Source organism: Larimichthys crocea, chromosome III (genome assembly GCF_000972845.2).
Source record: "Larimichthys crocea isolate SSNF chromosome III, L_crocea_2.0, whole genome shotgun sequence".
In the NCBI taxonomy this organism is placed as follows: Eukaryota; Metazoa; Chordata; class Actinopteri; family Sciaenidae; genus Larimichthys; species Larimichthys crocea.
In genome coordinates this window covers 48,158,338-48,229,109 of record NC_040013.1, presented here as the reverse complement: position 1 = coordinate 48,229,109, position 70,772 = coordinate 48,158,338, and the positions used below count along the sequence as shown (strand labels likewise).

Genomic DNA, 70,772 nt, shown 5'->3' with positions numbered 1-70,772 from the left:
GCCAATCAGAGACAGGTAGGATGTCCCTTTCGCTGAGTAGCAGTGTGGTCAGAAAAGGGTCGCCGGTCAAAATGTAATCTCTGCCAAAACTGAATAAAACTCAATGACATGTCGGTTCCGGCTCTGGGTCCAGACAGGACAGAGTGTGCGTCCGGACCCGGACCGTGGTCGGCTTATTAGTGACCTGTGGTATACACTATGTGCAGCTGTATCAACTATAAATAAATAAATATAAAATGATTTAAAAATGTCCTTAAGAACCCATAGTTAAGTGCAAATTGATCAGATTATTTTTTGTCATCTATCAAAAATGGATATAGTTCATCAGGCATGCTACAGTATTTAATTTAGTTGCAGTGAAGAGACAAATTATTTTGTTGATGATGCTGCCAAAATTCCTCCAGTCCTAAATATGCAGTCCTAATACAATTTGATGGACTAAAATTAATGTGAATGCATGAGTCTGAAGGGTCTACAAAAACTCAATACAATTCACATTTCTGTCATTCTGTCAATAAACTCCACCCTCTTTACAACAGACTGTCAATGCAAAATGAGCAGCACCCACCATTGCTCAATCCACTGAGGCGTGTCGACCAGCACTCTTCTGAGAAGACAGCCATCTGGCTACAATACATCCTCCCACGACAGCATCCGCACAAGCCAGCTGTTAGATTTCTGACAAGTGTTTCATAAATGTATGCAAAGTGGACACAGTCTACTTCTACCAACTTTACCCAGCAAGAGAGAGCTTTACGTAGTCTTGTTTAAGAGCAAGGATGGAGATGGTTTACCTTTTGTTGTTGGAACTGCTCCTTCAGTTTCTGAGCTTGTTTCTTCAGGGAACTGTTTTCCTGTTGAAGAGTTTCAACCTGAAACAAAGCAAAGGGCCCTCATTATTCACTGCATGTTTGTGGAGAGTTGAAGAACAAATGCAAGATGTCACTACAGAAGTAGATGGGGAAAATAATGATGTCCACAATGGAATGTCAGCATTTATTAAGGTTTTTTTTCCACCTGTCCCATACCTGATTGGCTTTGACCTGGACTTCCTGTCTAAGCTGATCCAAGACATCAGAAGCCACCAGAACATCCTCTCCGAGCCGTTGAGCGCCCTCGTCAAGCTGGCTCTTGTCTGCCCGAGCTGCCTGCAGAGCTACCTCCAGGACAATCTTTTCGTTCTGGAGGTACTGGATGCTGTCGTCCTTGCTGCTGCTCTCTGTCTGCAGCTCGGCCAGCTGGGCCTCCAGCTCCAGGTAGCGGGCCTCTAGCTGGTTGATGGACTGCTCTTTGGTCTGCAGGTTCTCCTGAGTGGTGGTCAGCTGGCGCATCAGCTCCAGATGTTCTTTCTGGAGTGATTGCACCTGCACGTCTTTCTGGGAAAGGGTCAACCTCACCTGAGTGGGATAGAGATGTAAAATGCATTTTAGAGCAGAATAAAATATGGTTTTACTGCCCGTACATAGTGGAAAACACATTTCTGCTTAATGTGGCATGACTACCTGCTCAAGTTCCCTTTCCAGGCTGCTGGCCGTGTTTGCCAGTTTCAATAAGCGTTCTCGCTCTTCCTCAAACTCATCCAGTCTGTGTTGCAGATCATCTTCCACCATGGTCTTTGCATCCTGGATTTGCTTGTAATTAGCTTCCTGGGTCAGCATGTCGGCCTAAGTCACAGAGAGTAAAATGTTTTACACAAAGATTGATTTAAAAAAATATTAGGGAACAGTTAAAAAACATACATCTAATACTGCAATACATTTTAGTAATTCAGGAAACTCTGCTTTTATCTTGACTGAATAATGTACACCTTCATGTATATGCTGTTTCCTAAGTGGACATACAAACCTGATCACAGCATTAGAAAGGGATGTTGGAAAGCATACCTCAATGCTCTGCAGCTGAACAGCAATACGCTCTTTGTCTTTGATGGAGCGGTGTTGGGTCTCAGTAAGCTGGTGGGACAGAGTCACATTCTCCAGCTTCAGATGTTCCACAACACCAATCTGAGTCATCTGCCCAGCCTGGGAGAGGAAGTAAAACACAAATGTCATGTCAACCTTTGTCTGACAAATGCCAAGCCATGAAAAATCAACCACATCAGCATCCCTCTTACCTGCATGTTGGCCATTTCGCTTTGCAGTCGCACTCTTGCCTCCTGGGCCATTGCAAGCTGCTGCTGGTACCACTGTCTGACCTGCTGGAGTGAGTCAATTTCAGCCTGGGATGTCTTCATTCGGCTCTGCAGGGTGCTGCGCTCCAACTGAACCTGTTGAAGCTGGCTCTGAAGACCACCCATCTGCAGACGCAACTCTTGAACTGCAAAAGTGGAAGACCAAAACCTCCATTTAATGAGTGGATATGGAAAATGGTAATTAGGGGGTTCTTCAACACCATATTAGGTGGTTTATTAACTTAAAGCTTAACTAGAGCTACACTCAGCTCTAGGGGTCTCAGTCACTTACCTGTATTGTCTCTTGAGGCTACAGTGTTTTGCATCTCCTCCACCTTCCCCATGAGTCTGTTGTACTGGTCTTCAGCCACCTTCAGGTCATTACTTAGAGAAGCCAGACTGGCATTCTTGCTCTCCAAACTGCCCTGGAGCTCCACCATGGCCTTCTCCAGCTGGGTGGTGTTCTGCCGCAGTGTGCTGACCTCCGTGGTGAGTGCACTTTGCTTCTGCTGGCTGAACTGGGCCTCCTCCGTCTTGGCCTGCAACTGAGCATTCACTGTAGCGAGCTGGGCCTGAAGTTCTGTCTTCTCCTTGAGAGCCTGGAGGACAGAAAAGTGTTGTTTGGGATGATTTTCATGGTTTCCATGTTAGTTTTCCCTCTCCCGCACAGAATGTGAATGGATGGGTGATTGGTGCAGGAGGAACAGGATATATGATTACACCCAATCGGTACATTTCATTACCTGATTGGCCTCAGATGACAAAGATTCCAGCTGACCCTCCAACCTCATTTTCTCTTTCAACACCTGCAGCATTTCATCGTGGCCCATCACTGAACTCTCCAAGGAAACACTGAAACAAATGTAAACAACATTAGTGCTCAAATGATTTGTGATTAATTAACATTTGTTAGCAAGCAACATCTCACTGTAATACAGGATTGAATTAGTTAAAGTGTAGAATTGCATTAGTTGAAGTCATTATATTATTCCTTCCCATTCTGAAGTTGACAAATACCTGCTGGAGAAACTGTCTCTGCGGCTGCGAGGCTCTGCTGTCCCTTCTCTCTCCTGCTCCAGCTCCAGCAGGTGCTGCTCTTCACTGGCTGCCTGCAGTACCTCCTGCAGAGAGGGAAACTGACCCATAGCCTCTGGGGCAATCTCCTTCCCCTCTACTGTGTAAGGCCCCCGCTGTTGCTCAACTGCTGCGGAGAGCATGCCATATGTCCCTCTGGTAGACACGCTGCTATAAGACGAGCTGTCACTGTCATTGCCGTCGTTCCCTGGCCTTGTTCCTGATTCACTGCCATCAATTTCTGAGACATTGTCCCCGATTTGGAGTGGAGCACCATGCTGTAACTCGGTCTCACAGGTGCTGCCCTCCGACATCACACTGACCTCAGACAATGTGGACACTGAGCTAATGGTAGACTGGAGGGAGCTATTAGTGTTGTCTGCTGTTCTTACTCCTCCACCATCATTCTCAGGGGACTTGTAGTCAGCCAAGGAGTGGATCTTGCTCGGACGAGGTGATCTGGACTTTCTCTCCTTTGAAGGGGGAATTCCCAGGCTACCCAGTTTGGGACCACGGGGGACACTGGTCCTCAGGAAGGAATACTCCTTGGTCATGGCAACAGTGTTGGCCCTGGGCAGAGCCTCAGGGTGCAGCATGAGCTCTGGATCCAGGGTGCTGAATGGTCTGTTCTTGGGGGCTGAGCGGTGAGACTAGGAAGGGATATAAAAGAAATGAGCCATTGTACTTCCTGACAAAGTCTGGCACAATGTTGCCCAGCTTAAATCCCACAGTATGATGTAGTAAATCAGTGGTGACAGACTCTAAACTCAAACAAATACATAAATATAGGAGAGTCTGGAGCCAACCCTGTACCAATGCCTCCAAACTGAAAACGTATACCTCTATAAAAACTATACGTCTTTAACCGTTTATTTTCTGGATTACATTCTTCAAGAAAATAGTTTGCTTAGTAGCCTACTTAAACTGAGCACAAATCTATCCACAGGCATGAAGCACAAGTTGAACAGCATGTATACTGTTTCAAAACAAATAGTTATTCAATGGAGAAATTGCACAGTCAAATACTGTCGAAGCTGGTTGAAAAACATGAGGACCTTGGAGGCAAACAGAGAAGAGAGGAAACAGACATTTACTCCACCCACTCACCCTCTCCTTATGTCTCTGCACTCTATACTGTTTGAGTTGCTCCTCCAGACGCCGGCGAGCCTCCAGGCGAATCCTTTCCTCATTCTCCATCTCCAGTGATGGCTTCTGGTTGGCTGAAGGAAAGGTATGTTAGGCCAAAAAAGGGCAATGTTCCTTTCATCACATACTGCACAACTACACCACTTGATTTACACAAGACCTGGGTTTATATGAGTCTAAAAGTCGAATCCTAACAATGAGCTGTAGCATGCATCATTAATTCAATGTAAATGCTTGATGGCTGTATACAGTCAAGAGTAAAGCTGTCTGCAATGTCTGCAATGCTGTCCTCAGACATTTTTACAGATCTGCAGATCTTTTAGAGCATGTGACACTGGCTGTTACAGTACATATTACACTCATATATTTAAAAGGGTGTGCAACACTGTATCATTGTCTCTATGTGTTTGCTTACTTGATGACCCTTGCCTATATTGCAGTTAGTTAAAGGTGCGGTGTAGGATTTAAATACACTAAAACAAACAGGGAAGACTTTGGTTTATCAGCATGGCGAACTAACTAACGAAACGCTAATGAAAACATACCTGTGAATGAATGAATATTACATTCAATATCTCCCACATTCTGCCAAATCTCACTACATCTTAAATACATTCACCATACATGAAAACTTCTCTACATGCATTGAACGGATACATATGGGATCAGACATGATCATGTTCTGTGTGGGAGTTGTAGTGTGAAGCCAAACAAAACCAACAGCATTTGTGCCAAGCCTAAAAATATGACATTTCATAATAGTGAACAAAGCCACCACCAAACATAACATAACAGAGGGATTAGTTCAAAAAACACAGCCATTAGTCCAAACAGTGTTCCAAATGAAGCACCCACACCAAAATTCTAATCAAGCAATCAAATGCCTACCAGTTGCAGAAAGACAACTAAAAATAAATTCCCACTGAATCCTTCTGTTCAGATACAAAATGCACAGACGAGGGAGTTAAAAAAGGATGCGGACATGAGCCATAAAAGCAAAACATCCCACAGCAAAATGAGGTTAAAATATAGGGGGCATTCACTCCACATGAGTTTATGCTTACACAATTCAGTCTCCTGCATAGGCATACTGAGTCTGAGTGACTGCAATGAATCACCCGTGTGTACCGTGACCTCAGCACTAGCCCCCTCAGACCTCTCTAGCATCATGGGTGGATAAGAAGCCACACCTGGGGAGGTCTGGGAGTTGACAGGGGAGCTGGTGCTCTGGGGAGGGGCTGTTGGAGGCAGGGACCCATTTACATGGGTGTTCCCTGCAGCACCGAAGCCTTCTGCCAGTCCGTCTCCGTTTGCCATCGCATCTGAACTGACAGGACCTGAAAGGGAAGGGGGGAAGAGAAGCCCCGAGGAATGTGACAATTAGTCATGAGAGGTTCTTGTGAAGTAGACTACAAAGTGAAAGCTGTTCCACTTGGCAAGCAGGCTGGACGACTTTGTCAAGCCATAATGGCTTAAGAGGAAAAAGGTAGTTGGAGACATTCATGCAGCACGTGGCTACTGAAGCATCTCTTTAGCTTTTTGTATCTTGGAGCATGATTAGGGCTCATCTTGTAAGTTAGTCACATTTAATTTTTCTGTCCGTGCTGTTTCATCAGTTGAATCAAGCTTGGATGACAGTTGCAGGATGATTTAATATGTTGCCAGGCCATTGTCAAACAAATCAAACTCCACCAAAAGTGGCAGACAATGAGATCCTTTCCAAACCCCAACTTCGATTGTTGCTTAATTAGTCACAAATATCTAATGTTATAGAGAAATCAAAATCAACAAATAAGTCAAGAGGAGTTCTGGGGGAGTTTTGTCAAATCTGAGACTGATGGCATCTGTCAGGATCTCTCTTTCTCTGCTGCTTTTATTTTATTCTCTTCCATGTCCCCGGAGCTTTGATGAGTATTTAAGAAAATTGTATTTTTCATATTGCTCGATTTTTTTTTCTTCTCCTAAAGCTTAACCACTGTAGACTATAAGAATAGTGTTCCCCTGATGATAACTAATCAGAATTCAGTTCAGCTATTTAACACATCAGTCCAATGAGCTGAATAACATGGAGCAGTAAAAGGCCTCAGGCCTTGTGATAGCCACCCAAACAGATCATGGATGGCAGGATACGAGTGTTAGATAAGGGGATACCAGTCATATACCTAAAGGGGAAAAAAACTTGCAGACCAGAGAGCAGAGCTGTAAACAAGCTGCACAAGGACATGAACTGCAGTAGGAATATAGTATAAATTGGCCCAACACAAAATAAAGGCATGTCATACATACACTATATACTATCAAAAAGGCTGTGTAACATTACTCAAACATGTTTGCTATTAATGAAACATTTAATAAAATATGTCTCACAAACAACAACATTTTGATGTTGATTAGGCTGACAAATAGTGCTTTGAAATAGGACCAGGTCTCTGAAAGCTTTAATGCACTGTCACATTACTTTATTTGTTTCTTCTTAAAACATTACAGCTCTGCCAATTCCCAGCAGCCAGCTTTTGGTTTGTTTGAAACAGCTCACCATACTCACCATTATGAATATCCCCTTTTGTGTTTTGTGCGTATCCCAGCTCTTGATTTTTCGGTTGCGTCTCAGCGTCCACAGTATGGATTTCAGCCTCTTTGGGTTTTATGACGTGGGTTTCTTGATTAGCGTTAGCCTCCATTTGAGCTGCTCCTGATTCATTAGTATCCAGTTCCATCAGGGAAATGAACAGTCACAATACTGCTGGTGCGACTTTGGAAAGAACTTCTCACAAAACCATCTTCTTGGGATGCAGGCCAGCTGGGAGCAGTGTCGGTGTCCAGGAACACTTCTGAACAAAGACAACACCAAAGATAGGACTGTTAGGAGAATATGATACGTCGTAAAGAGGAGCGCTCTGTCTAAGACAGTAATAATGTTACGTAACACACCGCCTGCTTTAATTCAAACACAAGCTAAAGTCAAAGGCTAACGAGCTGGCTTGGTTGTTAAGTGGATTGTGTCGCGTTAAATATAGATTCACTAACAATTAACATAAGATTCATTTGCTTTTACGAACAGAGAAACAAATAGACGTCGCTTCGCTTTTTATCGGGTGTTGATAAGAGAGACACAAGCCGTGTCGAGCAGCAAACACACATTTCAATCCGTTTCAGCTTAGCTGCAATGTCTGATTCATTGTGAGAGCGGCTGATTTGCACGAGTTTACAAATCGTGGACACTTGTCGACAGGCAGGGCCCGGTTCAGGAATTTAAACAGGAGTCTGGCTTTGTGTTTTCACGTTGTTAAGAGTGGATGGTGTGCAGCTGTCAGCTTTAAAAGCGAAGTCAGGGTCATTATTCAAAACTCCTACATGTTGAATGTTACACAGCTAGTCTATGCTACCTGTCACTTCAGATGATGATGATAATAATTATAACCTTTGGCTGGCTGTGCTGCTGAGTTAGCTGCAGTCCTCAGTTCAGGAAACATAAGAGCGATGGATAAATGTGAACATAAAGGCTGTTATGTTGTCCTCGTGTCTTTCCTTTGCTCTGCCGGCTGGTGACAGGGAGGACGGACACAAAGACAGACGGATAATCCAAAACTAGCTCACGACGCTAGCGAGACAGCTAGCTGCCTGTGTTTACGACGGGACCTGTCAAGCTACATTTGCTAACTCGCTAACGTTAGCTGGAGGAGAGTTTTCTAAAACATCACAAATAAATCAACTCCTGTCACGCAAATACAATAAAAGCTCTATGTGCCAGTCGAGGCATGACATTTCAGGTAGATGTCTGGGAGGACAATAAACGCTCACCTCTCTGCGAGCTTCGGCTTTCACTACGTGGCTGTTTGGTTTCCGTCCCTTATCTGTCCGACTGGAAACAGAGACACATCTGGGAGAACAAACAAATAAATCTTGTCAGACAGCGGAGTGTCTGCTGTACACGCTCACAGCGTTTACATTTACAGTACAAAAAAAAAACCCATTATGTTAACAATATGAGGCAGTTATATTGCAAACGTACATGGCAGTGATACATTTATTACACGAACTATAATATGGAACGGACAATACTAGTGGTAGATGTGTCGGATGTGGACAGGGCTTCACTCCTGTGGTCAAAGAGCTGCGCCCTGCCTTTTTGTTGTGGCATCCTGCAGATAACATGCAGCTGCGGGTGGCACCAGAAATGCCTTTAATTATGCCCCTCTAGTTTTTGTTGTGGAGCCATCCGCCATATGTTGCACAGAATGCATGGATCGCAGTAATACATCATACACATAACTGTATAATGAGAGTATACTGAATTACATAGAGGATTTGAGTTGAGAATATATTTCTTGCCTTTCATTTATCTGCTGCCATCGTTGCACATCACACAATTGCACGTGCAGGCTACTCTAGGCTTTTATCATTTTTACACTGCTTGTTTTTTATGTGCGAAAATTGTTCTTCTATTACCATCAGCATCCACAACAGGGTCCTGACATGTCCACACAACACAAGGTGCAAATACACACCATCCAATGCAGGGTAGGTTCTCACGCAGAGCTCCCAAGGCACCTGTCGACAAGAAACATGTGTGAGTGTGTGTAATGTGTAAGGATTTCTTTTACACCACAGTGCACAGTAAAACGAGTAAGACTCTCCTAACTTTATAGTGAAAATTAAAGTTAAAAGTCATGGGTAATATCAACATTTCTATTTAGATGTTTTAACATTTTAGGGAAATCACACAGAATGGTCTTATTTTGGTGCCACCTAGTGGCAGTATCAAGAGTGACACTGTCTTAGACATGAGACTGGACTGAATGGGCTGAAAACATCATATATACATCACACGATTTCACCATAGTTGTTTCGTTTTTCTGCAACCTAAAAACGTAAGCCATCAGAATAATAAGAAAGATGTTTAACATCCGTAACGTCTCCAGTCTATGTTGACAGCAGCCTTTGTTTAGATCTCTCCCTCTGTATTATTCTGCAGGTGATCTGAGGGCGGTTAAAGGAGTGGCACTTTGGAATGAGATCAAACATCGTGTATATACCACAATTAGTTACCCTTTTAAATGTCACTGTGAAAAGATATTTAGTTTATGTGAGGGAAAATCTGATCTAGCAATTGAGCCCCTGGGATTTGCCTACGGGATGGCTCTCTGAAACCCTTGTTTTCTTTACTCAATGGAATCTAATATTTGTAATGATCATTGAAGAATTCAACAAAATTAAGTAGCTGAGACTCTAAAGTTGATGCATAAAAAACACAAAACCATCAATCAAATCGGACTCAACCACTTTCCTTGACAAAAGCGGAAAAAGAGAATTAAAAATGAGGCTTCAGTCAAGATAGAAACTGATCCAGTTAGGCCACGAGCCTTTAGAAATCACTGTGGAAATGACTATGATGACAAATTTGATTTGTATGCTCTTATAGTGTGCTTTAGAATACCCATAATAAAACCATCATATTATTAAATAAAAAAATAAAATATGCAATGCAGGCCCAGAGATTTAAAAGTGATGCAATTAAAAACTGCACTTACTTTTATGTAATATATCTGTATCTGCTGGTTTAGAAGAAGAAACAACAACTGGCTATAGAAATGATGTAAGCGCCATTAATTGGACTTTATAGACTCATACACTCTCCAATAGTAACTTATTAAGTTTTTTAAATGGGATTTTTAAAATGAATGTCACATACATGGTGATTTATGTTACCATAAAGTCTGGTTTACATGCAGGGCTCTGGTCCAGTGTTCGAGTTCGCCCATGAACGATGGAAGCGCGCTCCCGATACTTCAGGTGAATGAGAGGGAAGCAGAGGAGCGGGATACGGTTCACTGTGCGTCGCATTAAAAAGGAACAATTAGAGGAAAATGAGTTGTGTTACGTCGCTTGGGGCGCATGTTTTTGTGACAACATATCTACTCTTCGTGACGGGATGCGTTGCACAGAAAGTAAGTTTGACGTTTGTTGACAATAAGCTGACAATAATTCAACAAGCTTCACCTCCAGTCCTGTTTGAGTGCCGTGCTCACTTGTTTGGAGGGAGTGAAGCCGTGAACTCCGTTCGTAAATCTTGATATTCAACAATTGTTTGTTTTTCGGCAAACACCCTGAACCCAAGGGACTTGAATCAAGTTATTTTAACAAAGGTTAGGTGCCATCATTTATTTCGGCATACATGTGATGCACAAGAGAACTCTTGCGTCAGCTGCATTTTAATTTTAAATCTAGTTCGTCTGTTCTGTCAACAATTTGTTTTTACCACCAAAATACAGTGCAGCTTTGTAAGCGGTAGCAAGAAGCGGTACGTATGAACTAACATTTTAAAGGTGATATTTTTATATTGTTGGTGCTTTATGTTAGATAACATTAATGCCGATTATTACAGAAGTCCAGCCTGCTTCGAAAAACGTCTAAACTCGTGTGTTAAAACTTAGAAAAGTTTGACAATTAGCGATTGACTTTTAAATGTACAATTTTTACAACTGAGTTCTGTTTGGTAACAGAATAGGACGTAACGTAACTTTCTCTTACGTTACTTCTGAAATTGTGAAAGTTGTGGAAACAAATTACATTCAGAGGATATAAGAACGGTCATGTAATGAGTTTGTGATCTTGTGGTGAGTCAATACATCCGCCTACATGTGCCTTGAAAATACTGTAACTGTAACTGAAATGTTTCTCTATGGAGCTCAGTTTCCTTGTTTATGCTATAAAAATATCCCATGTGTGTATGTGACAAACCAAAACAGTGAAATCCAGAAAAACACCTTGTAGCTTTACCCATAACCGGACTAATGTAATCACCTTACATCATGTTGACTTACTCTTGTGCACCTTTTCCATTCATGGTAAAAAAGAAAAAAAAATCCAGAACGTTTCTGGCTATATATTATTTTTTACATTTCCAAACTTTGTGTCACATTATATCCTCTAGGGCTTTCAAAGGGATGTTTTGATGGCACAGGCATGTTTTGATGTTACTGCACTTCACAGAGTTAGAGAATGGCATGCAGACTCCAAACTGCTGAAATGAGAACCACATTGAGAGCATGTAAACCTTATGTTGTACTTTTCATACTCATTGAGCCAAATTCTCATGCTTTGCCTGTGACATGTGAGGGGTTCATGATCAAAAATTTGTCTTTGATAGAACAGGAACCCAAACGGTCAGGGGTTGCTTCCCGGGCATGTTTTTCATTCAATCAGGTTGTGATTCATCTGGACATGTTTTAGCTTCTCCTGTGGTAGAGTCAAAGCTCTTGCCAGGTTACTTAGTTGTTTTGACGCCTTAACCCTGCGGTGTGACTGTAGTCTGGTTTATAGGATTACCTGCAATATAGGAATAACCGCACATGTGACCAAGGATGTCAGGATTTGTTGCTGTACATTGTCAGCCACCGGAAACAATTGTGTTTACATAAACTGAAGCAGGGTGGGCCTCTGTACTTGCTCCTGAAGAAAGGGACAGTAATAGCTTGTTGCTCAGAACATAAAACACTGCCTATAATAGCTAGGAAATGCATTTGTTAATATGTGATTTGATCACCACGTCATTCCATGTCTATTCCTAGCAGTGTCAGGTGTCTCTTTTGGAAAGATTCACGTTGTTTGCCCCTGTATATTGTTGTTGAAGGGTTAAATGCCTCTAAGGCTGAATAGCTATTATATGTTATTCCTGTGGTTTTGAAAATGTAAATATGTAGCAACATTTTTAAATGACAGGGAACCATGCAAACTTTAAAGCATCACTCACTCAGTCTTTTGATCCCATATTCTGATTCATGTATGAAAAATAATGTCCCTCATGGGGGCATGGCTAGTGTTATCACATATGGTTTACCTTTGACACAGACCTCCTCTAGGACACCAAGACCACATTGTCAGCTAGGAGAAGCTTCCACCTGTCAATAGCCGTCCTCTTCCGCTGATGGACAATGGTGGCTCAGCAGCACAATTCTTAGAACTAGACAACAAAAGCCCTTGGTATATTGAATTGTCAGCGTCTCCAGCTTTAGTTCCTGTGTGCATAGGGTGCTCACTATCTTTGCAATTATCTGCCTGAGGGGGCACGGTAAATGATGTCTTTGTCCTCCGCTCCCCTTTTGTATTAAGTTGATTTTTGGAACAGCATAAACAAGCTTGGAATTTATTCTATCTCCCTAGGAAAAAAAAAAGGGAGGCATCCAAGTCTGTCGGTCCACAATTCAGCGTTGTGGACAAGAAAGAGTGAATTTGATCTTTGTTTTTTTTTTTTTTAGCTCTGCTCTGTCTTTCAGAAGGTAGATGCAGTAGAAAGAGGCGACATTCATCTCGTGTTGAATTGAGTCGTAGGAACCCAGTGAACTGTGAATTCACCGATTGCTCCCATGAATTATCTGAACAAGAGATAACACACAGTCTGTCAACAGATAAACATGTCATCATGTGTCAGTGAACTGAAGTGGGACTTGAGATGAATAGGACCAGGACCAGCGACAGAGCGATGATCAGAGAATTAGATGGAGAGAGTGAGTAGAAGCTGTCCCGTTACAGATGCAGTACTGCAGATTGTTCAAAAATAAATCTTCATTTTTAATACTGTCTATAGTTGTATCAGAACTATAAAACTGTTGCTTATACAGGAGGAGATTTTAGCACATTGAGGCAGAGGCTGATAAAACATTTAGCTTTCAAAATAAAAGCTGCAGCAGCTGCATTTGGTATAAACTGCATTTATTTTACTTTTCCCTTCAAAAGGTGTGAGAGTACTGCACTAGGGATGTCTCAACCCTTTTAATATTAGGTATTTACCTATGCAGCATCTGATATGATACATTTATTTACCTAAATGTGGATTAAATATCTAACTAACGAAATGTTTTTTTATTATTATTACTTACTTCGTTACTTCATTCAAATACTGAATGCAGTGATTCAAAACTCTAAAGTTCATAAGCTTAAAATATTGATACAAAAAGTTTAACTGGGAGAATGTAACTTCTAAAATTGACTGAAGTGATTAGTAGAGAAAAAGTTCAATCAATTCTATGTGGTGCCTTCTTCATCTTTATAAACAATCAAACAACAGAGCACAGACATCAACCTGCAGAGCACACACACACACACCTGACAGATATTGTAATTTATGTTTACAATAATGAATTGCTTTCCACAATTTGTCAGGTGGGATATAATTTGCAGCAGAGGCCTTGTTTCTTGCCAAGGTCATAGTTTGTTTTCCGCAGGTTGAGCCTGTCATATATTAGTATTACATTCAGAGCTAAGTGTCCAAATTAACAAACTTAACACTGTTCTGCATGCATTTTCAGAATCCTCAGAGACTCCTCTCACCATCTGAATTCAAAATGATATTCTGTTACATAATAAGGCAGATTTTTGTACTGACTTTATTTTTGTACCCAAACAAAGAAGAGAGAAGAAGAAGAAATTTGTCATTTCAGGCTTCCTGATAGGAAACAGAGTTGCAACTTGAGAAACAGAATAACAATCATTTCTTGCCAGATATTTAGCAGAGTCTTTGCAGATTCTTGAAATGCCTTCACAACAGCACTAAGTTTTGTTAAGCAGCCTCCTGAGTTTTTTTTTTTTAAAGAGTTCCTGGTAGTTATTTATCATAAAATGAAATGCTTCCTCTGGGACTCAAATGTAAGCACATACTGTGGCTGAGATCAATGCAACAGAACAGCTAATATAATAGGTCTCAGGCTTAGACACAATGAGATACATGAACATACAAAGTTTTATTTAAAGAATTTAAATTGTCTAACCCAAGCAGAGGGTAGTTCAAGGTCAATTATAGCATTGGGTTTTTCTCAAAAAACAAGCTTCTCTAGTATTTTGATGCTGTAGTTGCACTTGGAAATGTTGTTTCCATTTAATTTATTCAATTTCTTTGATTTATTGCAGTTTAATTGTGTTAGTACAGTGAAGCATGGCCTATGGGACTGGGGTCCTTACTGAGGTGCTGCAGAAAGACTAATTATCATGGATGCATTCAGTGGATTCCAAAATCTGGAAAAGATTTCTCCAAACTGGTTAAAACCATTGCGGAGATAAGGTCATGATTCACCACAGGCCTCCACAGGTTTAACGACTACCACAGTAGCAGCAGCAGCAGCTCTTTTTAGAGGAAATATGTTAATAGGTTTTACACCACAAACATGGAAGAGAGAGCCTGCGTCTGCCTGTCACATATCTGTGCGAGTTTGAGGACCACAGCGGTAATAATTTCCAGTGTTCCACTCTTCCTAGTAAGCTCCAGTTAATGTCGCATGATGGCTCTGTAAATAAAATGTTGATTGAACGTCCATTGGCTCAATGAGGCCTTTCATAAGTCACTCATGATGCTCACGGTGGTGAAAATGTGCTGAGCCAGCGCTACAGTGGCCAACGCGGGCGACCCTAGAAATGCCTGGGCTTAATCAGGCTGCCACACCAGTTGTTTGTAAACTCACCCTGGCTTGAACCAGAGCCACTGACATGAGCCCACCAGGAAAGGCACTGACATCACAGTGGAGATATGTGATAAATCCTGGGCTCGAGTATCAGTGCTTTTCACAGCTGTGGAGAATGACCTCAAGCAGCGTCTTTTTTATCAGTTTATTTGGAGGGAGCTGGACAAAATAGAAAATGGGACATCTTGCTGACTCAGTTGTCTAAAACCTTAAAAATCAAATTCTTTTTCAGCTGCACATCTGTTTATGATGCAGGAAACCAATGTTTTTTGTAAGGAGCAACAGTTCCTGACGTTTGCTGTGTTCAGTGTACACTGTCCTTTTGTTTCTATGTGTGCTGCATTACTATGTGAGAAGTCCTGTCCTGTCCTGTCCTGTCCTGGGGAAATTCCTGTTCATTTGTTGCACTTTGAAAGTAAATGCTTTTTATTCTAATTCAATTAGTGGCACTCCTAATCTTGTTAAACCCAAATAGCTCCAGCTTTTATTTGATTTATGGTAAGATTAGTCTCATCCCCATCATTGATTTTACAGCATAAATTCTTAACATGTTCTATTTTAGTCATCACTTTTTATATCTGTTCTAATATGAAGCTGCATTACATTCTTAACTGTTTTTCTTAATAGTTTTTTCTCCTCAGGTCTGGATCGCTCAGATCTCAAATCCTGTCAAATTACTTGATTCAATTAAGGGTAATAGGAATTTAATTCAGCGCAGGCTACAACTATTAGTCCACAAAGCTGCACTATTCTGATATTGTTCCAGATCTAAGAAATAAAATGTGATTGTAAATCCTGCGTGGACCGCTGCTGCTCAAGCACTAGCCTGTGAAGCAGTGTCACTTTTCTCCTCCAGTAAACAGGGCTGGTGAGGATTCCTGCCCCCTTTTGAGGGGCCCGCCTGCCTGTTTATGAGCCAGTCCAGGGCTGTTTGTGTGTGTGTGTGTGTGTGTGTGTGTGTGTGTGTGTGTGTGTGTGTGTGTGTGTGTGTGTGTGTGTGTGTGTTTCAGTACTTCGAAGCCAGCTCGTGTTGCAGAGTCACAGCAGTGTCGTCAGCCTGGGGTGGGTCAAACTGCAGACTTCTGTTTTGTCAAATAAAGGTGAAGTGACAAGTCGTACTTTTCTGGTTTGTTCAACCTTTAAAAAAGGTCTGAATTGAATAGCTTTTTTTGTTGTATGAGATAAAAACATAGACCAGATACACATTTGTGAAAAAAGAACATTTATTTTCTTTTTTTATTTGTTTTTCTCTAATTTTTTTATTGTTTAATATAATAATAATATAATAATTAATAATAATAAGAATAATAATAATAATAATAATAATAATAATGTTTTAGAAAATGTAAATATAATATTCTACTATAATGGTATACATGTGAAAAATGGTATATGATACTATACAAAACAAATACACCCCACAACATCGGTCAGTGGTAATTAGACTTATGCACCCCATCATGGAATTTCTTTCTTTTTTTCCTTTTTTTTTTTTTTTTTAAAGCTATAGTGACACAAAGTGAAAACCATAGAACAATACTATTTGTGTAGGGCCTCTCAATAATAATAGCAGCTGGTCTGATGTTTCACTGAACAAGTCATTTCAGACAATTATGTGCTCAGTTGATCTACTTCTGTCCAGGGAAGCCCTTGTCAGTGGTACAACTGGGGCGCAATGATCAGCCAGCTCTTATGTAAACTTTCAGCTTGCCTTGTACGTATTAGCATCACTTCATTAAAATATTATCAGCCCTCCCCGATTGTGGAGAGGTTCACCAAAACGGCACTGCGGCCCATTGTTCCGCCATGAGAAAAGGCATCCTTGAATAATTAGCGGCCTACCAGCGGAGCGGCCTGTGATGTAACAGAACTGAGATGTTTGGCATTATAAGAATGTCCCATTTCCATTCGACACTGTGACACTTTGGAGTCCTTTCATGTGTAGTCTAGCATGCACATCTCGGGGTTGCTGGGGACCTCCCGGCCGCCTCGTCCTGGTGGGAGAGATGACACAGTCTCTGTCCATGACATAGTTCTCTTTCATCAGATGCAGGGTTTCACATCATACAAGTGACTATTAATTTACAGATGCAACGTCTCTTTTTGTACCTTTTTTAAAATGTTACCAATTTTTTTATTGTTGGCTAAAAAACAGAGTGAAATATTTAAGGGAGGTTGAGGACACAACAGCAAAACAGAAATATGGCAAAGATAAATGAATATATGTTTTCTCACCACCACTCACTGTTGCCATGAAAGGGGACACTGTTTTTCTCTTCCCCCTGTCATGCCCCCATATTGTGAAGTGGTTCCCCTCATTGCGCAACCTCGCTGCAAACACTGCAAACCCCAAATCGGCTTAGTCTCTCTAACCTCACCAGGAATGGCTTTTGGCCTGTCCAAATGTCATCCATGTAATTCTTTGCTGTAGCACATTAATTTAAAGTGTGTAGGCAATGCAAGTGTAGTATGTCATGCGATAATGTAATTGTTTCTAAATGTCAGTCAGGAAGAAAATCCAACGTTATAAAGGACTTGAAAAATAGATATAAAAAAGTTTTAAGAAACATTAAGGATTAAAAAGCGTGAATATAATATTTAACTTGCATATCACAGACAGTTCAGTCTTTGAAAACATTTCTCCGATTTGTATATGTCATTAGGAAACTATGGCTTGTACTGTCATAAGCTGGTTTCACATCCAAGCAATTTTTGGTTAGCTGCATACTTTCACTTTGCATTTCTCGTAAATGCAAAGGGTACTGGCAAATACGTCATGGTTTTCCGTCTGTGTTATTGTTCACTAAAAGTTAGACCCATCTGTGACCTCAGCACTCCCTTTGTTACTCTGTGATTTGGTCCAAGCCTGTTGTACCTTCAGAGGTATTCTCGCAATCCAACAGACCGCTCTCTGCCCGGAAAGATTAAATGATTGCCTGAGACGTAACCAAAATTTTAATTCAGTATTTCCGCAGACTCTGCCAACCACTGGCAGACCCTGAGCAGCAGAGTTAACATACGTTACCCGTTTTCCAGCATAGACAAAATAGAGTAGAGTGGAGCAGACCAGCTCGTGGAAATATCGGATATAAACACTGGTTTTGCAAATATTTTATCATTCCGGGCAGAAAGTAGACACCTGTGTATAAATACATTTTGTTTATTGATTTTCAGTTTTGCTAATAAGTTCATTGCAAATAGACAAAACTGTAGAAATAATGGATAAATAAATAATAAATAAAAAAAGAGAGGCTGAATAAGAGTCTGCTTAGGTACAGCGTAGTCCAGGAAGGGAAGGCACATTCTCTAACTTCTAACATCCAACAGAACACACACACAAACACACACTCTTATATATACACATTTTCTTTAGTTACGTAGATCATGCTGCCCTCCTTGCCCTCTCTGACCTTCCATGTGTAATATGTTGCAGCCTGGCTGTGAGACTGTCAGCTGTGTCAACTATGGAGAAGGCTTTTAGTTTGATCCTGATGACCGGAGGGCCAGTGAGCGGTCCTCTGTTCCAGTTATGATTGAAAATTACATGTAGATTTTGCTACTTAAAATATACCGTCTAAGGAATGCCTTTGATAAATGCCTTCAGATGAGGATAGATGGCCCATGGAGAAATCAAAGTGCCTGTTTGGCTCCTGCTGTCCTCTCCTCCTACTCCCATCTAAACTGCATTATCACAGTGATCTTGTATGCTTTTAGTCCAGTCCAGAGCACAAGTGTCGCCTGCGGGTGTTGGTTTGTTACCTGTCTGGCATGGGGGTCTGCCAGTCTGGGTCATTCCCACAGTCCAGAATTCAAGCCAACAGGAAAGCTCATAAACACACAGGCCCCCTACCAAGGTCTGGGTCCTCAACTCCCCAGCCCAGCCACACACATCTGCCTCTGCTTAGGTCCCTCTTACATCCCCACACACCTGGGAAGAATTACAGCCAGCATGTTTGAAGAAATACCTTCCCGAGGGTTACCCAAGCAGGCAAAATAGGCAACACAGGCTTTGATATAAAGGCAGAACTGCAGGGTTGAATAGTTCAGTTTCAAACTGGTTTATGTCAGTGAGTAATCAGACCATGAGTTGAGTTTATTATTTGCTGATAGGTACCTTGGTTGTTGGTGTCTTTGATATGGAGAACTTAATCGCTTAGTGGCCATTATCTGAATACATGACTCATTTCAGAATTTAGGTAGAATGTAATATAATACTGGTCACACTTTTAAACATAATGCTGAAGAATGACCTGAGTTCTAGCATGGGTGGCACCAGTGGGAAGCCCTAACCTTGGCAGTATTTGTACTAAGCTCTACCTGTAGAGCTGTATGAGTCATGTTAATAGTCACTCAGACAGGTGGGTGTCTGTAAGTGACTAAAATAAACCTTAAAATGTAATATTCTGTAGTCAGTGCCTTAAAAGAAGGTTTGATTAAAGGAAGATTTTTTTATGAATGTCTAACTTAATGTGATTTATATTGCAGGTATACTTTGACTGCGGTGCCAAGGTGGATGTGGTAGATGTCCAAGGACTCATCCTGTCCCCTGGCTTCCCCTACAACTACTCTTCTGGGACACACTGTGTTTGGCAGTTCTTTGTGCCCGTTGATTACCAGCTTATTCTGGAGATATTTGACTTTGATGTGTTTGAAAGCCATGACTCTGCTGCACAGTACTCTGCTATCTCTAATTTTGAAGAGGAAGAGGCAGATGAAGAGGTGACTTTCGAAGCTGGCAGCTTAGTGGTGGATGAAACCTCATCAGCAGCTAAACATCCTATGCAGAGTGTAGGGGATGTCACAAAGACTCCGCAGTCCTCCCAAGAAGGCGAGGTCAAGCAAGTAGTGGTCCAGGAACAGTCCACAAAGATGGAGATTGCCAGAGTCTCAAATTCTGCTAAAAGATCTGCAGATGCGTCCTCTGGTCTATCTTCACCACCTCCTCCTTCTCTTCTTCTCCTACCTGGGGCTGTATCTCCAGGAGACAAGGCTGTCAACTCCGCCTCCTCGTCTCGCCTTAGGGGAGACCTAAACCCCAGTTCTGACCCTGTTGTGGAGGAGACAACCCTTGCCTTGTCACATGCCACTGATACTCCAGCTGTGAGCCCTGAAACCCAGCACTCTGTGTTTGACGCGTGCCCCCATGATGTCCTCTACATCTCAGACCTCATCACCTTCTCCTCCAGGTTCTGTGGGTCCAACCGGCCTCCTAGCAGTCAGCTGGTTTTTGGCTCCAGTCAGGAGATGGTGGAGGTCATCATGGAGCTCATCACTACCACGCACTGGGGCCGCGGCTTCGCTCTTCTCTTCCACTACCACAACCTGACTGAGCCAGGGGGGGACCGCCATGCCTCCGCTCCATCAGCCAGCAAGGTAGACTCTCTGCTAGCTGCTGTGAGTGGAGCTGCCTTCTTCGCTATGATACTTACAAGTGCCCTCTGCATTGTTTTCAGGTAAGAGAAGTAAGATTTATTTAGAAAAGAAAAAAAATACAACACCGTACACACAACATAAACACTGCAAAGCGTCTGGATAAATGTATGGTTGTTACCTGGGTGGCTGTGGCTCAGGTGGTAGTGTGGGATTGTCTAGTAATTGGAGTGTCTTTGGGCAAAATGCTAAACCCTGAGTTGCTTCTGATGGCTTTGTTGTGTGTGTTTGAATTGACAAGTGTTGTAAAGTGCTCTGATAGCTTGGTAGACCAGAAAAATGCTGTAATGCTGTATAAAAGTCAGTTAGTGTCAATGATAGGTGCATTTAGTGCTGAAATGATAAGCTGACATTCACACCATTTTCACCAATTTCAAGGTAATATGAAATTAATGAATGCTTGCAGAGTTTTGAGGTGATTAGGGCAAGACTTGTGCTTTGTTAGGGGAGGGCTAACCATCATTCTACAACAAAAACACTAAGAGTACAAGCTCAAATGTAGATATAAAAGCCAGAAATCAGGTATTTGCATTATACAACGCGAAATCAAAGAATGGGAATTTTGGTTGATTATTCAGTCCAGTATTTAATGCGTTACATTAACATTTTTTACAGACATTTATGATCCCCAGTGAATAAATTATAGCAGAAGTGATCCCCTGATGGTTCCTCTAGTGCCACCATTAGGTTGACATTTTTGTTTGTCTTGACTATCGGATGGATTGCCATTGAATTTAATAAAGATATATTTCAAGACCCCAGAGGACTCCAGATCCCAATGAGGCTGGTGAACTCTTGATCCTTCATGTAGCCACTAGCAGGTCAGATATTTCTATATCTCGACATCCATTTGATAGATTGGTACAATATATTGTACAGACATTTATGTTCCCCAGAAGATGTATCCCAATGACTATGGATAACCCTTGAATTTTTATTTATTTATTTTCATTTTTTTAATTGAAATATATCAACACATTCAGACTGACTCACTTGAACATACAGATAGTACTTACAGATGGTACACACACTGATGAGGGCTAAAGAGTCCATTTTAATCTATTCCTATCATCATCATCATCAGGTTGAGATTTTAATTTGCCCAATGGCCAAAAGCATGTAAAACTGCTTTGTGTTTAGTGCTTATTAGTATGTGTTAGCATGCTAACATGCTAAGCTAAGCTAACATGAGCTAAGACAATGAACACAGAAAAGATACCTGCTATTAATCTACTCAACATCAGCATAATTGCACTACAATTGAGAGCATGTTGTCATGGATGCCAATGTTGCTATATAGCTAACTACATGTTTTATGTTTTTGAAACAAACCCTCAGAGGTCCTCAGTAGAAAATTCACAAGTATTATCTTATGCCTTATCTTAACGCATGTATGAAAATGGGCTGGTCTGACAGGAAATGTGCACGCACTCGCACATACATAGTCACCACTTTGTTATGTTGACTCAGCTGGAAGACTCAGTACCTGATGTGGTGACCCTTGGAGATTAGTTGGGTTTGGCTGCAACTGTGCGGCTTCCTTGATGTGGAGCATTCTCACCATAGACAGCAGGGCATTCAAGGTACAGCACCTGGCATCAATTCCAGCACACAAAAACAGAGAGGCTGCATGAAAGTGAGTGGGTGGAGAAATAGGGGAAAAGGGGACAACAAGGACAATTAAAACTCAATGTGAGTTTGCTACCAAAAGCATTGTCAGACAATCAAAAGGTGTAATTTACAAGCTGTTCCCTCTTGTCCATCCCACGGGACAATGAATACAAGCTGAGAGTTTTGTAATACTATCTGTTCTGACAAGGTAACTGGTTTACCCCTCTGGTCTAGATAAATTCAAAATCCAGGCAGGTATAGATTTGTCCCATCAGCCCCAGTATTGAGCTTGCTGTGAGAAACACCCGTTTAATATGATTTGTGTTAATTTCAAATGCAGCTCAGTGTCTCCAGCTCATCTGTTAGGCACAATAACTCCACAGGCTCTGACTATTAATGACAGGGAAATTGAAAACACATGCTCATTAAAATGTAAGTGTAATTAGCAAGAACAACACGAGTCATTCAGAAGCCAGGAAATGCATTACCACGAAACGTCAAGCTCATAAGTAGCCTCGGTAGCTGCTTTTTTTTTTTCTCACTCTGTTGTTCCCTATTAATTTAAATGAGTTCACAGAAATCACTGGAAAACAACTAGCCTGGCGAGCTAGGCGAGATCTTGCTAGTTTAAAGCAGCAGTGAGATTAACTCTCAAGGTCCCCTCTGGTCAGAAAACAGCAAAGGTGGATAAGAGTCACAGCAGGGGTTGCCCTCAGTTGACCAGTGGCTGGTAATGAAGTCATTCAGCTGTAAGAGCGAGTTTTAATAAGGGGGTACTTGCTTAAGCATTTCTGCATGCTTCATTGGTTCATATGGCCTGAAGAACAAGACAGAAAAGTATGGTATAAATAGGTAAGTGGTATTAGTTATTTTCTCAGTTGTAAAATAGTCGAATGTTTTATAGCCACCAGTTTGTCTGTGGAAAAAAAAATACTGGACATGGCTATTGGCAGTGAAAATGTGACAGCGGTGCATCCTTACAGGGAAAAAAAGCAATACATGGCAAGAACATCTCAGTAATAACCACTATGTGAACTGCAAGAGTTGTGGTATGTGTGAATGCAAAATCGTGGTGCATCTCGCTCTATCATCCAACACCACAACAGAGCAACTATTGAGGGGGAAATAGCCACGGGTATGTTGAAGCTATTATATATTGAGTGAGGTGGTTACTATGTCAAAAAGCTCCCATTTCAGTACAGTTGAATAGGATAGTGTCCATTTTTACATTTCTGGTCAAACTGTGAACACCAGAGGGATTTTTATTCCTGGGAAAATTCTGCCAAGAGTGAAAAAAATAGGGGACATTCATAAAAGCTGGTTTTTGGATATGCCTATAATTATAAACTGAATTACTGTGGTACTGTATGTTTTCCAGACCCAAACTGTGTCCAAAAAGAGCCAGCTCCTGTGCATCCAGCAACTCTGAGGTACAGACACCGCTGCATATTCTTTCTTTCCCCTTGTCCTCTCAAAATGTCACTCTCTCTCTCTCCTCCCCTACCTGACTTCTCTCTATTGCCTTATTTGTCAGTCAGACATTCCTCTGAAAAAAGAGCTTTATCTGGGATCACTGGACATTTATTTTAATATACTTTTGCACTGAAGCCAATACTGTCTACTGCTGTAACACTGCTTCACCATTCCCCACAGAGGGTACCACCTTAGGTTCACATCAGGTCATACTGTTTTGAAAGTCTGATCAACCTGATGATAAAGCAGTGATTGGTAAACTGCTGAAATGCTGAAAGAAATGCTTGCTGTTATTCAGATTATTCACATTGATTTATGATTTTGAAGATTTTTCCTAAGGCTGTATATCATTAGTATGACAACCTGTTTTCATTATCTTTTTATAACTCATTTTGTTAACTAGTAAAATATGAAAAACAAGTCTCTGTCCTTAGTCATTTATTAAAGACTCAACAAATGATAAAAAAGATTTTATGGAAGGAGAACATGATTTTACATCATCGTCCATAGGTGTGGTAACGTGGTCTAAAGCTTTTTTGTGGCTCCACAGAGAGCTTTGTGAAACCTGATACTGTTTGAATTGTCTCAAGTGATGTCATTTGAGTCATTGTCTGTACGGGCTAAAGACTGTACTCCATATGGCCATTAAATTTGGTTTTCATTAATGATCCATACAGCATTATATGAGATTGAGTTATCATTGCATTTTTATAATACCATCTGCAAAAGAATATATATATATATTTTTTTCAAATTGTGTATTAATGAATAATGATAACCAAATGGGATTTGAACTGAAAAAATGCTGTTAGATGGTAATCTTTGTATACGCTGTATATATTCCATGTTTCCATGAGTATCTGTTGACTGCTGCTGTGCATTGTAAGGCATTTCCACAGCTGGCTTTGTGGCTTAATTCCTTCTGGGAACACCTGTTCTGAGCATGTTTGCACAACTGAATGCTGATGCACTGTGTGCATGTGTTGTAGGTGCCAGAGGGAGTCCAGAACACTGGGGCCGAGGTCAGCGAACTGCAGCTAATGGCTGAAAATCTGAACAACCTGGAGGCGACAGCAGAGCAGGACAACAACAACGACAGCCCACCACACACAGGTTGGGAAGACATACAGCTATGCACACACGAATGCACACACACAATGAATAGACTGATATATTGGATTTCTGTTGTTGGCTGTTAAAACAGTGAAAGGTACTGTAGTCATGCTGAACATGTTTCATCTATATTCTGGTTGCTCTCAGTTCCTCTGACAAACCTCTAAGATATATAGTGTTGCAGTGAGCCCAGAGCCCACAATTGCACATTATTGTCATTCATTTTGATTTATTTTTACACAGCATGTTTAGACATTTGCCTTCATTCATTTTAGGAATGATAATAATACTTTCAGGAATATAAATCTGCCATTAATTCATTTCCAGGCAAAGCCATGATCTGATACAGTTTTAGTGAAGTCGATTAAAAGTGAAGGCCTGGGATTTGAGAAATGTGCCTCAATTGCTGTGATTAAATTTTTTTCTGTAAACGACTTGTCAGTCAAACTGATTGTAAATGGAAAACAGGAAATCTTTAGTCTTAGGAAAGACTTACCTAACACTGGTGATCCGTTCAATCGCTATTGTGTTATAAATATGTCATAATCTATTACCTCAAGTTGGAATAAACTTTGTTAGAGAACCCTCTGGGGACTCTGGGTGGGCCTGAGTTTTCAATGGAAAGAAAAATTGCATTAGTTTTGGAGAAACATAGGCTTGATCCTGGAACAATCCAAAGCCCTCTCCCTCTCTCCCTCTCAGGCTGAGAGATTTGTGGGTTGTAGCATTTAACCCACAAAGCAGCCTGGGAGTAGTTTGAACAACAGGGGAGTACAGTCCCCCTCTCTGCGTGCTACAGTCACGGTGTAAGGAGTTTACACCAAAACACACAGCTTATAAACAGTGAACAGAGTTGAGATTAGCCTACTCTGCTTCAGTTAAATTGCAGTGCAATATCACAAGTTACTTTCCTCATAGTCCTTGCCTAAAGAAGTAGACAGCGTGAAGTCAAAATAATTTGAATAAATAACTGATTTCAAACTAAATTCCAACTCATATACACAGGCATTATTAGTCCTTAGCCTTGTTACAGTGCTATCAATAGATGTTGTGTCAAAAATAACGTCTCTGTGTTTCTTTTAGTCAGTGCTGGTGGTGACATTTCCCAGAGTTCAGAGGTGGACCTCTCCTGCAGCGGTTTGACTGAACTTGATCTTGGTGCGGATGAGGTTTTCATTGTATCTTCAGCCCCTAGCCCAAGCAGGCTACCCTTCTCACCTCACACAGTAAGGCCCAGTTTTATGCCAATAAAGTTGTCTATGTTGTCAAATCAAATCAAATCAAATCAAATTTATTTATTTGTATAGCCCAAAGTCACAAAGTACATTTGCCTCGGAGGGCTTTACAGTCTGTACAGGGAGTGACACCCTCTGTCCTTAGACCCTCGGTTCGAGTGAGGAAAAACTTGCCCACAAAAAATGTTTAACAGGGAAAAAAGGTGAAAGAAACCTCAGGAAGATCCACAGAGGAGGGATCCCTCCCCCAGGACGGACAGACATGCAATGGATGTCACGTGTACAGAACAAATCAACACAAACATATTGCACAATGACAATGAATTACATTGAATGATAAAATGACAATGAATTACAATGAATAATAAAATGATTACAGTAGCAGTGGAACGTGTGATAGAGATAGAGAGACAGAGATGCACAGCAGCAGCAAATCATCAACTAACTGGAAATATGGTAGCAATAATGACAGTAATAATATATGTAGTGTCTCTGTGCTATGATGCACTCTAAATGCTGACTGAAAATCCTCAAATAAACTGTTCTTATTGAGAAAGCTGCAGCTGATTAGCTTTTAAGAAGAGGTTTAATTACTTAGCTACTTAAAAGGACTGTGGTACATATCCCGATAATAAAGACAGATTAATCATATCCAATAAAGAAGGGCTATTAAGTACATTACTTATGAAATCATGGCATAGTGTGTTGAGAACTTGTGGTTTTAACACCCAAGCAACATTGAAATTTGTGGTTTTATTGTGGAAATGATAAATGATTTACTTTCCTAAATGCTTGACTTGGATGGGAAACATCATGAGGTAAAGATAGATGTGAAGGTGACTTCATAAGGACTTAGGAAAAGACAAACATGGTGCTATGAGAATCTGGCTGCATCAGGCATCTTTTCTTTTTTTGAGAAAACAAACAAAACAACTTTATTTATAATATATGTTTTCAGCTCATACAAAGGGTACATTTAATCATCAGTTACTCACAGATTAGACATTGTTAAAAAGGAAAGGAAAAACAAAATGGAATGAATATATAAGTAGAGAAAAGTCATTAAAATGCTAACTAAATAAAAATAAGCAATTGATTAAGTGGCTAGTAAAGTAAAGGTTTTTAACTGTATACAGGTGTAAAGTTTCTTGTCATGGGAACTTTTGCCCTTTTTTATACATTTGTTAAGGAGAGAAAATGTTTTGGTGCATTCCACAATGTAGCTGATAAAGCAAAACGACTTTTATGTATATGGTATTTTGTTATGATGATGATATTGTTAACTCGCAATTCAATATGCTTGTTCTTTAAGATTACTCCTAACTGGATAGTTTTAAAAGAGTAGAGTAGTTATGGATCTGGAGCTGGGCTAGTCATGCAAAGATTTCCATAAGTTTTGGACTGTTGTATCCTACGCTAAAGGAAATAAGAAATTAACCACTGAGGCACCTTTCCTTAACATTTAGAGAATTCAAACAACTTTTATTATAGCTGCTGCTTAGATATTTCCAAGTCATTTCAGTCAGTTAGGAAAAAGAAAAAAAAACACTTTTCCAAAGTGGCATCATTGCACCTATTGCTTCAGTCGTGTAGGCTTCAATTGAAGAAATAATATTTTGCCAGTAGAATTAAGTTGTTCACAGTGTATTCAACCTAATTAGAGTACATTTATTGTTCCAAATACTTAAGTTCATTCTTTACAGGGATTGTATAACTGTGATAAACTATATACTTTCTTCTGGCAACATTTGTTGACTTCTTGCGTCTTTACAGAATATTTTGTTTGTCACTGGTGTTTCAGAGAATACAGCAACGAGCAACAAATAGTGTGTTAGGCATAAACCCTTATGCATGCTAGAGGCTCACATGCCATGCGCAGAGGCCACACAAGCACTTACAAAGCGTAAAGGCCTCCTGAGGACGTAATTGAGGACTACTTGGAATGCTTTTTGGTCTTTTTCAAGACCAATGGCCAATCGGGAAACTCTAACACTCGACTGTCTAATGGGGTAACTTCATCACTTAATGATCAGTGGTATATCTTCATCGCTCATTGAACAATGATATAATTCAGTTGGGGACAGACTTGCGCATTTAGGGATGGCTCCACATTGCTGCAGTTCAGCCAGAGTCCTATCTGAATCTAGCTATGCAGTGGACAGTGAAATTGTCTATTTAATCTCAAGGCCAAACTCTCAGTGGGTGATCTCCTTGCTTTGGGGAAATGATCCCTGAACCAATGAACATCAGAGGTGACAGGGCATTCAGTGCTTTGAATTGACCCAGTGTTCCTAATAAGGTGACACCATTTATTGACATACGCATGGTACAATGTAAAACTGAAAACTACAAGGGCATAAATGGGAAATGATGATAATTAAAAAAGATGGGAGGAGCGCTGAGGAAGAAATAACGGTTCAACCAAGCATTTTTTTCCCTCTGCTCTCCTTTGTATTCTCTTGGAATAAGAGTTGGCATCAAACAGCTCTGGCAGCTTTTTGAAGGACTGGCAAGCTTTTCTGCAGCCTAGGCTAATGGAGTATTCTCTACAGAGCCAGATTCCCAGCTCCAATTGTGTGTGTGTATGTGTGTGTATGTCATGCACACTTTGGCACACAGTGTGTGGTCTGCCTGTGTGTGTCCTCGATGTAGATGTCCATGTAAATAATGTTTGAGAAATATTTCAAACAGTGGCAGAGTTCACTGGAAAATACCAAATGTATCTTCTCAGTGTCCTTGCAAGGTGACCTTTCAGGTTAGCATCGTATTTTCATGTCACTGTCTTCTAGCACCCCCAAATATGTACAGTACAAGTGCATTAGGTCATAAAACCTTGTCCCTTTCTAAGAAGACCTTCAGTGTTGTTACATTAAAGCAATGAGAAGACTTTGAAACATTTAATGCTGTAGGCAGGGTGATGAGATAATGAGGTAAGAAATCTGGATCAAAATGCTCTTGTACTTTGCTTGCTGTTCAAAATTCAAGAGACCAGCAAGAATTCAGCTGTTTGGTAATGTTTTTACATTATTCTCCAGGCACCACTAAAAGAGTCTTAGACCCCACCTTTGACTGTGCTGGGTGACTTTTCACCTCGTGTGTCAAACCTAAAAGTTGCCATTGTGTTTGTGGGGCTTTAATGACCTAAAGAGCATTTTATTTAAACCGCTAACTAATTCTTGTCTAGACAAAGTTAGCTGCAAGTGACTCTGTGTAAAGGATTATCTGGACCCATTCTCTGTCTAATGGTCGCAATCCCTAAAACCTCCCCCATCCCCTGTTCAACAGCAGCTGACCGATCAGGAAGGATAACATGTCATCTAACCTGTCAATCACAATTAGCCTCTCCTGGTTGCTCAAGCAAATATGACCAATAAATACAAATCTCAATACAGTCCTCTCAATACTCATTTGTTTGGACCTGCAATGTACAATTCAGAAGCGGGAAATGTGTATAAACAACAACACTGCAATCACTCCAAAACCCCATGCCGTTCTTTTGACAGCTTTAACACACTTAAAAAATAGTGATTGAGATTGGTATGTGAGCCACATGCACTTAGCTGGCTGGCTGTGTGATTGAGTCGGCCAAGCTGATCAGCACATTTCATTCTTGTTAATTCATTAATACAGGACACAACACAGGCTGCAGGGAGAAATTCAGGTGTGAGAAAGAAATGCAGCAGATGCAACCAGCAGACTGGCAGCCAGCCACTTCCTAATATTGCTAACCTAAGTACTATGTTCTTGCATGCAGTGATAATAAGAGTGCTGATTCTGGTTGACAGCAATTTAACTGAGGTATTAGGCAATAAGAATACTTTTCTTATTTTTTGAGATGCAGTTATTTTAAAAGAAACACATCAATTTCTGTTATTCCTTAGTACTTTTGGCTCTTGGCATCCGACTTCAGTAATGAATTACACAGATCTCCTACCTTCTTCACCTTGTTGCCTGAAAGTATTGTCATCTGTTTTCATTTACATTAACATCTACAAAGAGATCAAGAATTGCTACTGTTGAGTGTTTTGAGTCCAGGCTTTCCATAAGTGCTCAATAATTAGTTGGTTTATCTTTTAAATGCCACTCGTCTTTTTAACATTTCTTCAAGTGAAAGTTTGTTTGGTACACCTTTTTCAGCACTTCTTTGTTGGGGATTAAATACATCAGAGACAAAATTATCATTTTTCAGCCAGCTCTTGATATAGTCTCCTGTGACAGCTGAAGAGTTCCGATATGGCTGCCAGTAGACATATTTTGTCATTTAAAAGCCCTCTGATGGAGCCTTCTACAGACAGCCCCAGACTACTCTTTTCATACATGTCTGCATTCTGTCTCTTAGCAGCGGGAGAGATTTCTACGGCACAGTGACACCAGTCCAAGCCCTACAGCTGACTGGCCATCACCAGAATCCACCATGTCACCCAATAACGCCAGCTTCACCAAGGATGGCAGCAGTGCCAGACCAAGAGCATGGAGCGTACGCACCTTCCAGGACTTTCTCCCTCCACTGCCGCAGCTGCATAAGAAGTGGTGCAGCTGGAACTCCACCAGTCCCTTCACCAAACTAGTGGACAGCGTTAGTATCAGAACTTTTTTTAGTTTCACGCCATTATACAATTACACATTTGCTTTTCCTTCTGTAATAGGTCAAAATGTCTGAAAGAGTCTAAAGGGTCTTACAAATATTCTTATATCATTCCAGGCTCCACCCAGTTTGGTAGCTGACTGCAGGGGGGGCGACAGCAGGAAGGTCCTCTCTGATGCCCACCTGGAGACCAAGGCAGACAACAGCATCATCTCTGATTCATCCATCAGCAATGCCTCTTATCCCCTTACGCAGCCCGCCCAGAGGCAGCGGCGTCTTAATTCCACCAGCAACCTGCGACGCTCACGGTTCACAGGGCCTTGCTTTGGCCTCCTCTCCGGGACAGCAGACCCAACGAAGGCCTCCGGGGCTCCTCATGCCCAAGGCTCCCCCTCAGAACCAAGCTCTGGCTCTTCTTCTTCCACCCAATGTCAGATTGGCGAGAGTGGCCAGAGTGGAAAGAGGCGTGAGTTCCCAGGTGAGGGCGATCACATCAGCGTGCCAGTGTTTGCCATCTCTGAGGAGGAGGACCGACAGCCTCTGGTCTCAGCTGAGCACCTGGACCTGACCTCTGCCTCCGCCGTGCTGAATGGAGTGGTTAAGGGGACATATGAGGGGATGAGACCAGTCGTTGGAAGCACCAGCCTCAGCCCCCCGAGCCAGAGAGCCAGACCAGAGTGGAGGCCATGGGGAAGCCAGGTGTCAGGAGGGGTTGGTCCACTCCCCTGCAACACACTCACCACCATGACTGAGTCAAACACAGTCAGTGACAGCCAGTCAGCTCTCAGTCAGTCCACAGTGCTGTGCAGTGTAACCAACCAGATGTGACTAGAGGGGCTTTAAGTTGGTGAAAAGAGCAGGGACTCTGGTGAGCCAGTTATGTATTTCTGCCACTTTGTGAAATGTGTAACCTACATCTTTAATTTCTGAAATCAACTTCTACAAAAATGATTACTACATATACTGTAGCCTCCTGCTGGTTAATATATTCTCCTTACTCTAGTTGTTTTCTATTTTTATAAAGTTGTGTTTGGACAAAGATGGAATAATATGCTGCTTACTATGCCAAGGCACTGACTGCTGTGGTATTATGTGTTCAAAAAAGATAACTGATTGCAAACATGAACAAAAAAGTATTTTCCTAAGTGAGTACTCCATAACTGTTAGGAGCACTTTTTTTTATAACGTTCAATAACGAGTTTGACACTATTCAGTGAGTTATAACACTCCAACACTCCACTTCATTGTGCCAGATTTCTACTTTTTCCTTAATGTGGTTCTTCATGTGGTTGTGTTGTTTTTTTTTTTTTTAGCACAGGCTTATACAATTACTTATTACCCAAAAGTGTTCTGCAGAGCATAGTTTGTACATTAATATTAATTTTGCAACAGTGTATGCATACAGTATGTACACCTAAGGCTGATACTGGATCATAAAAGGGAAATCAAAATAAAGTATAAACATATAGAGTACTAATATACACTTATGTAGTATAAAAGAGAATTAGCATTCATATTTAAAATGAATTAATGTATAGTTTTAATAAAGGCTATGTCATTCACATGTTGTGTCTTTGATCTGATGCAAGATGTTACACAATCAAGGAGGAACCTCTTACAAAACCTGGGACAAAACTAGAATCAGAATCATGTGATTTTTTTGATCCAGCATGTGTTAAGGTCTTTAGTAAAGTTTGAAACACAAAGAAATTGACAAATCCACATCAATTTTGAAGTTCTAACCCTCATTGTAAAATCTAGAATTTATGAATATGCAATTATTTTATTCAACCAGACACACAATGTTTCCTTACTTGAAAGTCCATTCTCAGTTTGTTTCATGCCTTAAAACTGAGATTTAAGGTGAGTGAACCTTCCAAGGTCAGCAAATCAAAGTGGAAACAGCCTTTTTGATACACATGCAACATTCTGTACAGTGATGCACACACTTCCAAAGGACGTACACAGCCAAATATTTTAAAGTGGAGGGGGACAAAATCAAATCAGTTTCTACAAACAAGTGAAATCAGTCTTTTATTTTTTTTAGAATAAACAGGCAAATCAGATCCATATGCATTTCAAATACAATTTTAGCATTGCTAACAACGTACAGGGTAAAGAGGCATTTATCAAACATATCAAACTCAAGTCCTCATAAAATTTTGCATGTGCCTAGTGCTATTTAATTAGAAGCTGATTATAGTCTAGATAAATCTAATCTGTTCAGATAGTGCATTGCATACACAGTTAACAGGCATCAGTAGGTACTTCCATTCCTCATATTAAGAGATGTGTGTCCATCTTTGAACAGATGTGAATGCAAGTCTGATGCCTGTTTACTCTCCCATATTCCTGGGAGCTCTAATGAGGTAGAATGAAACCTGCCTCTTCCATACTGCTGAGCAGCCTGGTCCAGACGTTTTTCACACAAAGTGAGTAAATATTTGACTTAGTATACAACATACCCCACCCCAGGGAGAATGCAAAGCACTCATTCAAATCCTCTTTAATACCAATTCCTGATTGGAGCGGCTTGGGACTGTTGTTGGCTTAGGGTGCCCAGATCCCCAGTAAGGAATAATTAAAACTCAGCCACTCTGTCGGGGGATCGACCGGGTTTGTGCTGAGGCCCTGAGCCACTAAGGAATGCCAGTGTGGACCCACCATAATTGAAAGGGTAAAAAAGAAAAATACACATAAACCATCTTGCTAACAGTACAAATTAACTCAGGAGCCCCAACAGAGGCCAGGAAAGTGCCCATTCACAATCCCATTTTTCCACCAACTCTTAAAACAAAAATATGAAGAGCTACATTCCAAAACAGCACATTATGTATCCATATTCACTATTGCTAATGTCATTGATACTATATATCAAAAATTCACATCATTTTCTAAACAAACAAATCAAAATTTCTTCCATTACATGCTCTTGCTTGATGATGCATATCTCACTCTAGAATGAAACTCTTCATATGATCACAAACCAGATGTTATGAGCTACTGTACTGACATCTCATATGCCTGATAAAGGCAGCTCTTGTTGATACCTTATCAAGAAACCTTTCCATTTGTGAGACAAGTTATGTGCAAATATTCTTATAGTTGTACAATATAAAACACCTAGCAAAAATTTCTAGAAATCTTTAGTAGGCCTATGTACTCTTCTACAATCAACTGAAAAACTAAATAAAAGTGGAAAAGTAAGACCAGCATTTATGTATAAAAATCATAAATATAATGTACTGGATGCAAGCTAAAGCCATCTTTTAACATTTTCTACTCCCTTATTCTTCTACACTAAAAATAATCATAAGAACAGTAATCCTACAACAAAAAGGGACATAAAGACTATTACTTCATCCTTATTCCAATATATAAGGCCTCTTGAAAATATCATCTAGATGGTCATATTTGACTAAACAGTCCAAAAACAAAAAATTGATTTGTCTAATTCTTTTACAGTAGACAATAATACTAGCTGTGCATTGTTTGCTTGATGACTTGCTGACACTTGGGTGATGATAGTCATGAATGAAGAGGTCATCAGATTCAACATAACCATCAAACATCAATCTAAAACAACAAAACAGAAGTTTTGTGTACCTGAGGAAGCAGAGGAAATTTAACCAAGTCAACACTGATGAACTATAACCTCCATTAAAAATGAACCTATAACATATAGAACTGGAACACAACTAAAACTGAACATGATGTTGTGTTGTATTGGCACTATTGTCTCAGCTGTTTGTTTTAAAAGTGCATCCTGCAAAACTCTGCACATGAAAACTCTCTAACTGTGCATTTCATCACAGCTTAGCCCTTTACTATGAGGCTCTGAGAAAGCTACACTACTTTAATCACCTTGGAGATGATTATCCAGAGCAAAGCATACAACATAGTCCTCTGTGCCCTCTGACAGCATCAGAAAACTACAAATCCCTCAGGGGTTCGACATTTTCACTCAATATATTTTAAGGGTTGGATCTTGGAAACTGCTTGTGTCTTGGCCCCAAGTGGTTCTTCTACTGGATCAATTAACAGTGTTTTTTAGTTTTGTTTTTTAAATCTGCATTTTGTTGTATGGAAACCCTGGATTCTTAACTCAGCAATTCACAAGACCATTAAAATACATCAATTAAAGAAAGTGAATTTACATCAGATGTTTCAAGCCTCAGCTGCTGAGGCTGGAGAAGGACAGGATGATAAGAAACATGCTCACCAACATGTATGAGACTACATAAATGGCCTTAATCCATACAGATTGCCTCAATCGCTCTTAATCTGAGAAAACTATCATTTCGGTCACATAAACTGGAGGACATATCAGGAAGCATTTTTAACAAACAGCAAATATATACATTACTCTGACAGCTGATGCATGGTTAACTCGAAGACTAGAATAAAGCATGAGCCACAGACAAAACGTAATTTAAAATGGTGGATGGTGTTAAATGCCCTCACAGGTCTCAACTCTAAAAAGCAGCTTAAACCTTTAGTAAACATTGAACTTTAATGTTATTGTGCATAGCATTATTTTCACACAGCCCTGTGTCAAGTAAGACACTGGTCACTACTGTAACTGGATTTTGATTGTAATTTCAGCATTAGGTTATTGTATAAAATCTGGAAGGCAGTTAGCTATAATGCACAAAATTTAACAAGATTGTGTCTACAAGATGATCGGTTATCTACATTTGACACATGATGTGACACAAGAAACAAACCACTCTGCTCATTCAGCTCTTGAAACGTGTCTGCTCACATATGTGGTTGAATTTCCTGAAATTATAAAGAAAGAACAGGAAAAAAAAAAAAATAAGTGCACAAAACCACAGAGATGATTTGACATGAAGGTCTTCAAATAGCAGGCATGAGAAGCTATAGCACCAAGTTTATACAAGGACTCCTTCTAGTGGTAAAATAAGTGAACAACATGCATACATCTCTCCTGTCTGTCCCAAAGTATAGCCAGAACCAGTCACAACAGATTTAAGAAATACATGTTGTTTGTGATATGACTGGTGGGGCCCACTGTATCATTCATGACTACAAATTATGGCTGCTGATAAATAGGTAGTATAAAGGAGAAGCTGTCAGTTGAAACTGAAATTCCACTGTATGAACACTGAAAGGCTTATCTGAGACTAAATAGTTTATGTGGCGCTTTAAATGTACAAACTTACACTGCATGATGCGCCTTCACCTGCGTGCGACAGTTGCGTCCCCAGTAACAGTCGGGACGAGATGTTACAGCAGCTGAGGAAAGAACATTAAAAGTTGTTACATGGGTACAACGTAAATGGCTATTTAAGAATAATCTTTCTCCTCCTGACCTGGCAGTTCAGATGACGGGATGTTCTGTCTGTACTTGTAGGCGAGCTCCTTGAAGCTCCGCAGGCCGCAGCAGAAGCACAGGATGGCATTTGCAGAGATGCGACAATCTGACACAGGCAAGAAGGACGGGATATTATCGCCATGTGCTACATTGCAGGGCACTGTGAGAGCCTTCCAAATGTTTCTGTCCACTACTTGGTAAAGAAAGTGCCTTGGATTTTGTTTTGAAGGCTCACCTGTCAGATAGTAGTTTCCCTGCTGTAAGCTCTGCAAAGACTCCTGATGCAGATCTCTCCATGATTTTCCTCTGGATGACAGGTAGTTCTAGTCAAGGACAAAAGCACACATTACAGGACATTCATTTCAAACATAAATGATTACCATTGGAGAGTTTATTTAGCTCAACACACACACACACACACACACACACACATCCAAAGTGTCTTGGATCATCATGAATGTAAATACTTTTAGAAGCAGTTGCCCCAGTTTGAAGCAACCATCCAGGATATAAACAGCTCACTGTACACCACCTACCTAAAAACAGGTACTGCACTGTATGCAAATATATAACTGCAAAAACAGATGAATATCTGATGTGTCCAGATAGTCCATTTTACCTGGAGGATCTCTGATTCATAGTTGTTGTTGTTCAACACACCATCAAGGCATTTGTCTGTCAAATTGAGCTCTGGAAAAAAAAAGAAAAGAAAAAGAAATGTGAACGTTACGCAAACTGCAGGGCATTAATCAGCAGTAAAAATTAAATATCTGAGATCTGAATTCTCAATGTCATACTGTGAGTAATACACATTTAAAAACAAGACAAAGTCGGATACCTCAAGTACAAGTTAAAAAAAAAAAAAAAAAACAATCTTAAATTTATTCTGCTGTTAGATTGTTAAAGTCATATGTTTCATCAGTTATAATACGGAGAATAAAATATTGGGGTTATTTGAGGATGACAACACTTGAATACAAGAAAAAAAAAAAAAGAGAAATACAGGTCGAAGCCCACTCCCCGGCAATAAGCCTAACAGTGGAGAGCCCCCTGGGGCTGTTTTGCTAAAACAGATACATACCACTGAATCGAGCCAGACAGCCTTGACAGCCAATCCCCTGGCAGCCCCAGTACATATGACAGAAGGGTCGCTGGCACAGCACACCTGCCAACACACAGCACATCATGAATACGAGGTGTATAATAATAGAGTTTGTGCATCTACACATACACCTGCAGTTGTATGTTAAAGATGAGCTGATTTTACATACATTGCATTATAATGCATGTATATTAAATATGTCTTAAAACTGAATAGCCTTACATAATTTAGTATGAACCAGCACAGACTGGCTTATAATTATCCATGAATTTTAGTTTCTTTATTAACCGCCATTTCTATTTCACTGCATAAATGACATTTTAAAAACCACATTACATTACATTACATATTTGCAGAACAAGTTCAGGGACCACTCACATTGTTGAGCAATAACCTGCTGGCTGTTCAGCTCAGCCCGTCTGTCTGGCATCGGCTGGAGGCAGCAGGTGCAGATGAGATGGCAGCCCTGAGGGGGGCAGCGGTACTCCTGAGGAGCTGCAAGACAGGAGGAAGGCAGGAAAAGGTTGGAGACAGGAAGTATTAGGATTATAACAGAATGCTGAAATTTACCATCGACTGAAAATTTAAACATTAACAACTGATCTTCTCATCTAATCTACACTCATAATCACCTGAGGGGATATCAGAGGACGTTGAGGGCTGCTCCCCTGTGGGCTTTGGAGTTCCCTCCTCAGTTGCTGGTTTGGGTGGAGAAGGTATAGCTGGTGGAGCTGGTAGACCAGGGAGCCAGTAGGTTGAACCTGTAGCAAACAGCATCTGATTGACCTCCCTCCTATAGCCAGGACATTGTCTGCACATCACTAGAGGCTGACTGTGGACAAAAAAAACAAACAAAAAACTTAAACACTGATGATTTTCATTGATAAGTGAATATTTTTCTGCAGATTTATGGCCTTCAGTAGACCTGTAAACATTTTCATACATTGTTATTATTTTTAGTTAATGCTCTTTTACTTAAGTTGTCATTTTAGATATTTATCCAACCCTTTACCTTATGTCCGAGGAGTCACTGTCGTTGTCTGAGAGCTCAAAGAGATAATCTGAACTGCCCTCCTCATCGGAGAATGAGCGCTCAACCTTTGGCTGCAACATGTCCTGAGTTATCTTGTTTCGGCTGTCCATGCTCTTCAGGTCCTCCTCACTGCGACACTTCTCTGTGGGAGAAAAAGGGACACAATTTTTCTATTTAAAATTTTATTCAAGGTCACTGTCTAATGAGATTGTTTAGGAATGTTTACCAAACAATTTTCCCATCTACAGGTGTTTGGCATGTTGAATTTGTGGTTCAAAGATGCCATTAAAAAAAATAAATAAAAAAATCAGTGCAAACCTGGGTGTTGGATGAGGTAGGCCTCCACTAGGTTGTTGAGGATGTGGTTCTTACGAATCCTCTCCACAGGGCAGCGGCAGGTGGGGCAAAGAGAAGAACGCTCCATCCAGCCGGAGTAGCAGGCAGCACAGAAGACATGCATGCAAGGCTGCAAGCTGAAGCAAAGAAAGAGAGTTAGAATTAAACCCAGGCCACATTTGCTAGACATGCAAAATAGAATAGAAAACCACAAAATAGGGTTCACGACCCTTGGATCTCTCTTTGAATGCCATGGCCCTTGAGATTGTACCTGACACAGTCATGCAGCAGGTCCTGGCAAATAACACACGTCAGGCTCTCCTCCATCTTGTCTGTCTTAGTCCCTCCTACTGGTGGTTTAGACAAAAGACTTCCCTTTGTTGAACTGTCCACTTCTGTGCTGGAGGTGTGTGGCAAGCCCAAATCATAATCTTTATCTGTAAACACAATAACTGTTTATTACATGCTATACTGAGTCTGCCAAGGTAGAGGCTTGAGGTTGAAAAGACGTTTCTGGGGTCAGAACAAAAGCTCGTAGTGAAGCTTTGATAGAGACACAAAGGGCCCTGTTTTATTTGTGCAAGCACAATGAGCAGTGCAATGCGCTCGGACTGTGTGGGCGTTTCCAAGCACACCTGCTACTCTGGTTCACGTCTGTACAGCAATGATAAGTGCAAAATGGCTGGAGAAAGGTGAATATAAATGTAGAGGTTGTGGTGATTAATAAATACACTCTCAGTCAGTAACATCACTGGTCTCACAGCTCTGAAACCACTGTGCCAATCACAGTGAAGCATGAGGACATCCCAGGAAATCAGAACAATTGTTGTCTGGATGGTGCCAAGCGACACAACATGAACACGCAGCATCACAAATCTGCAGCCAAAGGCAGATGGTGTGGTTTTTTTAAAACCAGCTAATTAGTACAATGATAGACACAAATAATTAAAGAAAAATAGTTTGGTGAAGATTTAATATTTTTCTAGGGTGAAAGAAAATGTTCAAGATATAAATGGTTAAATTACAAAATGTGATAGAGCAGCACCATGAATTGTTAACCTTGGTAATCCACCACCGTACACAAACAGAATCCTAATGCTAACTGACCAGTCTATGTAAAGGTGTGTGTGATTGTTCTGTAGCAGCCTGGAGTCATTTTCATGTAATCTAATGAAGGTGAGGCTTCACTCACAGTATAAAGCATCTGAGGATAAAAGATACTGCAACACTTACAGAGGTTTTTTTAATAAATCTAGACTGCATGCCAATGTTCCTGTCTAAACCACATTAAAGGTTTTTGTTCTAAAACATCTACCATCTGGAAAGTGTTTAATTAAAATGGTAAATTCTGTAAACATCCCACCTGTTTGCAAGGAAAACCAGGTTAACCACAGAGTAAAAACAAAAACCTACCATCATCAGTCTTTCTCCTCTTGCTTTCTGGCTCCATGCTGTCCATGTCTTTTACCTGGGCTGCAGCATCATCTGATAATCGAATAACAACAAACGCAAATCAAATAATGTTAATATTTCAAACTGCTGGTTTTGATATATACAGAGGAAAAATTACTCAGTATGATGGTGTTCGAAAACATTATTCTTCAGAGAAAAAGAGCAGTGGTGCTACAACATGACCATCGTCTAGTAACAACATGGCACGAGTCACACCAGAACTTGACTTTGAGGTCCCTTTGAGAGTGAATGGTCACGTCCAAATGTCACAAAAGATCTTAAAAAACTAACAACATGTACATGCATGTGGAGGATCTGGGAGTGGGAATGTCAACACACAGAGAGTTAGACACCAGGCTAAAGATAAAGTGGCCACGTTTGAAGCAGTATGGTTAGTTTAAAGTTCGGTATTGATCAGCTGCAATCAGATGACTAATATCAGCAGAGCTGTTGTCGTAAATGACTGATCAGAGAGTTCATTTATAAGAAGAGCACAGAGGCACAGCTCTGCCCCCCGTTCCTCTAACATCCTGTGACTCCACCAAACAAAATACAGAGACTGGCTGATAGACCTGACAGCACAAGCTAAAATCAGGTTATTACAAATATACTATTATTACATTTCTATTTGAATAAATACTTTGAAATATTATTATATGCCCATACTTAAAACAATCAAAATAAACAAAGCCTATGATGGGGCCATAGACTAATACAACATAGCCTATATTGCTACTAGTACCTATAAAGCAATAGAAATATGGTTATGCACATGCTGAGAGGATCAATAGGAGACTCTCATATCAGTCATGCGCTGTTGTCTTATCTATATATATATATATAACTAAAACATTTTAAAAAAAAAAAAAAAAAAGTAAAATGTAAAGACAAAAACATTTTATGATTTTACAGATTACAGATGATTTGGCAAGTCACGTCCTGGAGGTGTAAAATGGAATGCATAGAAAATTGATACACTATGACTTTCCAGAGGGAAAACTGAAGAACAGGTCCTCCCTCTCACCACAATGGATCACCCCTCTTCAGCTGTGTGTTAGCAGAGAACCTACCAGAAGCAGGACAGGCTGTGGTTGCCATGGGACCAGAAGTGAGAGGGCTGGCGATGCAGAAGTGGGAAGTAGAGGTGGAGGTGGAGGGCTGAGGTTCCTCCTGAGTTGGGTCACGAGGAGCCTTCGTGAGCATTACAGGCTCCACAGAGAGGGACATCTCTGAGGGTGGAACAGGAGCAGGACTGTGGGCCGACCTCTCCATGTCTGAGGTTTCGATACACAGTGGGGGGTTACTGGTGAGGCACAACATAGCTGAGGCATGAAGGTATTTGCATTTAACAAACGGAGTTGTAGGGAATTACCCGACCACTTACCATAACTATGTTGTGAAACAGCTTGCTCCGTTTTAATTGAGTGGTAAACATAGGCGATGTCTACAGGGTAACAAGAGAAGATGTTGTCTGCCTTTCCTTCTTATGAATTCATATAAACATTATTCTCCAACAAAACAAACCACTCACTTTGTTCTGGCTCACTTTTCCTGTATACAAAGTAGATGACATCGCCATTCTGCAGCATGTAAGTTTGCTTCTTGACCAGCTTGGACATGTTGATCACCGTGCCGTTAGTGCTGCAGACAAACACACAGTTGGAAATGTGACAGCTTCATAGAATAATCTTTCTTTTAAACACATTAACAGGTTTTAAACATATTGTGTGTTGTATTTCATTTCTAAACAATAGTGTCCACAGAACTTATTCAGCTCAGGCCATCAGGAAAAACAAATAAGAAAAACTAAAAACACAATGCTGGATAAATATTCAGCATAGAATACCTCATGTCTTCAAGCCACACCCTCCCTGAGCCTTCATCTTGCACAATCTTGCAGTGCTCCCCTGATACCAGTTTGTTGGCTGGAAAAGACAGATAACATCCTGGAAAGAAAATAATAAACATCCACCATGAGATAAAAAACAGAATAGATGTAATACAGATTGTTTCATCTTTTTAGTGCCCTGTTTGAGGGTGATCCATGGTAATATATATGTCTCTGTGAGAGAGTATGACACACCCCTTACCATTCCAAAGCTCTATTAAGATCCGCTGTCTCATGGGAATTTTAAAAACATTTTAGAACCCAGACATAAGCTATCCAATTAAGACCAGTCACTTTGCATTGCAAAAAAGTAGACCCCAAAGCTCTCAACAACAAAACACACACACACAGGGGGAATATAGGCCTAACCTTTCTTAAGCAAAACCATACAAAAAAAAAAAATCTACTTAATATTCTGCACACATGTTCTCAATGGAAGCCTTTTGTTATCACCACAAGGGCCTGTCTAAGTTTGGTTCACTAAAGAAGTCTTTGTGTTTTCAAGGGGGAGGTTTAAAAGGCTCCAGACACTGACAGCAACGTCTGCGCTACAGACAGGACTGTCTTTTGTTAACAGGCATCACCACGTTCACAGCCTTTTAAAAGCGGGATAGAAAATGTTAACAAGGTTTTATGAAATAAGATTTCAAGGTGAAGATGAATCTTTATTGTTGATACACAAACAAAACTACCTTTTTTTCTGCCAACCGTGCATTCCCTATTGAAAAGCAGGACAGTCTCACTGGAGTCCACTCGGACTAGCTTTCCCCATGGTCGTCCTCTTCTGTAGCTGTCCATCTCCTAATGCTGTTTTCTAGAAGAAACGAGGAGCAAACACATTTGGAAATGTTTCACTACATTACTCAAGTCGATCAAGGTAGCAAGGAGAAACTAAAATAAATCAAAGTAATTAGATTACATTTGATTTGGCCAGTAAGGTCTTTGATGTCAGGGCTTTATGTTAATTCAAGTTAGACTCTGACATTTAAAAGACAGGCAGAAATATCCTTATAAAACATTACATAAATATACATAACACAATTTTCAGTATTTATACAAAATACCAGCTTGCACATTGTTCAAAAAGTTTACAACTGAAGGGTTTAACATTTCCACAGCTCCTTTAATCCAAACACATCAGACACTTTGATGGATTTTAAATTCAGTGTTTTTGAATGTATCAATTTCTATGTGCGCCGAATTCACAAGTGAACTTTACCGAGTCATAAAAGCTTATGAGCAACATAAGGAAAGGTGTTCATACGCAACATGAGCCAGGTTACATTAAAGTGAGAAACTTTCTCACCAGGTTTGGTGAAGGACCCACAAGCTGCTAACCACAACTAGCTTTTCTGAGCTCAATAGCGTCACTAGCTGACTTTGTTGTGTGGACAAGCTGAAAAGAAAAACCCTTGACGTTATTCCAGTCGTCAGCTATCAGCTATTTTGACTAACAGCTTCATATCGCTGTGTTTTACCATCAAGCCCAACGTGAAGACACACAACTCAATAACAACACTAAGCTAACGCAGCAGCTAACATTAGCGGCTAACCGCACTGTGTATCCCAGAGATAATCGGGAGCTCAGGGCAACAACCACAAAAGGTCCAAACCTTAAACCTGTCCTAAGTCTTAAACGGCTACTTTACCGTCAAAAGCTCAGTTTGGTGTCCCAGTAGCTGTGTATAAAACCGCTTCTTCTCCTCATGCTCGTGTTAGGCACAAGATGCACTTCCTGCCAAACTCAGCGTTGACATTATATACCGTCATCAGCTGATGGAGGAGGGGCGGCTGTGCTCTGGCTTTAAAAGTACATGTATATGCTGAGGCTGGCATCCTCAGAGAAAAACACTATACACGATGTGCCTAGTATGACACATGCTGAAATGTTTTTATTATTTTTTTAATTTGAGCCTTTACTGACAGTCCCTGTCTGCACCTTGGATTGGTCTAAAGTGAGGATAAGAAAAGCTTTCCAACGCCACCTTTTATTATTTGGCATAAGTTGCTTGAAAATGGATAAAAATGTAATTGCAGTGGTATTGTTAATTTTGTGAAGTGAGGGGAAAGGAAGTATAATAGAAACTTGGTGAGTGATCTATCTGTGGAGAGGGTGCATGGGTTGGAGGCGGTGATACTGATGCTCAGTAAGTTGGTAATGTTTGCCAACAGCACACCAGATGTTCCATGTGGATGCCTTTCTTGCATGTCATGTCGGGGATGCAAACAAATTTCAGGTTCATCTGCCCCAGTGTACCTGCAGAACCTTCAGGAACTGAACGATAGGCAGCATCCCTGCTTGCAGGTTGTAGTACAACAGGCTCATGCATTCTTGAGAAATACATCTACACCAACAGCATTTCTCACAGAGAGGGAGAGCTGTGACATCCTGTTTACACACTTCTCTGCTTCTGTCACATCACTGTGGAGGAAAATGATGATCATTTTCTCTGAAGCTGTCTGGCTGAGGAGAAGATGGCTTCTGTCCAGCAGATAGTGAAGGCTCAGTTGTCCATGGACATCCTGTTGTCATCATGCCTTTTCTGGCTCTCTGAGCAGTTGAATTGATACATTGCTTAACTGTCCTGAGTTTCTCTGTCAAGTTTTAAGCCATCATGGATGAAAGTTCTGCTTCATAGTGAACCTTGTGAACCTTGACAAAATCTGCACAAACATAAATTTCATATTCGTATATAATATGCATTCATAATTAGACATTACATTGCATTACACATTTCTTTAGATTTCAATAAAGCAACTTAAAATGAGCCATGTGGATTCGACCCAAAAAATGACAATAATCATGCAAGTACAGCTTCATCAGCTTCATCAAATAAGATAAAGGGCTTCATGTGCTGCATTTAGAAACAAACTAGTCTATATACTCCTCCCAGAACTCAGGTAGTTGTTTGGTAGTTGTTTCAGTTACACAGAGAGCACATGGGAATTTTTGTAACAGCACCTGTTTTTTTTAACATCAGAGACATGTGATCAGTTTCATGTACGAACACTTCCTTCCTGGCCCTGTATGTGAAATTTCATAGTTGTGTGAAGAGGTATGAACACTGATTTTCAAGAAAGTGAGAAAATACATTTTTGTCCATATTTTGATTAGACACTGTTAAAGTTAGAATTATGTACTTGCATGAGATTGCATTGTAGTCTCTGGTGATGCATTTAATCTATGCTAATTAACCACCATGCTGCTACAGTTTGCTAAACAATAGCTGACACTGTGATGACAATAAACACATTTTCTGTATCCTACTTTTTTTCAGCATGCCAGAACAGTGGGTGTGAAAAAACTGAGGGGATAAAACATGTACTAAAAGAAGGTCTGTGGCCAAAGAATACTGAATAAAGATACTGCAAGACATTACAAAAACCTCCTCAAAGTTTTACTTGACTGAGGCTTCTCTTCTGACTTCTATGCATCAGCAGGTTGTAACACTGCATGTCCTTGTGTTTGATCAATGAATTCTGTGATAAACTTGGAAATATTGCTTTTTGTAGCAGGGCACTTTGTGTTAAAATATGAGATCTCTAACATAAATTAGAAGGTGCTAAGGCAAAAAGTGTTACAGCCATCCCCAGTCTCCCTGACAGCGTATGCTCTCAGCTGCTGTTAACATCCTCTGAGTCATCTTGTTTTGTTGTATTTTTTTTGTCTGAGAAGTGGAGCGAGGATGGTTTCTTCTTCTTTGGTCCCGTTTTAGTTGGGTTTGGAGCTGTTGAGGTTGGGAAGGAATGACAAGACAGGTCATAATCACAGGCAGTGAGTTTTTCAACTTCAACAACTACATCTGCAGCCTGGGGGTGACAGCGGGTATGAGGTTCAATATTTGTTCAATTCTTTTCAGTAGGATAAAATCAGTGTTAGTTTTGTTAGTTTTGGTTTTCTTGATCTTTGGTCTCAACTAGCTCACAAGCTGATCCACTCATTGTCCAAAGGCTGATGAAAAATTTCAATCACTTTTTTTTTCAGGAAGAAAATAACACATTTACAAACACAGATTTGACTGTACGTCTCAGCAGAAATCACATATAGGGATTAATGTATATATACAGTATATACACAATATAATGACAGAATGTGCTTACATTTTAAAGCTGTAGTGTAGAACCTTTACATTAAAACAAATGTCTGCTATTCCCCTTCATTTGATACAGGTACAGGAAAAGCAAACAGGAAACGGGAGAGAGAGGCAGGATGTGATGCAATAAGTGGGCCTTGTGCTGGAATCAAACCCAAGCCACTGTGATAAGAACATAGACCACCCACGCTACTGTGTGAGCTACTAGAGAGCCCCCTGCACTGCAGGTTTAAGCTCCTAAAGACTCATTAAGCTTAAAGAAACATTATGCAAATATTTTACCTTAAAATAACAGCTTCAACATTAGTTTCATGTATCATCCATTCCCACTCTGCTCTTTGAACGTTTGTTGATGCACTGTAACTGAATCATAGCACGAAGTCAAACACTACCAACTATTTCACTTATTTTGGTGGATCATATTTTCTGGTGGAAGAAGTTTTCTGTTTGTCCTGTTTGCATTATCCTCTGTTAGCAAAGTTGTACACCTGTCAATACATACAGTGGTGGTCGATCACACTCTGAGGGGTGCCAAATTACAGAACGATACCAAACAGTGCTCTAACAGGGAGTCTTTCCTGGAATCATTCATGGATAGAAGTGAAATGTTGATCAATACTAAGATTTGAAGTTGCTGTCCTGCTCAACTGTCTTGCCATGGATGGATTCGGGAGTTTCAGTGAGTTTCAGTGAGAATTACCTCATTGTTCAGCCGCCTGGCCAACAACTTTACTGTTCTGATTCACTCTCACTGTTCGCATAGTGTTGTTTTCAGCTGCAGCAGGCAGGGGCACCGTATAGGGGGGAAAAGTTAAGACAATTCCAAGGGCCAACGACTGACAGGGGCCCCAAAAAATAGGTAAACACCAATCTAAAATTATTAAACCATCATTACTGAGTATATATATTTTTAAATATAATCATGAAATGTATTATCTCTTTGTTTTTACGTGTTTTGGCCGGTAAAAGTTAAATAAAAATGGCCTTTAGCACATTTTTATGGTGGTTTTTAATCTCGCATCAAATAGTGAACTGCACTGCATACTGTATGCAGACTTGCATGCATGTACAAATCACCAGCAGTAAATATTGTGCTAGTACTAGTATTGAACTACAAGACGCAAAACAGTTGCAAGTCTTTAATTAGAGTTATGTAAAGCTTTTGATGGGATAGTTAGATTGTAGAGATGTGGTGACAACAGCTGCGCAGAGGGGGCCCAATTTGATTTTTTTTGTCATGGGGCCCAAAACTCCTGGTGGCGCCCCTGGCAGCAGGCACCTGTTTTCATTAAAAAAACAAAACAAAAAAAACTCTAATATCCATCCACTGTACACCTGCATAGCACCAAACATCAGGCAGACACACTCAGTAACTGAGGAACACAATGGCGTGGTTTTAGCAGCTGAAGAGCCAAGTATTTCTTTTGAGAGTGGCTAGAGACAAAATGTCAGTTCACAGCCTGTTTCTGCTGCCCCCAGGTGGCAAAAAAAAGAAAAATCAGTTACAGAGTGATCTGAGTTGTTGCAATAATACAAAACCTCTTTCCGCTTCATATTAACTGCATTCATCATGTCCACATACATAGTGAATCCCATGAGTTTCAGTAACTGCTCACATTGAAAAGGAATTACACAGCTGGCTTTGTGGGACCACTGACAATTTTGATATAGGATTTTATAGTCCAATTACAAGTGGGCTGATCTTTCTTGTTTAAGAAAGACCAACATGCCTCTCTAATGGAAATAGCAAGCGGGTCCTTAATGCAGGACTAATCTCCACAAACCCCCATCTATTCCCTGGCAGTGCATTATTAATGGGCAGTGTGGAGGCTGGTGAGTACAGTGGCCTCTCCTCACTAATGTGTTCATTCCTCATTGTTAGATGTCTGGTGAGGAAAACACAAACACATGCTGCCTTCTTACACTGCACTACACACACACACACACACACACACACACACACACACACACACACACGCCTACGCACAAAGGTGTGCCATCCATGCAGAATATATTCTTTAGGGAAACTATTATATTTATAGTTGGCATTCAATGTTGAACACAGAATCCTCTGCAGATCCCCTGATAAGGTCACAACAGCGAACTGAGTGCAGCTTATTGAATCCCACACCCACGCTGTCAATCAGCATTTCCTAATTGGATCAAAGATTACTTGTGGCAGCTGTATAAAACATCAAACGAGTAATTAAATGAAATAATGAGAAAATAAACCTTAATGTTGCCAAGAGGGAATGGAAGTAGAGCTGAGGAACGTGATTCTGCTGTGCTCTCTGAAATTATCTCTCTCTGGCTTGGGCTAATTGCTGGAGGATGTCCTCTTAACTGAGTGTGAAAAGCTGTGTCTAATTACGGCAACATTAATCAGGCATTAGCATGTTATCACAAGGTTAACTTATCAGGAGGGGCCCAGAAGCAGCTGGAGGTGCCATTTACCCATGCTGCACTGGGCCAAGTGAGCCACAAGGGGTAGTGCTTGTTCTTCCTATGAATCATCACCCCTGAAATTGAGAGCTGGAATCAAAGGCAACCATGTTGGTTTGCACTGAGTGAGCTTTGTGGTTTTGAGATTCCTTAGTGTGGAATTAGAACTTCCAGAATCAATATAAACCATTTCCTGCTCATTGTGGGGCTGAAATGAGGAGAATGTATCCTCAGGAGATTCAAATTTTTAGGTCATAATTTGTTAACATCTTACTTTGCACAGATGCAACAAAGGAGAGATCTTCACCACGCACTGTATGAGGAATTACATGGACTGAAAGAATCTGCGAAATCAATGTCAAGCAATTGTGTGCTTGGTGGAGCAGTTGAGTCCAGTGTAATGAAGATTGACTGGATGGTGATTGCATCCTAAATTACCCCACTAGTCAAGTATGAATACAGACAAAACGTCAACCACCACTGATTGTTGGGAAATGAAATAAATGAATAAAATGTAATTAATTCATTAAAAAAAAAATCTGTATTTAAAAATGTGGCGAATGCTATAGCGTATGCTTAAAGGTTTTAAATAGTGTGTTTTGGACTTTTGTAACATCTCACTGGAAAATGTGCTTGACGAACTAGCAGGTATGTGCAATTTTGACTCATTTGATCGCATGCCAAATGACCTGCATGTGTGTAGATTAAAGGTCATTTCTGCCAGTAGTTTGGTCCTGTGCCCTGACTTCATTACCAGCAGCTTCCAGTGTAGTCTCATCAGGATTCCAACAGGGCAGAGAAGCCGTACCTCCAGCAGCCCTGCCAAAGGCGCTCATTTGTCAGAGAGGCATGGAGATCACAGGCCGACAAATCTCCCATGTCTCCCAGACTGTCAAGCTCTTTGCCTGCATATCAAAGACAAAAGAACAGAGCCGGAGAGCGAGAGAGCAGAGCAGCCATTCTATTTAGAGATGGTCCACCGTTTAAACCCCCAGAGCGTGCCCTTTGAAAATGCCTATTAGCCTGGGTGAGAGAGATTACAAGCAAATAAAATTACATTCATTGTGATATTTGATTTCATAATACCCCCAGAATTATAATTACACCACACTCACACTTTTCATTTAAAAACCATTCGGCGACAACAAAGAATCAGAGATTGGAATGAGCAGGTTGTGCATCTAGCGAGTGAGTGCACATTATCAGGCCTGTTTCACTAGAAGTAACAATAATGGGAGAAGAATGGAGGCACTAATAAGAATGTAATCAGGTGAGAGAGCAGGATTTAATGATATGGAACACAGGGCTTTATTTTCATCTGTCAGTCTTTTGGGGCAGCCACATGAAAGCATGTTGGGGGACAGAAAACGTTTTTTTCTGCCGTTATAGTCCTCCCAGAGGCTGCATTATGCAAGCAGATATAAATTTTTAAAGGCATACTTCTTACCAACCAACACCAGGGTTACATCCCCCATCAGATCTCAGTTGCAACCTTTGTGTCTGTCATGGTTGCACCAAAAGCACAACGGTGTATTACATGGGGAATGTGGGCATATGCTGTCTGGCTTAAACCAACAAGCAGAAGGGAAGAGATAAGAGACATTCTTGGGCGGCACAGAAACGAGGCATGAGAAGGGCCAGCTTGATAGCAGTACTTGTTGTTCTGATGTGCTAAATAGCTGGCCTTCAACACCCCAATCAATCGTTGAGTGAGCCACTGTGTAGCCAAGGGTTGTGTGAGATAGCCAGATGGCTGAAGTCAATGGAGCTTTGCCTGGTCTCTTGTGTCACAAAGGGATGATCATGAATCTGGCCACACAGACTGGACAAAATACATGAAATATTGCAGGCTGAATTATTTCCTAGGTTGATAAACTCAAATAGATGTTGTTTCAAAATGTAGCACTGATTAAGGCTCTGACTTCATCAGCAATAGAATAATAACAAGTCATCCTCAAAACATTTAGCAACATAGTTGGGTGGCTATCATGCACATTTTAGTTTTGGCTTGCACAACCAGTTTGTCTGATGTGATGTGAGTATTACTGGAGATCTCACTGTGTGTAATGATGCCTATCAACCATTGCGTGGTACTCCTGCCATTTGACACAGGAAAGCGCGAGGCAGCCAATAAGCCGGTGTGTGCACACAAAAACGTCTGTGGGACAAGACAAGCATTTTGAGCATGCTCCAAGACCTCCAGAGGCCTGTGTTGACTAATCTGCAAACAATCCGCTCTGCAGGCCCCATTGCAAGTGGAAGAACAAGCCCCTTAAGCTGTGACATTAACGAACACAGCGAGATAAGATAGGGTTTGTTATCTTGGTGCATGGAACTCCTGCCCAGATTGGAGATAAGAGTCTTTCAAAGCGTGTTTGCTGCCAGACAAATTTCCAAAGAAGCATGGGAGGCAGGCAAAGCTACGCCTGGAATGCCAAGGAGCCCTGTTGAAGTCAGTCTCAGGAAGAATATGATCCCCCTGCACTTTACCACCTTATTATAGTGGCCTTTGGTATTTTGGTGAGTGAGGGTTATAACTTGCTGATGACCTAAATGCAGTCCAAAACCAGTAGCCATTCTGTGCAGAGAAGTACAGATTTTCCTGTGCTGAAAGAAGCTATAAGAATCCAATATGCATCAAGACAACAACCTCACACAAGAATGTTGAGTGCTCTAATGAAACTGAAAGAACTGAAAGAAAGTGTAATGGCAAATGTAATGTATTAGAGCATTGTTTTGACTGTTTCCTATATTATTCACAGGCTAAGGCCAGAGCAGTGAACAGCCTTTATCAGTGTCTCCCTGTAATACCAAACTGACTCAGATATTATGTTTCAGATAAACATTGTATGAACCAACATATGGCATTGTTGTCTGTATAGCACTGTGAATTTTCTATCAACACTGGCACAACATTGGCTTTTCAGCTCAGGGTCTTCAGGTAGGATTGTTTTTGCTGCTGCTTCAGGGATTATGATGAACCGTGATTACAAGAACCCTTTCTTTTTGAATATGATAAATATTATCATGGATGCACAAGATGCTGTGCTGTTGTTGGTTTAGAGTACTGGTGGTCATATATTCATAACAGACAGTTTAATATTTAAGCTCTGTGTTTTCAGTAGAGGGCTAGCATGGTTTTATGTGGAAAGATAGGATGTTTTATTTTTAAATGTGTTATTAATTCATAGGCTGTAAAAACAAACTTTTTGTCAATTTTATAATTTCATATTGGAAAGGAAATCCTCACACATGGACGCCAAGAACTAGGTGTTGCGTTTCTGCCAGCGTCAAACTGAATAAAATGCTTATGAATATGCCCACACCACCAGAGGGGATGGACTAAATCGTAATTTTCATTCTGCGGCCTGGAAAAACTTCCGCCTTCTCGGATGCCAAGCGGCTCTGAGGCGATCCCAGTGATGAGCCAAGGAACGCTCCGCTAACTGAGCTCTGGAGAAATACGGTCACGGCAAGATCCATATTCAAATAAACTTCACTCTTGGCCCGTGCACACAAGCCATGTTGTCACCAGCTGGCAGTGCCTCTCACCGCCCCTTCAAATACTGAGCCACTTTTGATTAACGTCTCTACGGCTAATCATGTGCATTGGCTGTGCCAAATTGGATAAGCCACGTATGGCCTCCATTTGCCTTGAAATCTCTTATTTTTTTAAACTCATTCGAAGCATTTCAGAGCCTCCCTTTACACCATCCACCCCTCCCTTAAGTCTTCTCTTGTCTAGTGCCCATACATAGAACAGAGAGGGTGGTGTGGTGGAATGGTGCCATCCTGAATGAGAGGACTATCGCTGCCAGATGCACCCAGCTGCATAAATGTTATTCATTTTTATGGCTTGTGTACATAATATGGCCAGTGTGGGAGATTGTGAGGTTCCACTAAAGGCTGGAAAAATCCTCAAAATTGAATCAAAGTGGAAAACTTATTTTGGCTGGTGGCTGCTCTGGACCTCCTCCTTTTCCATCTCCCTTAATTCTCTTCTACTACTCCCTGTCTCACATCCTGCTCTCTGAGGTTCCTCTGTGAGTGATTTACAGTATATTCTTTCTCCTGGGCTGCACTAGCCGGTCTCCTTGCACAGCCATAGTGGTGGTGGGGAGAGACAGCTGGAATATTTGTCATAGGTCCAGAGGTGCAAAGACATTAGACAGTACTTTGTCACCAGGGTCCGGAATTCACACCATTTGGCTGTTTCCAAGTCAGCTCCTTAACCACTGACTGGCCTGGTTTCTGTCAGCTGCCACTCTGTTGACATTGAGGGCTAAAAAAAGATGGCAACATGGAAGGATGTATGCTGCTAGCCTTTTTAGGTGGTCAAAACAACATGCAGTCTACAAAGCACTGTGAAAGGGATCCATAGCCAAAGCTCTTGACTTGGTGCTCTCTCCTTCAGTTCACAGTTCAGATATAGTTTAGTGGTTTAGAATGGCTCTCGTCAGGGTTTGCTAACCCCCGCAGAGAGATGGGCTTGAACTCCGAGCAGAGCCATGGTCTCCCAAATCACAAGGCCCAGCTGAGGCCCCAGCAATCCAAATGTGATCATGGCGGGGGCCTCCCGTCTCATTACCAATCTCCATTTCAAAACAGCCTTCAAATGGGAACTAATGCATTAGCTCTCGCTGGGGGAAAAGTCTAGGGAGCCACTACATGGCGGCTCAAAAACGCTTTCATACATGTTTTATCAGCGGGGGAAGAGTGAGCAGGAGAGAAAAGGAGCTTGGACTGAACCATTCATTTGTTGCCCATCTTATTAGCTTGGCACTGTGTTATTAGCTGCCATTGTGCTCTATAAAAGCCCCTTAGGCCTGTCCCACTGTTCGCTGAATCTGGGGTGAGCTCTGTGCCAAGTACTTTTTAGAGACCATGAAAATCAATCCCAAACCCTCAGCATTGAGGTTTCTCACAGATAAATGAAGGGGATTTGTGGAACAATAAAACAATGTCTTACCTCAGATATCACCATATCCTATTAATTGGGATTATAGTGTGGAAATGTATAAAAAACAAAAAACATCTATCTTGCATCAAAGCTGCTTTCTTGTGACAAGCTGGTATATGAAGCCCTGTCAGTGTAACAACGTTCCATCAAATCCATTCCAAATGATGAACAAGTTAATACAGAAATCATAAACAATCTCTGCAAAATAATAATGGTAATACTAAAAAAAAGCCTGGACACGTGAAGAATAGCTGTGGAAAAGAGCTGACAATTGCAGAAGCTGTAATAACCCACCTTGGGTTGGATATGCTAGGCAATGTGTCAATTGATTCCTATCTGATGATGGACTGTGTGCTGAAATAAATTGACCTTGCCAGACGATGAGTGAAATTGATGGAGCTTTTCATCTCCGGAGGGCCGTTCCACACTCAGCCGTAAAATGGATAGAGCACAGGACAGAGTGATTGAGTCGGGGAAAATGTAGGGTGTGTGTTTTTCTTCTACCAAAGCTTGGTTGGTAAATAATAGTTACAGGAAAAATCACTATGTGGTAACAAGTACAGGGGTTAAGCACCTGTTGTTGACTAGATGATTAGGACTAAAAGCACACAGTGCTAAAGTGAAGCCAGCCGCTGACAGATGCTACCCGTTGGAGGAATATGTGGCTCAATTACTGGGAGCCTAAATTGAAAGTGATAGTGATTTAAGTCTTCCCAATACGCCAGCCCCATACTGGCAAACTGTCTTTTCAAGGAGCGCTTTTAAAAAACCCTGCTGGAGTGTGTGAGACACAGGAGCGGCATTGATTTTCAATAACATCCCCTAATGACCTGGCCACGGTTTGATCCACGCTGTCATTACAGGATGATACCATGGGATGGGATTGGTGGGTCTCACAGCACACAGCAGCGAGATGAGTAGTCAGGGCATTATCAGGATGAATTGGCTGTCTCTGGACAGGCGGCAAGCACAGCCGAGGTCTTGTCAATAACAGGCTGAGGCGCCTCAGGGCTCCCCCCGCGGCCCACTCCAGAGCGCCTTCCGGCCTTATTAGAAACGTAGATGAGTGGTGTGCATGAGGAGAGGAGGCGTATAAGAAGAAAGAGGAGCCTCTCCTCCACCATCCGATAGCCTGCCTCCCAGGCATTGCTCCTCTTAATGAGTCCAGACCGCAGGTCAATATGCCGCTGGGCTGCCAGTCAATACCGGTTACCTGCAACACAAACACTCAAAACCTGCTTTCATACAAAATCAATGTCCTATTAGTCCCTCCCTGTATTGCCTTGGCCCAATCTCATCGATCCCCTCTGAAGAGCTCTGCAGCCCATGTATGACAGATTACGGTCAAATGATGTGATGGCTTAGGCTACTCTGCCAGCCAAGTCTGTTGCCTTTATGATTTTAAAGTAATAGCTTGATATCAGATGAGCAAATACTATAAATGCTGAAAACTGAGGCACAAGCGTTATTGGCAAACCCATCAAACTCACATCAACATTCGACTCAGTAGGTTTGGCTTACAGACAAAATCAGTACTTGTAGCACTGACAGTGAGTGCCAGGATGAAAGACAAGCAACAAATGTATGACATTAGGTCCAAACTTTATTCCGTACATTTTAAACCATGAATGTTCATTTTCATTTTTTTGCACGCCTAAAACTCTACTTGTTTTGTATACAAGAGTCTAAGAAAAACAACTGCACAACACCACAAGGTTGACAGAGAAAGTCCTTTTGCCGCCCACTAAAAAGTGTCCTTTTCTGTCCGGGGCTGGTCCAGTTTGTGACTTGGAAGTCTTTTAATAATTCCATCATTATTTCATTGATAATATAAACATGTGTTAATCCAAGTTTCTCTCCGTATCACCAGTATCGCCTGCTCCCTCCGTGTGATCTCTTCATTAGGGTGCTGTGTGCTGCTTTGCATAGATTGCAGATGATCCTTTTAGGCCCCCTTACAACACCCTGCTGTCATAGTTCCCAATTCAAGTTCAATTGGTCAGACTTGTCTGTTGCCATGATATTCAACAAGGAAGTGATTTCCCATGTTTCATTTAATTTTGTTTTTCTAGAAATGGTTAAAAAGACTAATAAATTTACACAGTAATTTTGCAGCGAAGGAATATCAACAAGTTATTTACATCAGTTTTCTTTACAGAGACTGAACAAAGACCTCATAATATATATTTATCTGCATATCTCAAAGGCAAAACAAATGAACAAAACAAATTAGTAATGTAACATTGTACATTGTCATCATTGAGGATATCCTGGTACCATGAGGTTAAATTACTGAAGGTTGAAACCAAAATCCAGTCTTTACAGTGGGTCATAATGGATATGTCTCACAATCAACTGGGATAAATATTGTATAAGGTGTGACTAATGCACAAAATACATAAAATTCATAGAAATGATATCTATACATGGAACAAGGATAGGAAATGTACAAACTCATTTCAGGACCTCTCTTTTCGCACAAAGCTGAAAAAAGGTATTGGATTAATATATTAATAATGATCAAATATTTAAGTCGGATATAAACATACACATATTTGTGTTCTCTTTACCGACATTATTCAACCTCCAGTCCACTAAAAATAAAGTCATGGCATGTGCTTAATCAGCCTTACACACCTTTGCTTTGTACAATCATACCCTTTCCCTTAGGGAATTTTGCTCTTCTCTGGTGAAGAGCAGTGCATTTTGTTCACAAGAAGATTCAGATTGGGGGAGTGGGGCTTGTGAGTGCATCTAGTAAGACTTTGTGCACTTTTATATGAAGCTACCGAGCCTCTACCTCTTTGGGGTTGCGAGATGGCGAGTAGTCTCGTGGGTCCTGCGTGGTGAGGGGGGTAGTCCTCCTGGGTGAGGCTGGCCTGGCACTGCCGGCTGGCACGAGGGGTGGGGGTGCACTGAGTGCAGCAGTAGGTGGTGTTCTATTCAGAGGGCCGTTGTGTCCTGTGGAGGGGCTGAGTCTAGGGTAGGGCATGCCACCTAGGTGGGGCATAAAAGGGGGCATGTGGGGTAAATGGCCCTCCATGGGGGACTGGTGCAGCTGATGGAGGCGTGCTCTGTCCAGTTCCTCCCTCAGGTGGAGGCGCTCTCGCTCCTCTGCCTGTTGTCTCATCCTCTCGTGCTCCCTGCGCACCTCCAACAGGTGCTCGTGGTGAGAGTAGTCATGAGCCTCCCTCTCTCGGTAAGCTCGTTCCTGTTCGTACATGCTGGGGAAGCGATGTCCTTGCTCGGCCCTGAGCTGGAAATCCATGCGCCGCTGGAGGTCCAGGCTACGGTAGGCCTCTCTAAGTGGGTCCCAAGGGAAGGCAGGGTGGGGCAGGCGCTCTCTTCCTGCCAGGGGGCTCACTCCCATGAAAGGAGCCATGCGAGCCCGGTCTAGCACATTGAGGCTGCCCATCTGTGGCATGGCACTCATGGAGAGGGGCAGAGAATGTGCCATGGGGACACCATGCAGACCAGGTGCTGTGATGTCACTGCCACGTGGCGAGGGAAGAGGGGGCTGCTGGGACAAAGGTGGGTGGTGGTGGTGCGGGTTTACAGGTTGGCTGATGTGAGGAGGAAGAGCTTGGGCTGGTGGTTGTGGGGCAGGCTCAGAACTCACCACCATGACCTCCTGCTCCTCTTTCCTCTCCTCCTTAATCTTCATGTCATTTTTAACCTTGTGTAGGAGCTCTGCAGGTTGGGGCTCTTTCCTTTCACTGTCCTTGAGTGTAGGTGGGGGCCCCCCGGCCATCTTCATGCCCTGCTCATTGATCACTGCCTTGGAGTATGGAGAAGGAGAACGTTGAGCGGGTTTGATGGAGTCTTCTGAGGATCTCCTCTCGAGCATCTCCTTGCCAGGCGAGCGGCTCTCCTTCACTTTCACGTCAGCCAGTGTGGAAGACTCTCTGTGGCGCTCCAGCAGCTCCTTCTCTGCCTCACGGACCCGGTCCACGCTGCCACTGTGATGTCGACCCGAATCACTGGAGTTCTGGCTGTTCGAGCGAATCAGGCTGCTGATCTGGTAGCTGACTGGTGCAGAGGCTGGAGAAGAACGGTTGGAGTGGCGGTTGCGATCCACAGAATCCCTGCAATGATGTAATAAAAAAATTTAGTTTGTGTCAACAAAAAGTAAAATATTTAGGGATGGATTAGATTAGATTTCCACAATAGAATCTGATTTATGCTCTTTAAAAAAGGTTCCAATGCTCTTGCTTCTTCTGATAATGACATTGTTTCAAACTCACCTGTCTTTATCCTTCTCCTCTTTACCGATGGACGGATCTCTTTTCTCTCGTTCCCGTTCTCTTTCTCGTTCCCGTTCCCTTTCTCTCTCTCTCTCATGGCTGTTGGCTGAGCTGCTTCTCTCAGTGTCTGCGGTTTTGGGCCACTGTGGCGGGGTGGGAAAAGATGGCGGGGTGCGTCGAAGTCTGTTCCAGGTGTCGTGGTGGGGGCTGCCAAACGTGGGCAGTCCTCCTGGCCCCTCCTTGGTGCCAAACATATTGTTGGACCCTGGAGGGAAGGGGGAGACAGGCGTGGGACCCACTGTAAGTTAATTGGGCACAAAACCTTCTTGAGGACACATAAGATGAGAAAGACTCAACAACAAAAGCTGCTTTTGTCTTTATCTCTGGAGGTTCTCTCACTGAGGCGGTTTGAAAGAGTTAGAGGTTAATAGCTCCCCCCACCAGAAAAAAACCTCTACTCATTTGCTTTTGCACTAAAGCCCCCCCTCCCCAACCTCCCTTTTTTTGAACTGGATGAACAGGGGACACTCACTTGCCCTCTAGAGTTGAGGGCTGTGAAAAGCCAAGGGGGACCTTAGCATTCCACAGCATGTCTATTCCAATCACATCCATTTTCACAACAGGATGACCGATTTGGCACACAAAAATAGGAGGGATGAAGAGAAAGAGAGAAAGGCGTAGAAAGAAGGATGCAGGGGGAAAAGAGAAAGCCCTGCGTGGTGGTGCAGAAGGGGCTTGTCACATAATTAATTGATGAACTGCCACCAAACAGCGGACCTGAGAGTGCCTGTTGGCAGCAGTGCAGCCAGATTAAAGCCAGGCTGTTGGGGACATGGTTGGTGGATGAAGTGGAGGCAGGGAGGAGGTTTGCTGTGGTTTGTTGTACTGCCTAGTTGGGCTTCCCTAGGCTATGGCTGTTTTGACACAGAAACTAGAGCTGTCTTGTTTTTTTTTCCTCCCCTCCTGGCTCTCCCTGTGGTCTAACGCTGCCCTGCTCTGTTCTGTTACTGGCCACAGGAGCCAGATTGAAGGGGGGAGCGGTGGAGGAGGAGAGGGGGCCAGCGCTTACCAAGCGAGGGGTTGCCTAATCCTCCGAAGGCACTGCTTGAAAGGTTGCCAAGGCCGCCAAAGGAACTGGAGCGACTGAAAGGATCTGTAAAATGCCAAACAGGGATTAGCAAAAGGGGGGGCTGGCTAGCGGTGCTCACCCCAACACCAACTCGTTCCACTCGGCTTTTCTCTTACAAGCGAGCTGTGGTTTTTTAGCGCTGCCACCCTAGCTCTCTGCCTGATAATCCTGCAGTAGCCAGGCTGCTTGGATGCTGGATTCACTGCCACTAACTGGAGTGGAGTGTCTCTGACCCTGCTAGGGCTAGTGGAACAACACTGCTTGATGGGGAAATTAGTTTTGAGTTGTTGGAGCCGAGATGAAAATAGACTGTGGTAGGGCAGGGGAACTAGAGACTGTAAAAATTAGGTTAGACAGACCACAATGATTTAACTGGAGAATCAGTGTCTGATGGGCTCCACTGACGCACACTAGAGCCTTCAAATTTATAGCAATAGCACAAATATTTACCCAGAGAAGTCTGTGAACAACATTCATCAACTGTTAATTTTTGCAGTCCCATTTTAATTCAGCAAAATCCATCAGGAAATGCAGAACTTATCAGCAGATTAGGGTTTAAGGATTTTCAGCTCTGGGGCTTGTTAATATATCAGAAAAGACAACAATTGAGAAATCTCCTCTGCCTCACACATGAATTCCCCGGATAGGAAAAAAAAAAAAACGTTCGCTAAATCTTCCTCCACAGTGCACCATGTATTCATAAGCACAAAAAGGATTGACTCAAGGGCTTATTCCATGAAATCAACTTGCCACTCTGAACCCAAACTGTCTCAGATAGAATGGTGGAAAATAAATGAATGCATACAAAAAAATTTAATGAACAACACGAACTACTTTCCACTACTCCACAAAGAAAGAAATCCACAAAATCAACTTGCATATAGAGAGAAGCATATATGCTGTTGCACTGCGTATAGGTTGTCCAAACTAATAAGGGAGACTGAATACCAGGCTAGCTACGTCTTTAATAACCACAGACAGAGTTATTGAAGACTGTGTTATGAATCATACTGTCTCTGCTTATATGTTGGCATCACTCCCCCTTACCACAAACTTCAAGTTTATTCAAGAAGTGCTGCAACCAACTGACTGCAGTGGCCAGCTGGACTCTATATTAACCTTCAAATGAACCTCAGATGAAAACTCCAAATTTCTAGGCTTCAAATCACACCCTGGTGGCAGGTAATGTGTTTAAAACATGAGTGCAAAAGAGATAGAGTGAGTGAGAGAGAGGCTGAGAGAAAGAGGAGGAGGTAAATGTATAAGAAAACTTGAACATGGGTTACTTACACTTACCTGCCAAATGGCTAGGAGGCAGGAAGCCGCTGGGGTGAGGTGTGGGGCCATAAGGAGAGGGAGCTGGGTGGCCGGAGCCTATCGAAGCAGAGATTATTATCTGTTATTATTATGGAATCAGGCAGTTGTAAATTCTCTAACTAGTCATGTAGAGAAAAAACACAAAACGATTCTCAATCACACTCCTGAGTCCTGTTTAGCCAGGACTAAAAAGGTAGACAGCAGCAGCATTACAAACCTGTTGATTATACATGCAAGCTAGAGGCCTTTAGAGATGGCTGAGTAATGCCACTGAGCAAATTAGCTCGATATTTTGCTTTTATTTCAGCTGTTGCATGTTTGTGTGTGAATAGTTGGTTATTGAGGTCAATTCCTGACTGTGAAACAAGCTGGCTCCTTTCACAAAACACTGTTACCATCACCCATATTCCATGAATTGTTAATGAAAGAACCAATTACAGCAGTGCCTCTGACACACCACTGCATAATTACCAGTCAAAGGGCGTTCGCCTCTCTGTTGCCCTCCAACGCAGGGCAAATCAGTCAATTACCTAACTGAGAGTCATCCATATTCATAGACATATCTGACTCGCTTTACTGGCAAAACATTTGATACAAAAGCACTATAATTAAGTGAACATTACATGAGAGGAGAGAAAAAAATTATGCTGTTTTTTATCACAGTGGTGGAGGAACAATTTGGAAATGTGGCTAAAAAATGCTAATCTGCATACAGACAGACAACTGACATTGCAGGGCTTTGAGAATGGAGTCATTTGAGTGTTTTAAATTATTTCTCTTGGAAGGTGCAGTTCACCATCCTGCACTGGGTGTTGGGAGACCCCACTGACCTGTGGAAGAGAAGAGGGGTCGGGCCAGGTCATGAGGGTACGGGAACCCTGGAAAGACTCCTGGAGCTGGGGGTCGACTGAACAGGTCCAGCTTCCCATTCATGTCTAGTTTGTGAGGATCCAGCTGCATTTGCTATAGTTGAGAGAGGCAGAGAAAAGGGGAAAAAGAATGAAAATTAGGTCGGTAGACAACAGGACCAAACATTTCCAACAGCAGAGTGAGAGGGATTTATCCTCGGCTACACTGGGTGAGAGATCAGAGGAACATAGATACATCAACAAAGGCTTCATGTCTCCAATTCTGGCCGACTGTGTTATAACAAATATATGTAAGCTGATTAGGGACACTAAATCCTTGGTAACGGGGTTCAGGGCCCAAGAAGAACTGACACCACTGGAACAGAGGCATTAGCAGAGGATCTCCATGGCGAGGCCACACCATCCTCTGTCAGTGAGAGGAGTATTTGCAGACAAGTTTTTGTTTGTCTTGTTGCATTTTGGTCAATATAACTATTAATTCAACTACTAATTCACACTGAGTGATATAAAAGAGGCAGTTTATGATCTGCCCGTCTCTTTAGATGTTTAGAGTGAGCCCTACTCACAGCCTTATGATTAGAAGTGTAACCTTATTACTGTATTTTTGAGAATGTGTCCTAGAGAACACTTAACAAGAAAAAGACACTTTTTTTTGTCTTTTACAGCCTTCTGATTTTCTTTCTTTTGTAATCTGCCTTTTCCCACCCACACGGTCTTTCTGAATCTAGTAACATAAATGATAAATTATTTTACATAGAACTAAGACATGATCAGCCCTACTTACTCCATTACCAATACTGTATCTGGTTTTACATGACAGCAAGGTTCCTGTAAGACATCATTATCCATCTCACGCACCTTCATTTTCTGCTGGTGGTGGTAGATCTGCCATGCGATCTGGACATGCACTGCGCACCACTTGCCAGGTTTCTAAAAATTTAGAGAGAAACTGAGGTTAGCCTGCTGGCTTTGATATAGGGAGCTAAAAATGGATTCTGGCATTGAGATTTTCTGGCCAAACTACAAAGTGGGAACTCGTCAGAATTTTCAACCAGGCAATGGATTAAGAAAATCTAACCCTGACTTTAGCCCAATAGAGACCTCAAAGCTAACCTTAAATGCAGCCAAAATCCTGCATTTCCTTGAACAGGAATTGTTGAAGAATTTGCAGTTTTAGACTTTGTGGCCTGGCCAGAGAGATGAAACATTTAACAAAAGATGGACTAGGAAACCACTTACCCTAACAGATGTCCTGAATGGATCTGTTATCTGTATGGACAAACAGATAATCATCATCACCAACAACAAAGATAAGTAGCCAAAATGTGCAGTTCTGCAGAACTCAGAAATAAATGCCAATGTTGGAGGGCCCAAATCATGCTGGGACTTCCCTTTCTAAAGAATACATGTCCTTACTTTTAGGCACTTTGCCTGTGACCACAGAGATGCATTGGGAGAAATGTGTTGTCTCAAAAGATGCTGATGCAAATTCATGCATTCTCATCTCTTTGAGACACATACAGTATGCATGGCACATGTGTTGCTTTCATCAGAAGGAACAGAGCAGGAGCAGACTGGTTCGGATGCTATTGGCCTGATGCTTACCCGTGGATCCTTCTGTAGGAGTGTGTGAGGTACTGCTCCAGGACGTGCTGCTACGTCAATGGGATTTGATGCCTGACAGAGAGAAAGAGAGACAAAGAGAAACAGATAGATGGTGATCAACCAAATCTACAGTTACAACATCTGTAGATGAGAGAAAGGGTTAGGGTTAAATTTCATTCCCCCTATCTCGGTATGGCATATCTGATGATCGATAAACATAGATGTCAGTGGCATGAAAACCACCCGAAGATTCTGAAGCTAGTGATGCCAGCGTCACTTTAACCTTATATCCCCCTTCAGTAACACTATATCTCACTAATCCTCAACAACTGCTACTATATGGCTGACGTCAGTAGATAAAACTGCAGTGATGCTGCAGGCGCTGATCCATGCCAGAGTAACATAACTCTGATCTCTCCGATCTCCTCTTTAAGTCTCTGGAGCACAAGTGCCTAGATCAGCCATGTTAATCCATCCCTACTGTACATCAGGGATAGGAAGATCCTGCAGCATGACCTGGGTCACCAGCCCCAACAAACAAACACACATCCAGAGCCGCCCCCCACAAACTCCTCTCCAAGAATACTTAGCAGGGGCTTTGGACGCATAAGACTGTTCTCTGAACCATCTGGAGGGGCCTTTGACAAAAGGGCCCCTCCATAACAGAGCCCCCTGGGAATAGGGCCAGCGGATTTAGGCCAGCTTTGATTGGTGGCTTACACCGGGTCACAGCCGCTGGGCATCTGCCAGACAGACTGACACCCTCCCACCCCTTCCCGTTCCTTGCATCCCCACCGCCCCTGCATCTTCTCTCCTTGGCTCTCCTCTACAGACAGACATCACTTTCTTATCTTTGGCAAGGACTGTCACAGTTCGGGTCACTACATTTCACATTTTAAATATGGAGACCTCTGGGGAATGTTTTGCAGTAAAATATCTAATCTATACCGTGTCTATGTGAGTATAGTGTATAAACTTGTTTTACTCGTTATTTCTTCTACAGATATAACCTTATACCCATATTTCTTTTATGACACATATAGTGGGCACGGTTTTTCCATCTCAAGTAAAGACTACAGCACTGTGTCTTTCTCAGGTACGTGAGGCACGTGGCTTAGAAGTAGTGGCATTTTGATGGTTAAGGTGCCGACATTTTTATTTACAATAATAGAGTAGTAAAAAATAAATAAATATTAAAAATTATTATTTTATGGTTGTGTACGTGCATAAGTATATAGTACATGTATTTATGTATGTATGTACATTTATTAATAAATGTCTTTTGTTTGATATTATTTTATCTGTTTTTCTGATATTCTGTTCTTAATTATTATTAATATTAAGTGCAAATAGCATGAAGGGGCTACAAGTGACATTTTATTGTAATTGTACACTGTGTTGTGCGACTGTGTGTATCTATTTTGACCCATGCAAAGTCTTGGTACTCTTATAGAGTACAACATTATAGTATAACATTTTAATTGTTTCTTTACACTGACAAAACGTGACCCTTCTTGAGTGCATGTCAATTTTTAACAAGGAAAAGAGAACTTCCATTTTAAAATTAGGTTTGTCTTCTGTGTGCTATAAGTGTGTTTTTTCATTTGCGTCCGAGTTTGTATGATTTTTGTTGTGTTGGGGCTTTCTTAAATTCTCTTTCTGTTTGTAGATTGTGGGCTAAGGGTAGGGATGTGGGGCTGACCTTGGGCTGGAAGGCTCCTTGCAGCGAGCTGAAGGGTCCTGAGTGTGGGAGCAGCGGGGGCATGCCTGGCATGGTGGGGGGATAGGAGGGGAAGAACTGAGGAGAAAAGAGGAGGATGGGAGACACAAAAAGACACAAAACAAAAATCATACAGAGATACATACAGGACTCAAGTTTATGCCCACACAAAACCACATCCACATAAAATGCTCCCTTGGCAACATGCAAATATGTCAAATATTTGATTTGCCAAGGGCAAATAGCGACTTCAAATTAGAATGGCAAAAAGAAACTCACGTTTGAATGTCTGATGAATGGATTGTCCAGTTTGGGGGTGTATTTGTCGAACTAGAAGTGAGAGAAAAAAGAAAAGAATTAGGAAACTTAAGTCCACAGAATGATCTACTTCACCAAAATCCTTCATGCAAAAGCAGTCTTAAATAATAAAGTCTTATTATTTTTACATCACAAAAACAAAACACATGATCAACATCTGTGACTGGTAATAAGCAGGGTTTTGATCCAGAATAATAAGCCCTGGAGTAAAGCAGCTGGCTTGCACTGGTCATGGGTTTACTTAAACTGCATGGTCAGATAGGCAGTTAAATTACTAACAATACGACCGCTTTAGCAGACTGCCAAGATGAAGACAGCCTGCATGATTTTCCAATTGAGCATACAGACGTTGGGCGTGGGGGCCTAGCTTTTGGGAATCAGACCATTTTAAACCCAGACCAGTTGTTTCTATTCACTGGAAAATTTGTAGAAATGTGAATCTAATTGCTTTTGACTGCTATGGCTTGCTTTTTTTTAATGGTATAGACGGGAGGGGAGTGTGTGGAGACATATAGTTTGTTTACAAAAGACTAAAAAAAGAGATTTTGTCAAAAAAAAAAACAGGTCAGTTCTCTGTGCATAAAATCATAGAAAGAAGATGGAGCCCCTTGTGTGAGAAAATGGCATTCGCAATGGTTAGGAGCTAATTCAGGACATCTCAGCATGAAACTGATATAACCCTGGACATGCTGATTTGATGTGAGCAAACCTCTGTGATAGAACTTATGCCTACAAGAAGGATCTCTATTGGAATTTGCTTTATAAACTATGTCATTGTATGAAAAAAAAAATTTGATCATGTCCTGAACACATGAGAATCTAGTCAGTAAGCTGAGAAGGAGTGAAGGGAGGGAGAGAACGGAGAATGTTGCCCCGTGTATGAATGGAGACTTTGTATGTCTGTTCACAAGCCAATACTGGCTCTCTATTTTGAAACAGGCTAATTACAAGTGACAGTAACTTATTCCTATTCCGCAAATATACAAACCATTTGCAGGTACTTTTTGCGAGTGTTTTCACAAAGCTCTCTTGGCAGGCGCAAACGCTCTGGGTTTACATAAAACAGGAAAATGAGTGGGTATGAATCAGTGTTTCTGTATGCGTGTGTGCAGCGACACGGGTGGTTGAGGGGGGAGTGGGTGTAGGGTTGGCTAAGCCGCTGGTGGAGACATAGTGTTTTGAGTCAGGGGCCCTCTGGTGAAGCAGGGCCATTTACATCTGCACACAAAATGGCCGCAGCGGCAGCAATGGTGTTGGCGGCCTTGTTTGTGGGCGATAATGGGCCCAAATCAAAGACAGACAGCCTACTGAGAGGAAACGCCGAGCCAGCTTCCGAGCTCATTAAACAGCTCCTCTGCCTTTCTGAAGGCGCGGCTTGTTTAATGTCTGACACTGGGAGAGGGAATTTGGCCGCTTTACGGCCTTGTAAAGAAAAAAAAAAAAAAAAAAAAGAAAAGAAAAAAAACTCTTGCCCTTGTAATTTATGGGGCCTGTCACAGTTTTATAGTAAACAGCTTTGGCTAATTAAAGCTTAATATTTCATCTTAGAACAATTAAGGATATTCCTTGTCCAAAGACATGGCAGGGGCAAGGGGGCGGGGTAGAAAAAGACATTCAGTGCTGCCATTTGGCAAGCCAGCTGCTTGAGGGCGTTGAACAATAAACAAAAATAGAGGCTTCATAATTTCATTAATTACAGCCATTAGCCAAGTACTGTTACATGATTGGAATGACATGGTGCGTCTAGTGAGCGAGAGAGAGAGAGAGAGAGAGAGAGAGAGAGAGAGAGAGTGTGCAGGACTGGGTCATTGCCTTTTCATGACAATACAGTAAAAACAACCACAACATCATGATTACTTCTGCCTCTCGAAGGAAAAATCAAAGAGAAGAAAAAGAGCATTGTTACTGAGGGGAAGAAGGGAGGGGAAAAAGCATAAGTTAAGTAACAACACAGTTTCAATTAAAAGGGGAGAAAAAACAGTAGAGGACATTAAAGGCAGTCTCAAATTCCATTGTAACAACACAACAAGAGATGGGGGTATGTACATCACGGGCTACATAATGCCACAGCATTAGCGAAATGAGGAAAATCACCTCTTTCATCTTCAGAGACAGGGCTCTGTGCTGTATATAATTCCTACCATGTCAGGAATGAACAGCAGACCAGATAACGGCACGGCCCTTTATTCTTATCTGAGACTGTGCCATAAATACTGGAGCTTTGATTTCTAATGTACAGGATGGGGATAATCTTGGAGCAGGGCCTTAATGGGAGCACAGGCTCTTAATCAGAGGTCATGACACGATGGATCAGATCTATTAGACTAAAGCCAAAAAGCTACAAATGTCTGAATCGACAGTCACGGATTGCTGTGCATTTAAAATGATGGATGAATAGTCATAACCTTCTTTTCCTCTGTATTAATCCGAGAGCTGCCCCCATCAGACTAGATGGCAGTCAAAGAACGGAAGCAATTACAAACATTATCAAAACAGTTTTGCAGTGATGTCATCCTGACTTCAACTGCCATGAAGTCATTTGACCGACTGCAAGGCTTTGAAATTGGCGTTGGCAAGTATGTTTGCTGTTTAGGCACACGCACACGTGGCAAGAACTTGGACAGAGATATACACAAATCCGCACACACACACACACACACACACACACACACACACACACACACACACACACACACACACACACACACACACACACACACACACACACACAGCTCTGTTTGATGGTCCCTTTGTTGCTCTTTGTGAACACGCAAATGAAAACATACAAAACCATTTAAAACACATCCATATGCAAACAATTGAAAAGCCTGGCTTCAGGCAGATCCATGTTTTGATCCTCAGCAAAAACTGAACAGCAACATCTATGTTGTCTAAGTTAAGACGAAGGTGGATAATTTGAATAGACTAATGCTGGCCTGCTTGGCAGACAAGCCACAAGTCAGAAAATGGCCTTCATGAGAAGTGATGCATATTGTGGACACACATTTTTATAAATCATTCCACTATACGTGAAGATGTTGCAAACCGTGAAAGTATATATGTATATATGAGCAGCAACTAGCACTTATCAGGATGAACTAGTAGTTGTGCCAGTGTTTATTTGTGTGTGTATAAGGGGGGTGGGTAGCCAGTGGGCCATATCCGCCCAGCATTTGTACTTTAGCATTATAGTGGAACAGATGTGATGCTCCCAGCTTCTCATCAGCTCTCAGACTTAAGCAGCAGAACAGTATGCAGAAATCAAAGAGCAAAATTCAAACTGAATCAGTGTCATATTTTTTGAGGGGAGGGGTTTCTACAGCTATGGGATTTATTTGGTGTATTTTGGGGTAAAGAAAAAAAAAGGGAGGAATTGATTGAAGAGATTGGGAGGGGTGACAGGTGGGTGGGTGGGAAGTTACGGGAGCTGTTTGTTACTTATCCTCACATTTCTGGCTTGGGTACGCACCAGGGGGGGTGCGGTGGGCGGGGTGAGGATGGCGGCCGGGGGCAGACTGGCGGGGGAGGGCGGGAAGGGGTGCTGGGGGGGGTGTTGGTGCTGGTGCATGTGCTGGTGTTGGTGAAACTCGGCCCTCAGGAGCGACACGGGGGCCAGCGGTGAGGCGGACGGCCCCCGGCCCCGCTCTGAACTCTGAACCAGGAAGCGGTTGTTCAGCTCCTGCCTCAGGAGGTCATGCTCTGTAAGAAAGGAGAGCGAGGAAAACCAAAAAAAAAAAAAAAAAAAAAAAAAAAAAAAGGGGGGGGGGGGGGGAAGGGGGGAAAAAAAAAAAAAAAAAAAAAAAAAAAAAAGAAAAAAAAAGGGGTGGGGAGAGGGAAGGGGGGACACAAGAAAAAAAAAAGGCACGGGCGCCCAGTCAGTCTTTACAACAAGGGTAGAAGAGAAGAAAAAATAGTCACCTGGCATTCTCTGTTTCTCCAGCTCATGCTGTGAGGGTTTTCTACGTGGGGACTCATTGGTGGTGGTAAGAGAGTTGCCTGTGACAATGTGCCAATCAGAATCCCCGAATGAGGCTGGCAATACATGATTGGTTGGTTGAATGATATCAACAGGCTGGTATCTAAAGACAAGAGAGAACCAAGAGTCATCCCAGCAGAAAACACACACACTCTTGCCCTCTATTAGAAAGTCAATGCACAACTGGCATATTTATTACATATTCGGTGGACACCCATCATCACTGGAGACATTTGTTTCCTTCTATTGCAGCATGAAATTACTTGTTTTGATTAAATCGTTGAACACATTATCAAATCGTTACAAATCACATATTGTTGGCAAGAGAAAACATAACTCTGGTTGTTGAGGTTGCATCAGATTGCTGACTGAGTGCATTTTTCAACATGTGACTATTTTAACTGCTTTCAGTAAGCTGAGGATGTCTACAGCTGTGATGGTTGTCCAGTTGTTAGCTGACATTTTCCGGTGGTGTATCCAAGGCCTTTTGCAGTGACCTCATCACCCCTTTTAAATCCTAGCTACTATAAATATAGTCCATCTTAGAAACTGATGTATGACATTCTGCACCAATGAAAATGAGCCCTGAACATTAAAGCATGTGACTTGTGGGAGAGGCAGCACGCTGTTGCCTTTTACAATTAAATCAGATTTATTTCCAGTCTGTGCTGCACCAGGGTGATTTGCTTGTGTTTCAAATTATTTATAAGGTTATCTGTGGTATCTGTAGCCAATGCCCTAACTGGACTGAATTCCTGATATTTACAACCAGAACAATAAAGGAATATGCTGACTTTTTAGGAAAGACCTCTTTAATTGGCTTACTATCTTGCTACTAGCTTTAGTATCTCATAGGTTACACACGCTGCTTTTGAGATTGATGCTAAATAATCATCCACTATTCACTACACTGTGGCACTCTGAAAACAGATTCTTGAAAACTGGTTTAAAGAACTGGGATCTGGATAGAATATTGGAAGCAATGTTTTCATCACAAGCAAAAGCCCTTTTTTCCACTTTAACAATGAGCTATGCCAGTGAAACAGCCTTGTCTTTTCTTTGCATTATATTAGTAAAGGGGAAAATAAAGCTACATATTTTTAGAAATGAAAAAAATTACCAAAAGAGATATGCTTAAATATAGGCTTGGATATACTGTACTGTGCAGTATTAAAGGATAAGTAAGTATAAAATGTAATAAATAGGCACTTACCAGATCAGCAAAACACATATGAACATTTGTTTCAACAGATATTTTATGGTATCATGAAATGTTATGAACTAATTATTACAGGTTGAAGACTCTTCAGACGTTCTTCAGTTACTACTGCACTATTCTATGCATGTATAATTTTTTTGTTCTCATAACTGTAACTGTAATGTAAAGACTTGGCTACGCAGTTTTATTGTAGTCATGCTACAATAAAACTGTGCAGTCAAGTCTAGTATAACTGAACATTAAACAACAAAAATGAAACCTTAGGATATAAAATGTGACTGTTAACTGTTACACAGTTTGCAGCACTTCAAAAATGTGTTATCTAACTACTAACTATCTAACTACCTAAATAAATCAAAAAGGACACTGAAAGCGTGTTAGTCCTTCAAAACCTACCATGTATAAAGCTATCATCTAGCATGTGAGGTGCGCGACTTTACCTGGGTAGGGGGTGCCGGCGGGGTGCCCAGGCACCACTAAACTGTTGGTCGGTAAGGTCGGTGGTGGCGGCAGTGTGGCTGGGGTTGCAAACATGGCCGGATGGCGATGGGCCGGGCTCCGTAGGGAGGGATAGTGCGAGGTAGAGAGATTAGCTATGGATAGAGGCAAGGCGGGGGCTGAGGATGGGAGCCCGCTGAGGTGGTGGTGAGGGGATGGGGGCAAGTGCTGTTTGGGAAGACCCACTGGACTGCTGCTGTGGCTAAAAAAATTATGGGAGACAGAAAAAAGATACAATTCTCCGTTAAAAGAATGATAATTTCATAGTGTGAACACATACGGCATTTTATCCTTTTACACAGTGCTCAATCAGGATGCAGCAGTATGATACATTCAGGGAATGTACTACTATCTTTTTATCTCCTGTACATGTTTTCTTGCTTTGTTTCTAGCTCAGTGTTAGTTCTGCTGTACTGATAATACTCTATGTTTGACACTTGACAACGTGAGAATGATTTTTTAATAAAACAGAAATAAAAAAAGGTGAGGGCAGACACTGAGATGAGGTGAAATGGGAAATAGTTGAAGAGTTGTGCTATATGTACCAGAGTGTTGTTCAATGAAAACAGTAAATCTGACAGCTGGTTATTACAAGTTTGTGTGGCAGTATACACATGAAAAAAGTCAATATCATGTCAAATAAAGGATTGTAGAGTATTTTGTTGCACTGGACATTATACTAATTTTCAAATTGCTGCAGTTTGTTTTAATAGCTGTTTCTAGCAGACTGTAAATGACTGGAGCATTATTAAAGCAAGTGGCAGCATCTGCAGTGTTACACCATGTTTAGGTACAAAAGGTGAAACAGTGAAAGTGAACACAGCTCCCTGGATACAGATTTTCTGTTATTGTTAGTCAACTGCAAGATTTATAGTGGGCTGCAGACACATTAACATCGCATCAGTGTGTTACAATTATAGCATGAGTACACTCAGTAGACT

At 41.5% G+C, this 70,772-nt stretch overlaps 4 protein-coding genes across 21 annotated transcripts in view; 1 reads left to right on the top strand and 3 right to left on the bottom strand.

Annotated features, from left to right (window-relative positions):
• The window catches only part of golga3 (golgin A3), a 16,373-nt gene extending 8,103 nt beyond the window's left edge, over nt 1-8,270 (bottom strand). Inside the window, exons 1-12 of one of the 4 annotated variants that reach the window (XM_010733265.3) lie at nt 8,192-8,270; nt 6,936-7,221; nt 5,455-5,727; nt 4,352-4,464; nt 3,188-3,894; nt 2,914-3,022; nt 2,463-2,769; nt 2,114-2,316; nt 1,884-2,021; nt 1,503-1,664; nt 1,029-1,397; nt 795-872 (exon numbers count right to left, since the gene is read on the bottom strand). In XM_010733265.3, coding sequence (XP_010731567.3) covers nt 795-872; nt 1,029-1,397; nt 1,503-1,664; nt 1,884-2,021; nt 2,114-2,316; nt 2,463-2,769; nt 2,914-3,022; nt 3,188-3,894; nt 4,352-4,464; nt 5,455-5,727; nt 6,936-7,107 — 2,631 coding nt within the window. In that variant the 5' untranslated portion in view covers nt 7,108-7,221; nt 8,192-8,270. Of the gene's footprint in view, nt 1-794; nt 873-1,028; nt 1,398-1,502; nt 1,665-1,883; nt 2,022-2,113; nt 2,317-2,462; nt 2,770-2,913; nt 3,023-3,187; nt 3,895-4,351; nt 4,465-5,454; nt 5,728-6,935; nt 7,222-7,811; nt 8,162-8,191 lie in introns of those variants that run through there. The other 3 variants (XM_010733273.3, XM_027273968.1, XM_010733281.3) reach the window with 3 other exon arrangements.
• Nucleotides 8,271-10,142: 1,872 nt separating this feature from the next.
• si:dkey-112e17.1 (flocculation protein FLO11) lies at nt 10,143-31,853 on the top strand. 2 transcript variants are annotated; one of them, XM_019263334.2, is made up of 7 exons: nt 10,143-10,338; nt 19,330-20,297; nt 23,264-23,315; nt 24,348-24,471; nt 25,555-25,697; nt 30,046-30,282; nt 30,409-31,853. In XM_019263334.2, exons 1-7 carry the CDS (start codon nt 10,258-10,260, stop codon nt 31,117-31,119), a joined length of 2,316 nt encoding a protein of 771 aa, XP_019118879.2. In that variant the 5' UTR covers nt 10,143-10,257; the 3' UTR covers nt 31,120-31,853. The 2 variants fall into 2 exon arrangements, with proteins under 2 accessions (XP_019118879.2, XP_027134330.1); XM_027278529.1 differs by lacking the exon at nt 10,143-10,338 and adding an exon at nt 12,826-12,897.
• Nucleotides 31,854-32,298: 445 nt separating this feature from the next.
• Nucleotides 32,299-43,224, bottom strand: chfr (checkpoint with forkhead and ring finger domains, E3 ubiquitin protein ligase). The gene is made up of 18 exons (XM_019263384.2): nt 43,090-43,224; nt 42,133-42,254; nt 41,399-41,498; nt 41,084-41,193; nt 40,937-40,996; nt 40,623-40,826; nt 39,514-39,585; nt 38,372-38,537; nt 38,083-38,237; nt 37,744-37,906; nt 37,364-37,563; nt 37,110-37,226; nt 36,711-36,794; nt 36,249-36,319; nt 35,865-35,952; nt 35,628-35,735; nt 35,478-35,550; nt 32,299-35,073 (listed from the first exon to the last, which is right to left on the bottom strand). The coding sequence occupies exons 2-18, from the start codon at nt 42,236-42,238 to the stop codon at nt 35,031-35,033; spliced, it is 1,920 nt and encodes a 639-aa protein (XP_019118929.1). The 5' UTR covers nt 42,239-42,254; nt 43,090-43,224; the 3' UTR covers nt 32,299-35,030.
• An 11,297-nt stretch (nt 43,225-54,521) lies between these two features.
• Nucleotides 54,522-70,772, bottom strand: part of fbrsl1 (fibrosin-like 1) — a 411,124-nt gene continuing 394,873 nt past the window's right edge. For 8 of the 14 annotated variants that reach the window (XM_027278062.1, XM_027278063.1, XM_019263356.2 and 5 more), the window contains 12 exons: nt 69,774-70,033; nt 67,587-67,837; nt 64,100-64,150; nt 63,803-63,898; nt 62,101-62,172; nt 61,735-61,764; nt 61,354-61,425; nt 60,457-60,589; nt 59,600-59,683; nt 58,250-58,333; nt 57,181-57,445; nt 54,522-57,021 (listed from right to left, as the gene is read on the bottom strand). In XM_027278062.1, the coding sequence (XP_027133863.1) occupies nt 55,722-57,021; nt 57,181-57,445; nt 58,250-58,333; nt 59,600-59,683; nt 60,457-60,589; nt 61,354-61,425; nt 61,735-61,764; nt 62,101-62,172; nt 63,803-63,898; nt 64,100-64,150; nt 67,587-67,837; nt 69,774-70,033 (2,698 nt within the window). In that variant the 3' untranslated portion in view covers nt 54,522-55,721. Of the gene's footprint in view, nt 57,022-57,180; nt 57,446-58,249; nt 58,334-59,599; nt 59,684-60,456; nt 60,590-61,353; nt 61,426-61,734; nt 61,765-62,100; nt 62,173-63,802; nt 63,899-64,099; nt 64,151-67,586; nt 67,838-68,056; nt 68,218-69,773; nt 70,034-70,772 lie in introns of all 14 variants that reach the window. The other 6 variants (XM_027278052.1, XM_027278060.1, XM_027278057.1 and 3 more) reach the window with 6 other exon arrangements.

Coding starts and splice junctions, on each gene's coding strand:
- chfr (XM_019263384.2), bottom strand. CDS start 42,238: ATGGACAGCTACAGAAGAGGACGACCATGGGGAAAGCTAGTCCGAGTG. Junction 39,586..40,622: donor CACAGCCTGTCCTGCTTCTG/GTAGGTTCTCTG, acceptor TTCGATTATCAG/ATGATGCTGCAGCCCAGGTA. Junction 35,736..35,864: donor GGGAAACTACTATCTGACAG/GTGAGCCTTCAA, acceptor TGCCTGTGTCAG/ATTGTCGCATCTCTGCAAAT.
- si:dkey-112e17.1 (XM_019263334.2), top strand. CDS start 10,258: ATGAGTTGTGTTACGTCGCTTGGGGCGCATGTTTTTGTGACAACATAT. Junction 20,298..23,263: donor GCCCTCTGCATTGTTTTCAG/GTAAGAGAAGTA, acceptor TATGTTTTCCAG/ACCCAAACTGTGTCCAAAAA. Junction 30,283..30,408: donor TCACCAAACTAGTGGACAGC/GTTAGTATCAGA, acceptor ATATCATTCCAG/GCTCCACCCAGTTTGGTAGC.